Source organism: Neovison vison, chromosome 3 (genome assembly GCF_020171115.1).
Source record: "Neovison vison isolate M4711 chromosome 3, ASM_NN_V1, whole genome shotgun sequence".
In the NCBI taxonomy this organism is placed as follows: Eukaryota; Metazoa; Chordata; class Mammalia; order Carnivora; family Mustelidae; genus Neogale; species Neogale vison.
In genome coordinates, this window is record NC_058093.1 from 231551865 (window position 1) to 231612812 (window position 60948).

General features: G+C 53.7%; 2 protein-coding genes across 4 annotated transcripts; one reads left to right on the forward strand and one right to left on the reverse strand.

Moving 5' to 3' along the window:
- The first annotated feature begins 10650 nt into the window (after positions 1-10650).
- LHX5 (LIM homeobox 5) lies at positions 10651-19109 on the forward strand. The gene is made up of 5 exons (XM_044241106.1): positions 10651-10823; positions 12945-13168; positions 13894-14171; positions 14860-15025; positions 18742-19109. The coding sequence occupies exons 1-5, from the start codon at positions 10651-10653 to the stop codon at positions 19107-19109; spliced, it is 1209 nt and encodes a 402-aa protein (XP_044097041.1).
- A 1938-nt stretch (positions 19110-21047) lies between these two features.
- On the reverse strand, positions 21048-60507 carry SDSL (serine dehydratase like). Of its 3 annotated transcripts, XM_044244213.1 has the most exons (10): positions 60420-60507; positions 48715-48916; positions 47676-47748; positions 46919-47112; positions 46653-46692; positions 45851-45990; positions 42749-42837; positions 41823-42050; positions 37260-37384; positions 35848-36203 (listed from the first exon to the last, which is right to left on the reverse strand). In XM_044244213.1, the coding sequence occupies exons 4-10, from the start codon at positions 47090-47092 to the stop codon at positions 36010-36012; spliced, it is 990 nt and encodes a 329-aa protein (XP_044100148.1). In that variant the 5' UTR covers positions 47093-47112; positions 47676-47748; positions 48715-48916; positions 60420-60507; the 3' UTR covers positions 35848-36009. The 3 variants fall into 3 exon arrangements, with proteins under 3 accessions (XP_044100149.1, XP_044100148.1, XP_044100147.1); XM_044244214.1 differs by lacking the exons at positions 35848-36203; positions 47676-47748 and adding an exon at positions 21048-21096; XM_044244212.1 differs by lacking the exon at positions 47676-47748.
- Positions 60508-60948: the final 441 nt, after the last annotated feature.

Sequence of the window (60948 nt, forward strand, 5' to 3'; positions counted from 1 at the left end):
TTGGAGGGCTAAAAGCAGAAGAATGACAAGATCTGATTTATGATTTTAAAATGTAACTTTAGGTATCGTGTAGAGAATGGATTGCAGAGGAAAGCAAGGATAGAAGAAATAGGAAGACCAGTCAGGAGGCTATTGTTAGAAAACAGATGAGATGATGGTGGCTTAGACTAGGGTGATAATGGAGAAGAAGATGAGAAGTAGATGGGTTGGAATATATTTTGGAGGCAGAGCTAACTGAACTTGTTGATGGATTGGATATGAGACAGGAGAGAACGGGGGAGGTAAGGATGACTGTGAGGTGTGATTCCTACAAGACAGACCAGGACTTTTTTCACATTTTGTGAAAACCCACCTAATCCACATGAATGGACAGTTCCTCTGTCCTCTCCATTCTTTTTTCTTGCTTCCAGATTTAGAGTTTAAACCAACTTCCAAATCCAAACCAACGGCCATGATGGCTGGGGAATCCAAAGGGACTGTGGCAGAGTGACCACTGGTAGAACCACCAGTATAACCATCAGTGTGGCCTCAGAGAAGATGGGGTATGAGAGCAAGTACAGGCTCCAGAACCAAAGTGAGCTAGATTAGAGTCACCGTGTAACCATAAGAAACTTAATGAATACCTCTGAGCCTCAATGTCCTCATCTGTAATATGGAGCCATGATAAATATCTACCACTTTTCAGAATCTTAGTGAAGATTAGGAATCAAATGCACATAATGGTCACTCAGTAAATGACTGCTTCCTTCCCTCCCCTTCTCCTCTACTCACTCAAGGTCAAGGTTTCCCTTCTGGCACTATGAGGTTCTGCATTCTAAGAGGTTGAAAGGTATATGATCCAGAGGGATGACTGCTTTGGCCTTAATGAAACATCTCCAGTAATTATAACAGACAGGGGTTGGAGGAACTGGGGCGCATTATCCCAATCCAAAGATTCAACCTCCTATTACAAATTATCCCCATTTGAGAATTCTGGTTCCTCTGCCTTTATGGGCAAATTAGCTCTAGAATGCCCTGGTGGGGAGCCAGAATGAATCTACCCCATTGAATTCACAGGGACCTCTCTCCAGATGTATTGACAATGCTAACAACTGGGCTTAGCTGACACCCCTGTGGTAGGGAGGTTTGGAGGGTTCAGAGAAGACCACATGAAGAAGTGGCCTCAGGTTATCTGGGCTCTCTGGAAAGCAGTGTATCTATGAGATGCCAGAAGGAATGTGTACAGATCTGTGTGCATTAGAATGGGTGGGAGCCCCCCCCCCTCCAGAGGGAGTATGTGATTTTTTTTCTCCCCTGCACAAACTTCTTTAGACAAGTGCTGCATACAAATTTGAGCAGAGGAATCGATGCTTGGTTATACACCATGCCAGGCGTCTAGATAACATGGTGCACATTTAGAAAATGAAACACCAGATTAACCCTTCTGTACCCAAACTTTCAAAAGGAATCATTTCCATCTTCATAATCCTGAAGACTGTTATCCTTTCAAATCTCGTCTCAGCCTCAAAGGGTTAAGTCAACTTAATGTCCATGCTTTGACCCTCACAAGCCATCTATCGACTTGTAGGCAAGTGCCTTATTCTGTTCACCTTCATATTTGACCACCAATCCTCCCCAGCTCTTATATTTTTGAACCCACGAAGTTAAGATGCCAAGGATATGATTTTCTTGAAACCAAAATATCTAAACCCCTAGCCTCTTCTTCAGAATAAATCAAAGGGCAGATTCATGGCATTCGCTATTGCACAATTCTATTGTTTTAAGCATGAATTTTCGTTTCTTTGGGGTTAGAGATAGCTACTTGTAGCTGTTTTAGAGTACATTTAAAATAAACCTTTCTTACATCATTTATTTGGGAAGAAAGGAGAAGACACCGTTTTCAGTCAATTGTTTTGTTCTTTGATATATATACCTGTGTACAGGGTGCGGGTTCTAAGGAAAGACAAAAGGGGGGAAATGAGCATAGGAGTGGGCAAATGAGCATAGGAGTGGGCAAAAATCACAGAGTAAAGGAAAGACAAAAGGAGGGCAGGTTACAGGAGCCCGTTTGCTCCCTCGGCGGCGCGGCAGACTCAGCACCGCGGACAGCTCCCGTCTTTGTCTTGGTCCAAACTCCAGCGCCCGCGCTCAGCCCGACGGCAACGGCTGGCGCGCCCGTTGCTTTCTCCACCAAACCTGCTTCGGAGAGAGAGAGCGCGCATAGCAGAAAGAGAGAGAGCGAGAGAGAGAGAGATCTTCCTATCCTCTCCCCGCATCCTCCGAACTCGGCTTTGACTTCATCCCACCACATCGCGGCTGCCGATTTTAACTTGGCTTCACCCGGAATCCCGCTTCCGTCTACATGGTGTTGGGGGCTGGGGTGTCGCCGTGGCCAGTGCAGATTGAATTTGAAATTCGTTTCACTGCCACTGTCCGAGGCCCCAGCCTCCCACATCTGTCCCCAGACAAGGCCTACCCTCCAACCGAAAAAAATAAAGAAAGAAAGAAAAAAAAAAAATCCGGCAGTGTCGATCAGTTCGCTGGTGCGCATCCCGGGCTGTGGACACACAAGGACGCCCAGACCAGCTGAGCTTGGCCCAAGACCCACAGCATCAAACCCAGGAAAGAAAAACCACCCCTGGGAGACAGAAGCCAGGAAGATGAGAAAGAGTTTCTTCCAATTCAACCTAAGCCTGGCAAAAAGCAATGAATTATGTTATGTTCAGAAACCATACATCCCGGCACACGAATTCAGCCTCATTTCTCTCCCTTTTACCAGAGAAAGCATCTGATTCCGAGTTCAACAAGCCTCGCCTACAGAGGCTGCTCAGAAGACTTTTTTTTTTTTTTCTGGGCCCTTTCGTAGGATCCAGGATACAAAGAATCTCTTCTCATGTTCTCGCTTGCCTAAAACCTTGCTTTCCCGAGGGAGTGAGAAATGCCCCGTGTGTAAAGCTCATTCTCCAAATCTTACACTCAACATACATAAACAGAGAGAAAAACAATGCAGCCAGGGTCAATAAAGTTCTGCGCTTTCGCCAAGCTTCAGAGAAGTGGGCCAGCGAAGCTACGATTTGTTCTCACACATTTGTTCCCCAAGTGGAGGCTTAGGGCGGGGTATAGACAAGGAAAGTTTAAGAATGAGCCTCCTGTACAAGAAGACTTCCCGTGGCCATCTGCAAATATGTTAAGAGGAAAGAAAGAGGACTCTTGCGGATCTAAAGCTTAGGGCCCCCACACCAACGTCTGGAGCACAGAGATATCGCAGCAAGCCAACCAGCCAGAAGACCCGGAGCCCAGTCCAGACACTGTGGATGGATTGGTATCCGCCTCCCAAATAAGATGCTTCACCATCCCCTTCAGGGAAAAGAAAAAGAAAAAAAAATCCCTAGAATTTCCCCCAAACAGCATTCTGTCCTTCCCCTCCTCCTCCCCCAAGAAACCTGGAGGAGAAAGGCCACAGCACACTGTTGGGCAGCTCAAAGGAGTTTTAGAGAAAGCGCGATCCCCGCTGAGGTCCCCGTGGCGCAGAAGGGCGCTCAGAGGGGTAAACATACTCGCCTTGGGAGGAAGGAGCTGGGGGTCTCTTTCCCTGGGCCCCTCCCCTCTCCCGGGGTCCGCGGCGGTGGGCGCTTGGAGGTGTGGAGGTGGGGGAGGGACGCCCCCCACCCAGCCCGCTCCGGCTCGCCGTTCAGCCCGGCCGCGGTGTAAACCGCCGCTTTCCGATGCAGATTTCCCTTTTAACACCTTCTAAACAAAGGCTAATGAGGCCACTGCTTTACTCTATCAACACACAATCATTAGCAGCCGAGAAATAAACGCGCGCCCGCGGGCGCGCGCGTGCTCTCTCTCTCTCTCTCTCTCCTCTCTCTCTCTCTCTCTCTCACACACACACACACACACACACAGCGCACGGGCTGCCAAAGTCGGGCGAATTATAAAGGAACCCGTATTAGGCTAACAAAAAGGAGGTGGAATACGGAGGGGCGGGGAGAGGAGGTGGGCTAGAATGAGGAGAGGAGAAGGGGGGCAATGTTATCGAGACCGTGAAAAAGACCTAGAGGAAAGAAAGGGACTGCAAGATACAGACTCAAACGCTCACTGGACGGTAATTAGAAAGTCTAGGGGACCCTTAATTTGAAGGTTAACGTCCCTGGAAAGCTCTCCCCATTCGTGTTCCAGAGATGGAGTAGGGTTGCAGGCATCTTCTTGGAAACAGCTTCCTCCGATGGTCTCCACCTTCAGATACGCTCAGTGGGGCCAGAGAAGCCGAGACCACAGCCCGGAGCTCCCAGAGCTGCCCGCCCTCCCACGCCAAACAGCTGGCCCTGGCCTCCAGGCCTAACAGGCGAGGCAAGGAGGAGGAGGATCCCAGCGGTTCTCAGCTCAGACCTTTGGCTTATCAGGCCGCCTGGGATCTGCGCTCCAGCAGGCAGTCCTTGGGACAGCGCACAGCTCAGCACCAAGGGCCAGGGTTTTCCCTCTCTGAACAAAAGCCTCAGTATTTTCCTCACAAGTTGGGGGACTGGCTTGCACCTTTCTTTCTGTCCTCCTTAGACCCTCTCTGGCCCCCACAAATCAGCCCCAGCCCGTGCTCTCCCAGCGACTGGAGTGTGAGTTTGGCGATGCGATGCGTTGGAGCCCACAACCTCAGGGATATAGAGCATAAGCTGGCCGGGCAACCAGGAGGGTAGGGCCACTGGGGGAGGGGATGCCTTCCAGGCTTCAGGCTTGCAGGAAGGAGAGAGGGGCCCCTACACCTGGCCTTGGCCACAGAAGCATCTGGGTCTCTAAGCGGGCCAGCGTTACCAAGCACATGCACTCACTTTGGGACTGGATCTCCCACAACCCAAAGTCCTGTTCAGCCACTGTCCTCCCCACCTGCTCCCTCTCAGAGATGCCAGGTGTCTGGTAAGTCTGCCCAGCCAACCTCCATCATGGCCGGACTCTTGGCTCCCCTGAAGCTGACACAGCCTTCTGGCACCGGTGCCTGTCCCAAAGCCACCCAACACGACAGTGTTGCCCAACCCCTGCAGGCTTGCACCCTACAGGCCTCTTTGAGTCCCAGTCCAGATATTGGGCAGGGGTTAAGTTCAGACTCAAGAGCCGCCCCCACCTCTTCCCAGCACTGGAAAGGGGACTCAGGAGGGCGGGAGAATGGGGAGGAGTGCCATTGTTGAATAAATAGAAGAAGGAAGGAAAGAAGGAAGAAAGGAAGGAGAAAGGAAAGAAGGAAGGAAGGGTGCGTGGGTGGTTCAGCTAGCCAATGACGGGGAGGAAGGAAGGAAGGAAGGAAGGAAGGAAGGGAGGGAGGGAGGGAAGGAGGGAGGGAGGGAGGGAAACAGAGGGATTCCCTGCCTTTTTGATTAAACGTTCCAGGTCGGGCCTGCCCAGTTAACGAGACCGTTAATTAAGCCGTGCGCAATTCACTGACAGGAAGGCCCTGCACCCCGCAGAGATGTTCTGGAAACCAAGCAGTCCAAGGCAGAGCGCAAGGGGCACACCGGCCTCATCGCCCCTGTCTTCCAGGGTTCCGCCTACGCCCCGGTGCTCTTGCGGATGCCCAAGCCCAGATACTTTTCCAGCCTGGACTCAGGGCTGCCCCCCGGTGGCCGCCCCCTCGGAGCTCCCGGGAGGCTGACCCACCCCCACATTCCTTCCGCATCCCTGCGCGGATACCCAGGCCAGAGCGCCAGCTCTGACCCTCGCATCAGGCCCCACCAGCGTCCACCCAGGCCAGCCAGGGCGCACACGTTCTGGGCGTCCTCGGGCAAACTCGAACTCCTGAGGACAGGGGCTGGGGACCTGGCCTGCCAGTTCGGCTCTCTGGGTCTCGCCGGAGCGCCAAACCAACCGCTCTTCTCAGGCCACAGGGCAGCAGGGCCCGGCCTCCCCGCTCGCTCCTACTCGGGCCGATGCCGCGCGGCGGCGGGCAGTGCGCGGCGGCGCGGCGGGACGCTGAGTGTGTGTGCGCGGCGCGGCCTATATTTACACCCCAAACAAAATAATTACACTTTTGTCGGAGGGAGAAAGCCAGTGATTAGGCGCGGGCTCTTTGCGGCAAAACAGTTTCTCAGTGGTACACCAGTATAATTTTTCACGGCTGGCTGAAATCAAAGAGGGGAGGTAATGAATCCGGCGAGCAATTTAAATTTACAATTTGTAACGCCGCCGCCGCCGCGCAGACCCGGCCGAGAGCGCAGCTCTGAGACGCTCGCTGCGTTTGTTTAATGTTAAAGCCGCGCGGGCTCTTGGGGGCGGGGTGGGGGGGGTGAGGAGAAGGCGTTTGGCTGGGGGGTTGGGGGGAAGTAATGATCGAAGTCGGGAGAGGACCCGCTGCGCCGCCCAAGATACCACGCGGAGGAGAGAACGAGGGGCGCACCCATCGGGTTTCCTCAGAGCGCGCGTTCCCCAAGAAAGCAAGCCACTCCGGCCCATTCAAAGGGAGGGGATGCCTTCAGAGGGGCGAAGGGAGATCCTCCGACCGCCAGAAAAGCCCCCACGTTCCTTCTGAGCTGCTGAACCACCACCACGTCCCTCCCCCCCGCAACCCACGCAAGAGAGTTTCTAGTGAGGAGTAGGGAGGTGCAACTGAAAATTCTCTTTAGCCTGAGGGGTAGGTCAGCTCCAGATGCCCCATTCCGGCCGCTGCCCTGCCTCTGGGGCTGGAGAACACAGGAAAGCCGCCCCCCACCCCACCCAAGCCCCAGCTCAGCGCGCTTCAAAACTCTCACCCCGGGCGGGTGTGTGCCTCTTCGCCGGTAATTAATTACCGAACTCAAGGGGGAATATGCAAACCGCATATTACTAACTCTACAGGGCTTAAGTGATTGGAAACAGATTATTATCTTGTTTGTCTTTTGTCTGTTTTACTTATCCCGCCGCCGTCTGTCGAGTTGTAATGTTGATACTCTTTAGTCTAGGAGGAAGATTTTTATATAGTAAATTTCATCAACATCTTGTATAAGTGACATTGCGTCTCCATGCATTACCCTGTTAAGACACAAGCGGTTTATTAGTTACATATAGGAGGGAATTGTGCTGCCTAGTCGCCATCTGTTAGTGCTGTTAGGGCGGGATAGTTCGTCTAATAGTTGGTCTGCTGGCGTTTTTCGGATGCCGTGCTCCCTGGAAGGTGGAGGGCTGGCAAAGGCCAAGCAGGGTTTCCTGCAGCGTGGCCGGGCCACAGAGGTTTTGGACTGGGGCTGGGCTGGGCTGAGGCTCGCAGGGCAACTTCAGAGGGTCTGTGACCTGGAGAGAATGGGCAAACTCAGGTATAGGAGGCAGAAGGCCAGACCAGGGATTTTGGAAGTAGAGCCCTCATCTCCTGCAAATTCTGGCATTCAGCCCCCCCCACGACATCCAGGCTCCGGAAGAACCAGAGTTGCTCTCTGAGACTGTCCCCAACTCCTGCTACCTCCCACAGCCTGGGGCCTGGCTGTGCATTGGCATTTAAACATACCCAGAGGTGGGGGTGGGTGGATTTTTCCCATGTGGAGCCCGGTACACAGGACCCAGCAGCCAGGCAGTGTTGGCAAAGCCAGGGCTGGGAAGACGAAGCACCCTGGCTCTCAGGGAGGACCGGAGTTGGGGGGTGGGCATTAGAGGAGGGCAGGTTCGGGCGCCTAGTCCAGAGCAGGGCAGAGGCTGTCAGATGGGGGACTTTAATGACTGTATGTGAGTTTTCCAGCAACCCGATAGCTGTACGGTGCACGATGAGAACTGTTCATTGCAGCGTTGAGTCGGGTGCTGGATTTGGACTCCCAGTAGAGAGGCAGAGGAAAGGAAATAAAAACAGTGAAATCAAGAAGGAAAGTGATGGAGAAACAGAGGGAAAGGGAAACAGAAAGAGAACAGAGGCTGAACATCAGAAAGAAAAGGAGACGGAAAGGAAAACAGACGTGTAGAGAACGTGGGAAAGAGAAACCCCCGTGAAACAAAGGGTGAGTAGGCAACCCGATTGGTCTCCACTTCCAGCCTGGTACCTCTCTCTTGCTGTGTTCCTGGTTCTCTTGGACCCCGCCTCGATGGGTCTCGGGCTCCTCGTGCCCCACGAGGGCAGGGCCAGGTGCTTCCAGAAACTGCGATTTCGTCTGGGGTTCTTGGACCTCTCCCAGCTGGGCGGTGGGAGGGGGGGACAAGGCGAGATGCAGTTTACTTGTGCCTGGCTGAGCCAGGGTCTAACCAGCCACACCGCTACACTACGTGGTGTAGACACCTGTCCCTGGACAAGCTGGAGGATGGAGTAGCAGCACCATCAGGCAGCAGCTACCCGATTTGGGGACTTCTTTTCAGAGGCCCAGCTGTGGGTCAGTGTCCCACCTGGTGACCAGCATCTGTCAATTTCCTGTCCCCAGCCAGATCACCTCCCCTAGAGACTGTGGGGGACAGAGCTAGGCCTAGACAGGAACAGAGAGAGAAGTCAGCATCTCTGTGCCTCCACCAAATGCCCCCACAGAGGCATCCAGAAATCCTGTCCTCGCCAAACCCACAAAGGCAATGCTAGGAGGACACACACAACACGCACCCCCCCAAAAAAAACCCTCCAGGAGTCATATAAACAAAAACACTGCTATCCCATGCAAACACACACATTGTGAATGGCGCACAAACAAAAATCCACAAAATTCTGCATTCACAAACACACCCAGTCACATCCACCCGGGATCTCAAGCATGCACACAGTCACCCACACACAAACACTCACATTAAGTTTTTTTTAAAGTCTACTGACATACACACCAATGCTAGTACACACACAAAATAGTTGTACACAGATGCATAAGCAAACACTCTCACATTCGAGTGTCCGAAAGTAAGCAGACACGCCTATACACAGACCAACGAAAATAAGAGTCCACAGACAAATACACAGCAGAACTATGCACAAATGCAAACACACAAATTCACACAAAAAAGACACATACCTAAATGTACTCGCATGATGGATTATGGTCTAGAAACAGCCAAAAATGCAATTCTCAAACAGCAAATACACTAACAAACTCAGTAAATGCACCCAAACACACATTCACAGTCAAGGCTTGCCACAAACACACTTCTCTGGCTCCCTCCTGCCCAGGGCCCACCTCCCCAGTCAGCGGGTTGCCAAGACTTTCCGGGAGCAAGATGGAAAAATCCTGCGGAGCCCTCCCGGCCTCCCAAACTTGGAGTGCCCCGCGTCCAGGCTGGCCCCTTGGGAAAGGAGGCCTGGCTTCTTCCTCTATCCCCAGACCCCCATCTCCCTCTTCACACACACCTGCAAGCACTCCCCCCCCCCACTCCCCAGACCCTCAACTCCCTAACAACGGGCCACTCTTCCTGCGTCCTACAGAGATTGGAACTTGCACATATAACCCGCGCACCGGGTGTGCAAGCAGCGCCCACGCAATCTCTAGCGTTCCCCGCCAGGGCAGTGCGACCCACTCATCCCGGCGCCCTAACTGGCTGGCCCGAGATCTGGAAGGTGCGCTGAGGAAAGGAGAGACGTGGTGACCTCCACCTCTGATCAGACTTCAGAAAGACCAGCCTCCCCTGACCGCCTCCTCCCCAAATCTCACCCTGAGCCCAGTGGGCCGCGCGCTCAGGCCTGAAACTCCGGGGTCCCGGACCAGGCCAGATGACATCCTCCCCCAACTTGGGCCTGGGCCTGCGCAGGGAAAGATACCCAAAGGGCGCGGCTCGCGCTCATGCTCGCTTGCTCACGCTCTCTCGCTCTCGCTCTCTCTCTCTGTGTCCATGAGAAAGGCCAGGCTGAGCCCCAGCTCGGTGTATGACAAAAGAAGCTGGGCCCGGCTCTGGGAGCCCTGTGAACCGCGTTGTCGCAGCTCCAGGGCGCAGACCCCAGGGACGAGAGGATGAGGGAGTCTAATTTGGGCGGGCTGGAGTCGCGAAGAGGAGGCGGACGTAGACCGCGCTCCGGGCCTCGGGCAACTTCTGCAAGTTCCGGGGATAGCGAACGGGGCAGGGGTCCCTCTCCCATCAGGCCCTGGAATCCTGGCCCCCAGATATTTGTGAGAAGAGAGAGGAAGGGAGATGCAGTTTTCAGATCGCGCGGCCCCCGCCCCCAGCCCCAAACTGGAAGGTAAATACTTACTTAGCCTCCGAACCAGGTACAAGCTAATACTCAACAATACTGATGCCTTGTTTTTTTTGCTCTGTCCGGACCGCAACGCTGTAGCCAATTTAGATATGCTATAAATTTAAGAGGTTGCCATGGCCACCGCGCGCCCATTGGCCGCCGGGCCCCCTACGTGCCGCGCCACGTCACCAAATCTGAATAAGGATGCGCGAATTAGGCGGCGGCCAGACAAAGATGAGGATCGGGACCGCTTGAAAGTGGGGGAAAGTGCCGGCGCCTCCGCCACCGGGGAAAGCCGCTCCGCAGCGCCGAGGCCATTAGCCACCCAAGACACCTGGGGGAGCCCGGAACAAGCACTGGGACGCGTGGCCCCGGGCATGAGGCTGTGAAAGCCACCCCTCCCCACCCCACCTCGGGCAGCCCAGCGCCAGGCCAGCGATCACCCAAGGACTTGACCGGCTGAGTCTTGGTACGGACCGGACTCGCCCGGCGGCGGCCGAGATAAGAGGCGGAGTGCAGCAGCGGGGCCCGGGGGCCCGAGGGCCGGGGGCCCAAAGGGAGGGCAGGGCGGCCCGAGCCGCCGGGGCGCTATGATGGTGCACTGTGCCGGCTGCGAGCGGCCCATCCTAGACCGCTTCCTGCTGAACGTGCTGGACCGCGCGTGGCACATCAAATGCGTACAGTGCTGCGAGTGTAAGACCAACCTCTCGGAGAAGTGCTTCTCGCGCGAGGGCAAGCTCTACTGCAAAAATGACTTCTTCAGGTAAGAGGCCCTGCCGCCCCGCCGCCCCGCCGCCCCGCCACCCTGCCGCCTGCCGCCCTGCCGCCCTGCCGCCTGCGCACCCGCCCCGCGCGCCCGCCCTGCGCGCGCTCCGTTGGGGCGCCGGGGAAGGGGAGACCGCGCAACCTGCCTCCTGGGCTCACAAGCTTACACGGGAAGCGGGGCAGCCCGCTGCTCTCGTCCTGTCCTTGGTCCGGGAAAGCGCCGAGCCCGGGTGGAGTAAGAAGAACGTTGCTTCGCTGGCTCTAGTTCGCTCCTCCAGGCCAGCTTGGAGCCGCGGTGGGGCAGGGCGAAGAAGCCCTTACAAACTTGCTCCCCGCGCGTCTCTGCCCCTTTCCTGCAGCTGCGACCCCAGAGACCTCAATCCCTTCCAGGGTGGAAGTTCAAACCCTGTTCTGAGAGAGGAAGAATTTTTGCCTAAGTTAGGGGCTGCTGAAGGCTTCTCCCACCGGGCGGAGTGCAGGAGCCAGGGGGGCTGACCTCCCAGCAAGCCAGGGCCCCAGAGCCCTCCTGGACAAACAGAAACTTCCCCAACTCCGAGGGGGCTCAGCCCAGAAGATCTCTTCTGATGAGGGAGGGAGGGAACCTTCTCCTTGCTCCCCCCTCCACCAACTCCTTACACATTTCCTCCCCTCTTGAAATGTACAAACGAAATTGAAGCTGAGAATCAGGACCTTCAGGGTCCAGTCTGCGATATGTCACCTTCCCTTGCTGCCCATAAGGGCCCTCAGGTGAGCCAGGGCAGATCACTTTTCTGAACCTCAGTTTCCCCACCTGGGAAATGCCAAGGGATGGCCAGGAAGGCTGTGGGTTTTCCAGCAGCTCAGCCCTGCCTGCTTCCACCAGGCGCCCGCAGCCGGCTTTGTGCCTGTGAATTCTGGGCACTGAAGGAAGGGGGGCGTGATTAACACCGTGGAGAAAGGCTGCTCACCGGCCCCAGCGGCTCGGCACTAGGGAATTTGAATAGGAGAAAATGTCAGCCACGGCTTTACACGTGTAAACTCCCTGGCTCCGGAGGCCTGAGGCCCCTAATGTGGGGTGCTTGCAAAGTGCCTAATGATTTTTGATAAGGTGCATATGGCCAATTACGCTGCCGGATAAGGCCAAAAGTGACTTATGGCTTCTAATGCCCTCACTACATCAACGTCACCCAAATTCGCCCTGTTTAGAGACATGGGTTTGAGTGGATGTGGGGCCCCAATGTCCTGGGCCCTCGTTCTCCCTCTCTACCCGCACCTCACCCCTCCCAGTGCTGGCCGCCACCACCCACTTGGGGGAGACTGGCCTTCTCCAAGCGCTCAAGGAAGAAAGAAAGGGATTTAGAATGGGAACGGGAACGCGGGAAAGGGGGAATTTGAGAGATCCTCCGTAATGGCCATGCAGGCTTGGCATCGCCTTCTGGTCACATTCTCCCGGTGCCTGCCAGGGCCAGAGATTTGGGGGGAGTTGGGGACTCAATCCCTACCTTCCACAGTCCGCTGTTCTGAGGCTCTGCTGTCCACAAGGCCAGCTAGCTCCCACGGGTCCCAGAGTGGGGACTGGAAGGCCTTGGGAGCTGCTGGCACTGGGAATCAGCAATTGGTTCCTTCCCACTTGCTCAGATCCAGCTCAGGAGAGGGGCTCCCCACTCCATGGCTTGGACCTGCCAGCCAGGCCAACTGGCCTTACCTGGGCCGCAGCAGACTGGACAGGATCCAGGAGGCAAAGCCAAGGAGTGGCCCAAACCTGGCTGGCCTGGCTTAAGATGTAAATAACTTGGATGGCCAAGTTGGTCTCAAGCAGCCCAGGCAGATCTGGCAGGGATGCGGGGAGCACCTTGGGGTGCTCTGGGTCTGTGCTTGGCTGAAGGCTGCACCCATTGCTCTAAACCTTGGGGAAGACGAATAAACCTGAACAGAGCGTGACAGTCCCAGCCCCAAGAACAGCCTAGGACATTTGTCTCCCCTCTCTCGCACTAGCCAGAGAGTACAGGATGGGGGCTCTCATTTGGCAGATGTGGAAATGGGGACCTCTCAAAGCCTAGGGTGGGTGGGAAGCGGTCAGGGACTCAAGAGGATGGCCCCCCGGGCTGCTCCAAGGTGACAGGCCATGTTGTGTGTGCAGGCGCTTTGGCACAAAGTGTGCAGGCTGTGCGCAAGGCATCTCGCCCAGCGACCTGGTGCGCAAGGCCCGCAGTAAGGTCTTCCACCTGAACTGCTTCACCTGCATGGTGTGCAACAAGCAGCTGTCCACGGGCGAGGAGCTCTACGTCATCGACGAGAACAAGTTCGTGTGCAAGGACGACTACCTGAGCTCCTCCAGCCTCAAGGAGGGCAGCCTCAATTCAGGTAGGCGAACTCCTCCCCTCCCCAGCCTCAGGCCCTAAAAGACCCTCAGGCCAGCCTGGCGGTTTCTACTTGGGCCCTTGTGCGCATTCTGTGCCTGGCTCAGAGCTCTCCACTCCCACCAGGCATTTCTAGGGCAAATGAAAGGGCCCGTAGAGAGGCCTGCGGAGGGGGTGGTGGTGCTGGGGAATGGGGATAGCATTTGGAGTCTGTCCTACAGGAGAGGACTACCAGCTCTCCTCCCCACCTCCTTCCACGGAGAGACCTTTTCCAAGTTGGCCTCCTCCCCCAATTTGGAGACACACAATTCCCCCCTTTTCGGAGTCTTTTCAGCTCCTGGTAATTTCAGGCTGCACTGGGAGGACGGCAATTGGGGTCCGGATGAAGGAGAAATGGGGAGGAAGATCTGAGGCCCAGAGGGCATCTGTAGCCTCCTCCCTTCCCCTCTCCACTGAGGACTCGCTTCCCCAGAGGGCGTGCCTTCCCCTTACCCAAGCAGTAGCCCAAAAGTGCCCCAGGGCTTGTGATGGGTCCCTTCTAAGGCAGGGCCCCACCTGGAGAGAGTGGGCGGGCGCCGGACCCCTGGGGGGAGAGGCTGTCGCGTGGCTCGGAGGGGAACCAGGCGCGCAGATGGCGGGGACCTGGATCGGTGGGAACCGGCTACCCGATTGGAGAGACCTTGGGCCGCCGCTGACGCCGCTGTCCTCTTCCCGTTCCGTCCGCCGCAGTGTCATCCTGTACGGACCGCAGTTTGTCCCCGGACCTCCAGGACCCACTCCAGGACGACCCCAAGGAGACGGACAACTCGACGTCGTCGGATAAGGAGACAGCCAACAACGAGAACGAGGAGCAGAACTCCGGCACCAAGCGGCGCGGCCCGCGCACCACTATCAAAGCCAAGCAGCTGGAGACGCTCAAGGCCGCCTTTGCCGCCACACCCAAGCCCACGCGCCACATCCGCGAACAGTTGGCGCAGGAGACCGGCCTCAACATGCGCGTGATTCAGGTGCGGCCAGCCCCCGGTCACCCTTCCCCAGGCTCCCCGGAAGCCTCCCACCCAGCCTCCTTGGCTGAGAGGGGCCTAGTTCGGGTCTGCCAAAGCGCAGACTGTGTGCCCGACGTCAGGGCTAGTCGGTCGAACTTCTAACCAAAAGATCGCGTATAGTCCTGCTGTACTCCCGACGGTGCAGTCTTGGGCGGGTCACTCACCCCTCTAAATCCCGCCCGCTCCCCGTTCAAGGAGAGTTTTAAGCCTCACTGGGGTATCCCTCCTCTCCTGCCATCTTTCGGAGCAGAGAAGGGGGCAAGGTTTTTCACGTGCCCCCCTCCCTGTGCGGGTGCGCCGGCAGACAGACAAACCGCCAGAACCCGGCTGGAAAGGCTGGGAAGGCTGGGGAGCCGAGGGGCCAGGACTAGAGCCGTGCAGGGCGGGAGGCCTTTATAAAGCCGTCAGGCCGAGGGCGGGCCGAGGACCAGGAAGCCCAAGTCTTTATGAGTCGCCCCACGGGTCCGCGAAATCCTTCACCCTTGGCTGGTTCTCCGAAGCCCCTCTCCACCTCTCCCGGCCTAATCCGCCCGGCCCCCGCCTCTGGGCAGTCTTGTTGCGGAGGAGGCTATAGGACCCAGAAGGGGAGGCCTGGGCAGGGAGTCATCGGTACCCCGGACCCGAGCTCACAATTCCGGCCCTGTCCCAGGTGTGGTTCCAGAACCGAAGGTCCAAAGAACGCAGGATGAAACAGCTGAGCGCACTGGGCGCCCGGAGACACGCCTTCTTCCGGAGTCCGCGGCGCATGCGTCCGCTGGGCGGCCGCTTGGACGAGTCGGAGATGTTGGGGTCCACTCCGTACACCTACTACGGAGGTAAGGACCCCGCCCCCACCCACCCTGGAACGCGCTGCCCTACAACCAGGCCCCTGCGGTTTTGGGGACTGAGGACGCAGGGACCGCAGGGTGGGATGCAGGCGCTGTTGGCCGCCGGGGATCAGAATATACACAATCATGAACACCCCTTAACAGACACACAGGAACAGACGAGCGCCCGCTCACTCATAGATACCTCCTGGACACAAAATCAGATGCATGGGTCCACTCACCCATACAGTGATACACGCAGATAAACACGCACTCACGCAAGCCACACGGGTGCCACTCCCTTATGCGCACCCACTGGAGTTCAGAGACCTCAGGGATACAAATCTAGGCACGTGATCACATACAACAACACACACAGGTGCATGCCACTCCCCCAGATTCACTCATGGACAAACACACCCAAAGAGATTCACAGGCTCCCACACTCCAAGCATCATACCAAGGAGAACACTGCAAATCGACCTGCACGCTGGCCCCACCTGACTCCCAGCCTTCCTGCAGACCTTGCCCTTGGCGGTGTGGTGCACTTGGCACCAGCAGGAACATAGGCACTGGAGGGCAGCGCAGGCAGTAGGGATGGAGGGGTCCGAATCCATCCCCGGCCACCTGCTAGCTAGCTTGCCTGTCCAGACCTCCTGTGCCGCCTCGGGGACTATGCGCTCAGCGTCTGGCACTGTTAGCCAGGATGCGGGCAGTTGCTCTGTGGGCAGGACTCTCGGCCATTGTCCAGCCCCAAGCCCACCAGTGTTCACTGGGGTTGGAAGTGTAAGAGATGGGCCCACCCAGTTACCCACTCTCTGCAAGGAGCTGGAGTTCCACAGACTAGCATTCTGCTGCTGGTGTTTTGGGGCTCAGGCTCCGGTGAACTCTCCTTGCGGCTGCTCCCTTTCTTCCTTCCCTTTTCTCCTTCCTGCCTTGTCCCCTCACCCCTCCATTTCCTTCCTACTGGCAGTGATGACCCATTCCAACCCCCCACGACCGTCCCAGCTCCCTCACTAGCTTTTTGAGACCCCAGGTGCTCTAGGAAATCCATTCATAGTCCTTCCCCCACCTTTGGGCTCAAGGAAAACGCCTCCCCCTTGTGTTTCTGAGCCCTCAGAGTGCTTGAGACCTATCTCTGCTGAGTTGTTCAGTGCCACAGGCCTGGGGAGCAGGGAGGCTAGTGGCCCATTTGGGGAGAGATGAGTTTTCTTAGACACGTGGATTTGGTGGCAATGCCAGAGCCAATGCATAGGGTAGGCCCTGCCATACCCAGGCAGACCCAGGAAGGAAGGCTTCATTCAGCACATGGTCCTCTTAGGAGGTTAGATCTTCAGGTCTGGCCAGGCCCACCGCACTGTGAAATTGTGGGCAAATTGTGCGGCTCTGCTTCTGGGGGAGAGACTGGGCGATGTCATTGCCCGGGTTTGGGGCTGCGGAGGCGGAGGGCAGCGTCGATGGTGGACCCGTCCTGCTGTCTTCAGCCACGAATTCTTCCTATCTTTGCTTCGTTCCGCACACCATCTCCGCCGGGCGCGGGGAGGTGGTGGGACGGTGCAGTCCGGAATTTCTCCCCGCCTGGGTAATTAAGCAAGGTTTCCCCGAGGACTGGTGTGCCTCCACCAGTCCCGCCGCCTCCTCTACCCGCGCGTCTGCTGGATGGGGTGGGGGCCAGGACACGCGGGCTCCTCTTTCTCCGGAATGGGGGGCAGGACCCCCCAGCCCCAGGGAGGCAGCCCCGCCTAGTCCGCGCTGGGAGATCCGGGCGGCGGCGGCCGGCAGCGGGCGAGAAAGGGGCTGGGCGGCGGGGCCGGCGGCTCCCCGTGGGAGCGTGGACAAAGCCCCAGCTGCGGCTTTTGTGCCCTTTTCAGACGGCGTTTGTTCCAATTACCTCCGGCCCGGCCGCCATATGGGCGGAGGCGGCGCGCTCCGCTCGGGGGCCGCGGCCCTTGCTAGCTTGCCGGCTCGCTGCGGGCCGCAGCCATCCCCCATCCCCGTCTCTTAGGGGCCCCAATTCGCCGCTTCCAACCTTTCACTTCACTTTCGGGGAGAATGGAATGAGTGGTTTTTAAAAAGTAGTTGGCGACCGTTTTAGCTGTTGCTTAAACCGTCTACTCGCCACGTCTTAGGGCACCTCTATTTGGACTGATTTAAGGGTTTGGAGAAAGAAGGGGGGCCGGGCGTCAGGGGACGTCCGGAAGTCACCCTGGTGACTGAGAACCGAAGACCCAGCGCGGGGTGAAGGGGGTGTTGCTGAGGAAGCCCCGCTTGGGGGTGCGCTGGTTTTCCCACCGCACAAAGCGGGTTATTGTCACGGGTGCCCGCGACAAGGGACTCCTTTCATGGGGGTCCCGCACCCCAACCCCTCAGGAGCCCGACCTGGAGGAGGTCCCCGGGGAGAGGACGCTGGGAAGAGGTCAAACAGTTGATGCAGAAACCATTTATTGAAAATGGCTGGGTTTATAAACTGGAGCCCTTACGCCCCCTGATTTTTTGGGTAAAAATGCGATTTGTGCATTTTTCTGGAGAGAGCCCATAGCTATCAGCAGATTCTCGAAAGGATTCTGTCCTCAAATATTTCAGAAACTGGGTGTCCAGGCAAATGCATGTTTAAGCGCTCGTGAAATGTTGGAGATGGGTGATCAGGGCATGCCCTCCCTCCCTTGTCAGACCTAGGGAGGTGGCGCGGATGGCCAGACCCCCACATTCACCCAGAAGGCTGCAGGGCTGGACTAGAGGGGGTGAAGGGTGGGCCAGGTCCATGGGGTACTCTCGGGGAAGGAGACGGCACTCAGCTGCCTTGTGGGATCGGAGTGCTGTTGCCTATGTCCCCGGCCCAACTCGCCAGTCCCTCTCCGCTGCTGGGGTGTGGGGTCTAGATCTGGCTTCTTCCCCCGCCAGGAGGCCGCCCCCCTCAACCATTTGATGCTCTGGTCTCTGTCCACCCCAGCCTTGCTGCCAAGCTCTACTCCACACATCTCTGATGTCTCTGACTCATCTGGCGGATCTGTGGGCGCCTCTGCCTCTCCTGACCTTTCTTCTCACCCCTGGGTCTCTCACAGGTTTTTACCAGTGTGTCTCCAACCACACGTCTGTTCTCATCTCTTTCTCTGTGCTTGTCCTAGACCGTCGTCCTGGTCTCTGTCTCTGCCTTGGTCTTGGTGCCTCTAAGTCTCTTTTCTGACGGGAGTCCTGGGGCTCCTTGCTGCGTTTCCTCTTTGCTCCGCTGTCACTCTGTTTTCTGCCGATCTCTCACTGATCCTGTCTCTGGCTTTTTCTGTCTCTCTCTCTGGCTCTCTGTGGATCTCTCCCCAGTCCTAAGACACGGTCTAGGATGGGTCACTGTCTGTGTCTCTCCTGCCACTCACTGTCTTTCTCCCTTTCTATCTGTGGGGAACCTCTGGCTTCGAAGTCACAACATCTTTCTCTCTGTGTTTCTGTCTCTGAGTCTCTCCCTCTGGTCTGCGGGTCTCTCAGGGTAGGTGTTGGGGACCTCTGGGCACCTCTGACAGTCTTTCTCCCTGACACTGGCTCTGGGTCTGCTGCGTCCTCCCCCGCAGACCCTCCTCAGCCAGCCGCACGCTCTCTCCGTCTCTGCGGGGCTCGCCACCCTGAATCAGTGTCCCCCGGTCCCCGCTGGGTCTGGGCCTCCGTCCACGCGGGTCCCCTTCCAGGCCTGGCCGCCTCTGACCTCTCCCTGTCTCCTCCCGGTCCTGGCCCCGCAGACTATCAAGGCGACTACTACGCGCCCGGAGGCAACTATGACTTCTTCGCGCACGGCCCGCCGTCACAGGCTCAGTCCCCGGCCGACTCGAGCTTCCTGGCTGCGTCCGGACCCGGCTCGACGCCGCTGGGAGCGCTGGAGCCGCCGCTGGCCGGCCCGCACGCCGCCGACAACCCCAGGTTCACCGACATGATCTCGCACCCGGACACGCCGAGCCCCGAGCCGGGCCTGCCCGGCGCGCTGCACCCCCTGCCCGGCGAGGTGTTCAGCGGCGGACCCAGCCCGCCCTTCCCCATGAGCGGCGCCAGCGGCTACAGCGGACCCCTGTCGCACCCCAACCCCGAGCTCAACGAGGCCGCCGTGTGGTAAGGCCGCCGGGCCGGGCCGCCCCCGGACGCAGCCGCCCGAACCGAAACGCCGCGCTCAGGGGTTCCCTCCCGGGTCCGCACACAGCGGCCGAGGCTCCTCGGCGGGACGCGCGGCTGGACGCGCGGCGGGGCGCCCCCGGGTCCCCCTACCCCCACCCCGGCCCGCTGCCAGGGCTCTCCGGGCGGCGCGAGCGGTGCTCGGGACCAAAGTCAATACTGCGGAGGGTCGACAGATTTCCAGCACGCTCTAGACTCCCCCCGACCCCTACCACCACCCCCTCTTTGGACCAACAGAGGGTTGAGACCGAGGGCCGGAGCTGGTCGTTCCCCCTCTCTGCCATCCGAGTGGCATTTTGGTGACCTTAGTTCTCACTCTGCTTTCCCCGTCTTTTAAAACAAGATGATAAGAAAAAGGGAGAGAGTGAAGGGAGAGCGAGGGAAGGGAGCAAAATGAGGAAGAGAGAAGATGGAGCGAGCGCCCGCCGGAGAGGGCAGGAGAAGATGGAAAGGGGGAGGAGGAGCGCGCTCGAAGTGGGGGGGGGGGTCACCGGCGGGAGGACGGAGCCGCCTGCGCGCGGGCGCCCCCTGGTGGCCACACTTGAGGATCAAGGTCAGCTTTCTAGGAAGGGGGGGTCCGGACCTCCCGGCCCCGGGGGACAGGCACCCCCCCACCCACCCCCACCAACCCTTCCTTCCTTTGACATTTATTGTGAGCCCGGGGGGGTCCAGGTCAGACTGGAACGCTCGCCCACCCCGCTCTCCCCCTGGGCAAGGCGCCAAGATTTCGGGCTCCGGCCCATAGACCACCCTCCCTGCCCGGAGCCTGGAGGCGGGGTCGTCAGGATGTACAGTATTATACTTTTTTGGAAGTCGAACGCTTCTAGTTTCCTTATTTTGTATAAAGAAGAAACAAATAAAGTATGTTTTTGTGTTTACTGTTTATTTATTGTACTCTAGTTATCTGGGGTTGGACATTTTTATATTTTTAAGAGGAGGGTGGGCAGAGTGAGGGAGGGGAGACAGAAAGAGGTTTACCTAAAAAAAAAAACAAAAAAAAAACAAAAAATCAACTTTTTTTAAAAAAGAAAGATTAATAAAAAAAATTCTTTTTTTCCCTCAGTGCTGTGTGGTTTTCTTTCGTGTGTGTGTATGCCTGCCCCCAGAGTCCTTCCAAGGGAACAGAGTCCTCCTCTCTAGTTCAGGGGCCCCGGGGAAAACAGACTTGATGGGTATTGGGCCACCTGGAGGGGCATGCGTTTGAGAACCACTAGGTAATGAAAGTGGCTGCCTACACCGTGCCCACTGTGGTCTTAAAGACCACCCACCATCTAACACAAGCCTGCCCAGTGCATAGTAGGCCTTCAAGATACTTGGCCATGAATGGTTGTGTGATTTGTTTGCCCCTGGGATGTCAGAAAAACTCTAGCTTCCCTCCTAATGAGGCCTCGTGTAATTCGGGCGGGCTGGTAAGCTGACTCTAGTTACCGGCAAGGCTGTATCAGGGCAGAAGGAGCCCAGGGAGAGCCAAGCTGATGTGATCTGCAACTCCGATGGAAGGAATGCTGGCACCATTGGGTAAATCAGCGTGATGGAGAGAGCGCTAGATGAGATCTGGGAAGCCTGAGCTACTCCCTGAACACCAGGCCTGTTTCCTTACTTGCAAAAGCGGAGATGGGAGAGAGGGCTTCCTTACTTTCCCTTCCAACCCAGACACTGTAGGGATAGAAAAGCATATGAGGGAGATAAAAATAAATGTGAGCGTGTCCTGCCTTGAGTCCTTTTTCATCCAAGCTGGGGAGGGGGAGAGGGTGCGTGCCAGAGGGGAGGGGGGCGAGGGAGCAGAGGAGTGGCCCACCAAGCGATAGGCATACTCTAAGAGTCCAGCTCACCTGTCCCTCTTGGATGTGGACCTCATGAGAATACTGCAAGGCAGCTGGTTTGGCTTTTCCTTTCCTTTATATGTGTTTGTCCTTCTCACATGAACGCCCCTTGCTCATTGAGAAAAATTTCAAAATTTCAGATAAACAAAAGGAAGGAAATGTAATCACCCAGAATCTCAAACACCTCGGTAATGAATTTGATGCCTTTCTTTCCAGACTTTTCTTTATTTCTTCGTTTTGAAGCTGGAGATCATTCTCTATGCGCCATGCGGTTACCGGCGCTGGTTCACTCAGCAATATCGCCCGGATTAATAAATTGATCATGGTCCGAGTTCTATCATTCTTGGTAGTGATAGGCTGAAACCTGCTGGTGATGGGTGACCCATCCTTTTCCGGGTTTGGTTTTCTTTTTAACCAGTTCTGTTGTTGGACATTTGGGTCCATCAATTTTTTTGTTTTGTTTTGTTTTACCACTTTAAAACACGCTGGAATAAATATCCTCCTAGCTAAATCTTTGGACTTGTATCAGAGTAGGTATTATGTGCCCCATAAAGATGCTAACATAGGGAAGGGACTTGCGCAAGGTCACATAGCTGGGGAGTGGCACAGCAGGGATTCGAGCCCGTGTAAGTATTGGGTTGTGCTTCTGCTCCACAGCAGTGTCCTGACTCTAATGAGTCGTAGAACCCAAGAAAGAATTTGCAAGATTCTAGGCCCTATCTCTGTCAGGTCGCCCAAACATTTTCCAGAAACATATGAATTTTTCGAAAAGGGCTCCTAAGAATTTTCACCACAGAGAGAACTTGGCTCCATGCAGACAGGTTTGTGACAGGGTCACAGAGGCAGGGAGGAGCAGGGAAGAAGGGGATTTGCAAGAGGAGGGAGGACTCCCTCTTGTGGGTACGCTGGGACCCCCAGCCGCCTACCCAGGTGGAAAGCTTGAGCCAGAGCTGTCAGGGAACCCAATCACAGGGACAGCTGAGTGGACCCGCAGGGTGAGAATTCACTGTGACAGCACCACTCCCCTCCCCCATCCAATTACACACACACACACACACCAAAGAGGTAGATGCTCACACAATTGCACAGTCACGCATACAAAAACATGTGCCAAAACAGAAACAGCCACACGTACGGACGGGGGCACAGGCACATGGACACACACAGCAGCCACATGGACATGCTCCTGAGCTGTACACCCAGGCACATGCTAGATAGCAGGCACACACACACTCCACAGGCTTGTGCTTGCACAGCTACATGCAAACACGTGCACGTTCATATGCACCCCTCCCCGCATGTGTGTGCCACACATCTTTGCACAGATACGGAAATGCACACAAGCACACACATGCATCCCTACACATACCAGCTTTTTTTTTTTTTAAGGTCTTATTTATTTATTTGAGAAAGAGAGTGAGAGAGAGCACATAAGCAGGGGGAGCAGCAGGCAGAGGGGGAAGCAGGCTCCCTGCTGAGCAAAGAGCCTGATGTGGGACTTGATCCCAGGATCCTGGGATCATGACCGGAGCTGAAGGCAGATGCTTAAGTGACTGAGCCACCCACGCGCCCCTGCATGCTTGCTTTGAACCCATATGCCCAACCCCCATGGACACACACAGACCTGAACCTCACGTCCTTGTGCGCGTGCGTGCTCACACATGTACACAGGGTATACCTGCCGTTCAGAGGCCCACAGTTTCCATCCGGGAGAATGGGGAGGGGCAGGAGCCCACCCATGCATCAGGAAGGACTTGAATAACCCCGAGGTGGTCCCATCAACACTCTGCCGCTGTTCCAGACGCCAGAGTCCAGGAGGGACCAGCATCTGTGGGGTCCAGGTCAGTATTTGGGGCCAGCTCCCAGGGCCCTTCCTCCGAGTGTTCGTGAGCAAGGCAGGATGGGAGCAGCGGTCACCTCAGAAGAGGATGGGGGCAGAACAGAGCCAGGGCCCTGGGGTCCGGGAGACTCTCTGACTGGTCACTCTGTCACTTTTCTGAGCCTTCGTTTGCCCTACAGCAAAAAGGGCTCACAAGGGCATTTCATCCACACTGGAGGGATGTCATTCAACTTGCGGCCAAGGTTCTGGAAATCTAGGTCCCAAGGTTCAATCCCCACTCCCGTCTCCCTGCCCCGACCAGCTTCCTTGGAGGAGGACAAGTCGGGGAGGGGAGCGGAGAGCTTGCCAAAATCAGCTTCTCTCACCTCTCCAAGAGCCTACTGGACCCAGGGACTCTCAAAGGAGAAACTCCAGCCCCACCCACCCCATCACAGTGTCCCTGTGGGGCCCATAGTCGTGGCACTGGGTGTACTAAGTTAGGGAGGCAGTTCCTCAGAGAGTCTGGACAGGGAAGAGGGAGAGCTGGAGGATCGCTGGTCCCTGGACACCCCGACCATTTCCCCAAAGTGTGATCGGAGGTCATTGCTTGCTGGAAGGACCTGTCTCCCCAGGCCTCCTGGCCCATTGCCGGCACTGCTCCCAGGCATGGGGTCCCAGATACTCCACACGTTCAAGCTCCCAAGCTGATTCTGATGTCCCCCAACTCTGCAGGAGCACGGCCCAACAAAGTCTTGTCCATCTGGAGTCCCCGCAGACCCTCAGGGCGCCCTTCAGCACAAGTGCCGTTAACCCCACTTTGCAGATGAGAAGACTGAGCCCCTAGAGGTGAAGTGAGCTGCCTCGGGTCACGCCACCAGGGAGTGACGACAGACCCAGGCTTTGAATCCAGATGTCCTGCCTCCAGAGCTCACGTTGGTCCAGGACCCAGGACAGAGCCTGGCCCAGGTTAAGGTCTCATTCTCTGTGTTCTCTGCGGAGCAACTACATGAATGAATCCGTGCATTTCAGCTGCCAGGAAAAGGCTGGGCGGGCGGGGGTGGGGTGGTGGTTTCCAACAGAACCAGCCAGGGGGCAAAGGGCATAATAAAAACTGCCAAGGTCAAAAGACACAAGGACTTCCGGCTTCTCCACTTTGCCCTTGGTTCTCCACTCACCCTCCTTGCCCCCCACCCCCTTCCACCTCCCTTAATGTATCTGTTCCTCTCCTTCATCTCTTCATCACCTGTATTTATTATCATTTAAAAATAAAAGATTTCCGAGAGAGGGAAAAAAATACTCTTAAGCCGTGCAAGTAAGGAGGCTAGCCAGCCCCCGGCTGTGCCCTCCAGCTCGGGGCAGAAGGGGCCCCTCGCCTGTCCCTGGCGGCCCCCAGGCTGTCATTCCAGCAACACGGGCCAGTGAAACCACGTGTCTTCCAGCTCCCATCATCGGGCTCTCCCCCGGCCCCAGCCCCATGCCCCGGCCCTGAAATGAACACCCCACAGAGCACGAAAGCTGACCCACTGTGCTTAGGACTAATATTTAAAATGCAGAATGGCTGTGGAGGGCTCCTGCTCCCAAGCCTTGTCGTGCAGTAAAAAGATATAAACAGAATAAATTACCTCTCCAGCTCGGATTATGAGAATACCCATCTCCTGACCGGAATTTTAAGTCCTGTCTCCCTCGTAGTGCCGCACACGGCTGATTTATGGAAACCTGAACACTTCTCTGCATATTTCTTCTGTTCAGCCAAGTGACCGAGTTTACCCTTCCTATGCCATTAGCGTTATTAACACCTGGGCAACCGATCATTGCAAATGGGCCATTTCTGTGATGAACGGAAACCTCTCCCGCCACTTCTCTGGGGCCTCGCTGCCCCTAGCCTCCTCTTCCTGCATTTTGTGCCAGGGCTCAGGACTGCCCCCCACTTTGCCCCAGCACCTGCTCATGGGCTCCTCGGGGCTCTGGGAGGAAATCCCTCACCCCAGCAGGTGTCTATGGCTTTCTAGTTCCAACACCACTTTTTTTTTTTTTTTTTAATCCTTCAGAGAATGTTCCAGATGGAGGACAATGCCCCCATTGACCAAGGAAATAAACTGAGACTCAGAGTGGGCAAGAGACTAGCCTAAGCGCCCACAGAGCGTTCACACCAGAGCTGGGAACCAAATTCAGATCCCCGGGGATACTCCAAGTGTGGTGCTCGGCAGCAGGACCCGGGAGCCAGGCAGAAAGGCAGACCCTCAAGGCTCCATCCTGGAACTTCAGATCCAGAATGCATCCGACCCCCAGGGGCTCAGAGGGCATGGTCGGTTTCAGAAATACTGGCTTAGAACACACCCAGATCCTGAGCGATTGATCCCTTTCTCGCTGCAGGAAAACCTCACCGTGTTGAGTCTTCTTTGCTCAGAAGCAGCAGGGTCCCCGATTCCACAGTCAAGCTGACTAAGGGAAGATGAAGCCACCAGCCGAGCCTGTGTCCACATCCCCCTCCATGTAACATGCCAACCCACGCCGTGTCTCTGTCCCCATCCCCAACTTGAAACCAGGGACTGTGTGACGTGACGTTGGGCACTCAACCTCTCTGAGGTTCGCTGTGAACAGAAGGGCTACAATCAGATCTACCCGCGCAGGTTCATTGTCAGACCCTAGTTGACATAATCGTGGTATAGAGTAACAATGACCTCTTACATTTTTTTAAAAACAAGGACTAACTTCACAGCCTACGTGGACAGAGACGCAATGTATGACTTTCCAGAATGTACTTAAAGATATCCGTGTTTCCATCAGCTGGAAAATTAGAGGGCTTGCGAAGATAAGAATGTGTTTGGCGCGTAGTAGGAGGTCAAGGCTTAATCAGGAATAATTCCGCGATCTGTTTAGAGGGAAACGCACTGTCCACAATGAAAGGATAAACAAGATGTGGAGGTCCATTCAGCGGGGTTTTTAGACCCAGCCATAAAAAGGAAGGAGGGACTGAAACCTGCTAAGACACAGGGGAACCCCAAAAACAAGACACTGAGGGAAAGAAGCCAGGCACAAGAAAACTACGTAGTCTGGCTCCCTGCTCACTGGGGAGCCTGCTTCTCTCTGTCCCCACTGGCCCCACCCCCCAAAATAAATAAACAAACAAATAAAAATATTTAAAAATAAATAAATAAATAATAAATAAAATAAAGTAATAAATAAAAATACTTTTTAAAAAACCCCATATATCGTCTGATCTTCTCTATCTATAAGAAATGTCTAGAACAGGCACACCCATAGAGACAGAAAACAGGTTGGGGGTTGGGGGGTAGATGGGGACAGGGAGTGGCTGCTTAATGGGCCCAGAATTTCCTTTTCGGATGACGGAAATGTCATGCAACTGGATAAAGAAGGAGGTTAAGCCACGTTATGAATGCCCTAAACGCCTCTGCATTGTTCACGTTCACGCGATTAATTTTACATTGTGTTTCACCCTGTTTTTTAAAAATATAAAAAAATAAATGCAGTTTCATTATGTTTGGGACCTCCAGGACACCCAAGCCTCACAAAAAAGTCCATTCTCTGCTGCTGCATGAGGAGTCTTTGAAGCCTCTGTGGGAGCCAGCGAGGGGAGCCCGGGCTCCAGCCCCTCCTGGCGGACCCTGCTGGAAGGAGTTTGCTTCATGCATTTGGTGGGGAGGGCTGAAATCAGATCGACATCCAGGGATGTCTGGAGGAACGGGGCATTTTTACAGGAGCCTGATACACAGCAGGAAGTCACTCTTTGGGGCACCTTTTCCACTCCTCTGACTGTCTTAGGGCCGGTCTTTGTTGGGTGCTAGTGGGTCTTAAACACCCCTCTCCAGCTGGCTTATCAAACGCACTGCAGACAGGCTCGGAGACTTGGCCCAGTAGAAGCCAGCGACAACGCCCAGGCATCGTTTTGTTTCTGCTTTTATTTATTGTTATGTTTATTACCTAATTCTGGGAAGTGATACTGTTTCTCCACTTAGAGCGGTGATAACGTTTTCTTTCTAAAAGGCGTTTAAGGTTTCAAGAAACGTATGAACTGCGTTAACAGTAAAGATGATGCATGGATCTGAACAGCCTGAGTTGGTAACAGGAGCTCAGGGACCGTGTTTCCGGAATGTGCGTGAGGCAGGATCCCTGGCCCCAGCCTGGCCCACTCCAGGTCACCAGAGACTTCTCTTTGGTCAATGTGTAGCCCCATGGGATTCTCCTGTGTGGGGCTGACTAGGTCACTCACCCTCTCTGGGCCTCGGCCTCCTTATTGGGAAAATGGGCCTGGGAGGTGGACCAAAGAGCCTATAATGAAGTTGTACAGACAGACATCCACCTGACTTCTTGAACTTTCTTTTCTTTTCTTCCTTCCTTCCTTTCTTTCTTTCTTTCTTTCTTTCTTTCCTGCTTTCTGCAAATATCTGTTGAATGCCTAATATGCACTGGGCATTCTTCTGAGCTCTGGGTTCCAGATGTGAATACAACAGTTTCCATCCCAGTCCTCGTGGAACTCATATTCTACTGGGAGAGACAAGAGCCAACGGAGAAGAGTCATCACTGCAAAGAGCAGTGAAAAGAGAAGGCAAGGGAGCCTGGGTGGCTCAGTGGGTTAAGCCTGTCTTCAACTCAGGTCATGATCCCAGGGTCCTGGGATCGAACCCCACATTGGGCTCTCTGCTCAGTGGGGAGCCTGCTTCCCTCTCTCTCTGCCTGACTCTCTGCCTACTTGTGATCTCTGTCTCCCTGTCAAATAAATAAATAAAAATCTTTAAAAAAAAAAAAAAAAAAAGAAAGAGAAGGGAATTAGATCAAGAGGGCCGGGGTGTTGGGAGAGGCACCTGGCCAGGCGAAGATCGGGCAAGAGGGGTACTTCCTTGCACGCAAAATGTAAGTGTTGGGACAGGAGAGATGCATACCAAAAACTCAGTTATCAAAGTAAGTCATGTTTTCATATAATATTTTGAAAAGTCAAAATTAATGCACAATAGCCCATAATGAGCAAAACAGCAACCTTTTCAATCAAGACAGGATCTGACAGGCCTGGGATTCGGTGTAGTGAGACACCCAAGACCAAGTGAGATCCCATCGTTATTTAAAATGTCACTATTTTATCCATCACAAATTTCTTTCGCATAAATTTTAATTGGAAAAATGTCTTATTACAATATATTTATCTCGATTGCTGAGTTTGGAGCATCCCTTGCTTTTGGCTCCCCAGGTGAGTGCCTTGCTTGCCTAAACCTAGATTCAGCCCTGCAAGGCCAGGCCCTGAGCCGGGAGGGCCCCTTTGAGGTAAGACCTGCATGAGGAGAAGTGCTCACTTAACTGTGATCTGGGGGAAGAGTGTGACAGGCAAAGGGAACAGCACTGACAATGGCCCTGAGGCAAGGTCAATCTTGGTGAATTCCAGGAAGAGGAGGAGCCCGGCATAGCTGCCCTCGGAGGAGGGGCTGGGGTCTGAAAGGTCAGCAGAGGTCAGATGATGCAGGGTTCTGTAGGCCAAGGTGAGGGATGGGCCCTTTATCCTAAATGCACTGGGGACATAGGATTTAAACAGGGTGAGGGAAAGATCTGACTTACGCTTGTTCAAGACCAAACAGATCAGCGTGGCCGGTGGGGGAGGGCAGCCTCAAGACCAGGCAGGGGGACCACTGGTGTGGTCCTTGTTTTGCAGGAGGGGAAACTGAGGCTCACAGAGGTGAATTCACCTGCTCAGGGTCCCATCTAGTAAGAAGCCGAGGTGAAGTTTGAACCTGGGTCTTCCAAGACTCAGCCTGCTCCACACTCCGGTCACCTTACAGAAGAAAGGACTACATCACGTAACCGCAAATGAGCCTCAGTTTCCCTCTTCTGTAACGTGGGACAGATTGTAATTCCCATTTCCTAGGCGTGACAAGGCAAGGAAAGTACATAAGCCAAGCCCAGGCTAAAGCCCTTGCTACCTCCTACGTTAAAAGGAAGATAAAAGGCCTTTTCCCACCCACTTCTCTCTCTGCTGGTCCTTCCTAAATGGAGAAACTTTGGTATTTGTTCTTCAAACATTTATTTTATTCCTTGGGGTGGTTTTCTCTCTTTCTTTCTTTTTTTTTGGGGGGGAGGGGGTAGGGGAAGAGGAAGGATTGGTGAAGGTAATCAGTTTTCGGACTTAAGATAAAAAATCGCAGCAAAGGGTCGGCTTGACTCTTTATAATTAATGGGGCGGCTTGTAATAGGATTCTCCTGCCTGTGGCGCTCCCAGGAAACACCTTTTTACATAAGATATTGCCCACGCTGGAGTGGCAGCGAGGTGATTTATGGGGTTCCTTGCTCCAGAAAACCTCTCCTGGGGTTGCCTGGCCAGTGGAATTTATCAGGGAGTTTGGAAGCAATGAGAGAAACCAGCCCATGACATTTTTGGTGGAGTTTAAAAAGCACAAACACTGGGGAAGGGAGAGGCCGATGGGACCGGGAGAGGAAGGGAGGGTCCGTTGAGGGTGGTTTCTCCACAAGCCAGAGCCTAAGCCAGGGATTCCTGGGGCCCAACTTCTGGAGGGAGGGCTTGGGGTGGGAGGGCAGTGGGAGTGGACAGAGGGAGGAGAGGGCTCTGGGGGGAGTCTGGCCTCAGCCTGATCCCAACTACCACCAGCTGGGATCCCTACTCCATGGATGGCACCACCCACCGAGGTGCTCCCCTTGGAGCTTGCAAGGGGGTCTGCCTTTTCTATCCCTCCATCCATCGGTCATCGGTTATGGACTACCCCAGGAAGGCGTGACCTCTCATGCATCTCTGGACACAGCCGTTCCCATGGGCTATTCTTGGAGAGGGGTGGGAGCAGCTATGGGCTGTTAACAGCCACACCCCCAGTAGCTGGGGAGCCTACCTGACAAAGGGGTTTGAGTGAGGGGTTGGAGCACCATTAGTGTCCATTGCAGAGACAAAGGTGTATCTGGACAGGAGTTGGAACTCTAAGTTGCAGACGGGGCTGAGGGATACAGGCAGGGGCATGGGTCTGATGCTCCACTGTTCCAGTTCCAGGGCTTTCCTCATGCTCAGAGTAAAAACCATAGTCCTAACCACAGCTTACAAGACCCTCCATGATCCAATATCCTGTTCCCTTCCCTAAACACACACTCTCTCTCTCTCTCTCTTTACCTCTCTGTCTTCTACCATCTTCTGCCATTCTCTCCCTTAGCCACTCCCCTGCAGTCACGCTGGCCTCCTCACGTGTCCGTACCTCAGGACCTTTGCACATGCTGTCCCCACTGCCCCATGTGGCTTGTTTCTTCATTTCCTTCAGACCGCACTCAGATTTCACCTTCTGTAAGAGGCCTACTTGCCATCCTACCTCAGCCTACCAATAGATTAAGAGAGAGACCCACGAGACCCATTTCACAACCAAATGCAATGTGAACCCTTTGGACCCTGATTCCAACAAACCAACAAGACATTTTCAAGACCATCTGGGAAAAGCCGAATACAGCCTGAGTAATGGAGAACACTAGGGAATGATTCGTTCATTGTGATTGATGCGATAATGGAGTGATGTTTACATTAAATTTTTTTTTTCCTGATCTGTTAGGGACCATAGTGACAGACTTTATGATGCCTGGGATTGTTTTGGCATACTTCAGTGAAACAAAATAGCCCCCACCTCTTCCCAGGCATTCTGTCTCCCTGTGGCCTGCCCCATCCTTCCAGACAGTATCTATCAGCCTCTGACAGGTCATATTTTTAAATGGGGACTTGTTATTGTCTGTCCCTCTCTGCCAGGATGTAAGCCCCCTGAGGCCAGGATGTTTGCTACATTCCCAGCACCTACAAAAATGTCCAACGCAGAGTAGTTGCTTAATAAATATTTGCTAAATGAATTATTGGATGGATGAGACCATTGGCTCTTCTCACACGCTCCCTCCTTTTGGATCTCCCTTCTCAGCCACCCTCCCAGATGGCCACCAACCCTGGGGGCCCACTCACCACTAAATCAGTCACCAGGTTGTGTTGATTCCATGTTCTCAGTATTTCTCCTGACTCCTCACCTCTTCTCCAAAGCAAACCACATGGTCAGACCAGATGGTCAAAGCCTCCAGGGTCTTGCCCAGCATCACCCAGCCAAGCAGAGGTGAGTCTGGAGTTTGGCGTCTGAGTTCTAACCCCAGGGCAGACAGAGCTCTAACCTCAGTCCAGCCAGGGTCCTTCCCAACCCCTCATCCCAGCTGCTCAATTGCTAGTGAAGACTGCTAATTGCCCTTTGGTCCCAATTCTCCTCTTTTAGAAACCAAACCCTGAGCTTCAGTAGGCTGAGGGCCTCCTGGGCTACAGACTACATTTCCCATACTCCTTTACAGCAAGGTGTGCCATGTGATTCAGTTCTGGCCAGTGGGCTGTGAGCGGATGCAAAGCATGCCACATCCAGGGGATGACCTTAGACAGGAAACTTCTTACCCTCTACTTTCTTCTTCCCCCACTGCAGCCTTGGTGATTATGGACCAATTTAGACCATGCGGATGAGGATGGTATTTGGGGGGATGGTGGAACAATAAGATAGAACGAACCTGGGTCCCTGTAAAACCCGGTGGGACAGAACTGCCTACCTTCTCGGAACTAGTATTCCAGTTTGGGGGTCTTTTCATTATAGCAACTTAATCTGTATGCTTATGCATTTATTCTGTATGTCGAAGACTTCATTTATTCTTCCTTTCCTGTTGAAGAACCTCTGGTCTTAGCTGGGCGTTTGCTGCCTGTTATAAAGACTACATTTCCCAGCCTCCCTTGCAGCTAACTATGGCATGTGACTAAGTTCTGACCAATGAGCTATGAGTAGAAATAGCGTGTATTAATTATAGGGAGTGTCCTTAAAAAGAAGAAATGTGTCTTTCTTCATCCTTTCCTCCTTCCTGCTGCCTGGAATGAGGATATAATGGCTGGCCCCTCAGCACCCATATGGGACTATGAGGTGACCTTGGGAATAGAATTAATTCGCAGCTGAGCAGCCAAAAGCAAAGGAACTTGGGTCTTTGGTATCAATGAGACACCACTACAACAGCCCTAGGCAACCTAACTACAGGCTTTTAAGTGAAAGAGAAATAAACCTCTATTTTGACTTAAGCCACTTATTTTGTCTTTTCTGAATTACAAAGCTAAACGTAATCCTGATATACTCACATGCATTAGTTCATTCTGAAACAAAGCATCAACACAAAATCATGTGCACGTCTGGGATGGATCCTCTGTATCCCTCTGCGTGGGCTGCTAAGAGGCCAGACTGCCCCCCAGAAAACTCTGGAGGGGCTGGACGTAGAGATTAGGAATAAGTGGGCTTTACACCCTCGTGAGAGCAACGAGCCCTACCAGGCCACCGTGAAGAGCCTTGGGCCCTCACCCCTGGTGTCGGGGCATGAGTAGATGCCCCTCTCTAAGCCTCATCCACCTCCTCACTGGGCTAACAGTCCTGTCAGGCCTCCCAGGAAGATGGGCTTGAGGCTCTGAGTCATAGCGATGCTGGCCCCAGGCCCCAAGTGTGCATGGAAAATTAGGCAACTGTCTTCTTTGACTTCCACCCACCCCAACCTCCACTCACACCAGCTACTTCCAAAAGTGGCTCCTACGCACTGATTTGAAACACCCTCCCAGCTTCATAAAACTCTATCCCTCCCAATCATTAATATCATATTGGGGTATGCTTTGTTCTCCCCATAAGACAAGTGGCATTAACCCTTGTGCCTGTGACCAAGAAGGGAAAGTGCACCCTTAGACAGGCAGAGAATGAAAAACAAACTGCCCAGGTTGGCCTCATTTTTGTGGAGGGCCAAGCCCGGATTGGGCTCAAACCTAGGCAGCTCAAAGCAAGTGAATACAATTCAGGAGACCTGTATGAACTGTGTGGGCCATCGATCGGGGTGCTTCCTGTTGCAAGAGACAGAAGTCGTGGGCTGAAGCATAAAGGAGAAGGCCCCGGCTTGCATCAATAAACAGTCCATGAATGTCTCCCGATACCCTCTTGAAGTTCTGACAGTCTATTTGAGCAGCGTGGCCCCTGGTCCCACCCTTAAACCAATCACTGTGGCTCAGGGAGATACGACCCTCACACTGGGTCAGGCTGGAGTCACATGCTCCTCCTCCCGATTCAGAGCAGTCACTTTCTTGCAGGACTTGTCAGAGACTTTATATGAATATGTGGGGAAAGAGCGCATATGGTGTTTCCCAAATTGCTTTGATTCTGAGCTAAACAATCGGGAGATCCGTTACACTGCGCTCGAGCAGTGGTTGCCTCCTTCCCATGGAGCAGAAGCTCTCAGTTTGCTCCAATCCCTACCATTCCCAAAAGTCTAGCTCCTTCCCTGCCTCCCTGCCTCTCTGCAGATACCTATGTTTGATATGGGGCTAGCGATGAGATGTTAAGTCCCAAACGCACAAATGGGAAGCATTGCACACTTGGAGGGAAATCAGATAACCCTCACTCAATGGCACTATTCCCTCATAAATACACAAGTGTGTGCACTCTCCCACAGGCATACACGTGGACACAAACATGCATGCATGCAGGGTCGTGAGCACATGGGTGCACACACAACCACACACAGACGACTGGGGACACAAAGCCTCAGCCGTCACGTCCCCAACGAGAGGGTCCCAAACAACCTGCCACTCCACAGGTACGGGGCCCCATGTCCTGCCTTGCGCAGGTCCTGCCCAGGCTGGGGAAGGGGGAGCAACCGTGGTATGACCGTGGGCCCCCTCCTCACGTCCCACCTTGTCTGGATTCCCAGGCTTGAGGCTGGAATAAAGGACTAGATGGAGGAGAGGTCTCAGGAGGCAGGGTGCTTCAATCAGCCCGGTGAGGGGACAGAGGAAAGCCGCAGTGAGCACATGAGGTCCTCTGACCCAGGACAGGGGCCCCAGCAGGAAGAGGGGGAGGCTGGGCGTGTCCAGACAGGTACAGGCTGCCAAGCTCTCCGCACAGCCCTGGACAAACACAGAGATGCTCCTGCTCCCAAGACCCTCAGCTAGGCTTCCCGATCCCCCCTCGGAGTGGTGTGAGAGGGCAGAGACAGAAAGTGAGGGTCCCTGTGCCCATACCCCGACCTGTGAGACCAGGTCATGTCCTCTTTGCATGGTATCCACAGCCTCGGCTTCCACCACCCGTGTCCTTGCCCTCTCCCCGCGCCCCCACCCTGCTCTTGGCAATCCTGGGGTGTCAGCCAGGGAGGGCTACAGGAAGGTCATTGGCGGGTGTTATCTGAATGGGGTCAACAGGCCCCTCGGCTTCTTATCTCCGGCCCGCTGAGACCAGGAAGGGAGCAAACAGCAGCTGACGAGTCTCCCAGGAGTATGGCCGAGGGCAGAGGCCCGACTGGGAGACAGAACACCTGGGACTGAGGTGAGCTCTACCACTCACTGGAGGAAGCGCTCAGTTGCTCTGTGCCTCAGTTTCCTCATTTGCAAAAATGACCGTTACAATAACAACCACGTGGGTGATTGCGGGGGATGAAACGAAATGACTGCTAAGGCCCATTTGCACGTGGCAGGTACTCAAGCGGTGGATACATTCTGGCTCTTTCCCACCCCTCGTGGCTGGGGAGAAGCCCTCAGGACATAGTAAGAACCAACCTTGATTGACATATGCCAGGTCCGTAGCAAGAACCCGCAAACCACCCATTTCACAGATCAGAACACTGAGGCTCTGAAGCAGAGCTTCGCTTGCCCAAGGCTGGTGAGGAGGAATGGCGTCAGGCTCAATTCTGGCTGAGTCCTCTGCTGGGGTTCTCTGCGCCCCCGCGCCCCCTCTATTCTGGGGAGCTCACGCTGTAAGATTCCAAGGAAATACTGCTGGGCCCGGTGGCTTCGGGAGGCACAAAGCTGAGAATGAAGGGCAGTGTCTGGGGTCCGGGAGAGAAGGGGACAGAGGCAAAGGGACGTCCCTGCCGCCCTCAAGTTCTCCTCTTGAGAGAGGGAGGTGGTGCCTGGCAGGGGCAACAGCCTGGGGAGAGGAAAGGAGGTGGGAAGCTACAAGTGGGCCCCCTCCAGCACAGAGGTGCAGCCTGAGGCCCAGAGAAGGGAGAACACTTGCCCACGAGCACACAGTCTGCAGGAGGCAGGAAAGGGGGCCCCACGGGAAGGCCTCACTATCTACCAGGGGCTGTGATGCCTGGTGGACTCCATGCTCCGAGCCTTGTTTCCAGCAAGGCAGTGAGGTTTGGATAGGGCTCCCCAGTGCCAAGCTCTTGTGGGTCCTAGCCATCTCTGGGACCTCAGCACGCCCCCAGATGGGGTAAGGGCCGGCCCCCTCTAGAGAAAGAGCCAAGGGAGGCTGAAGGAGCGGGGCTGGGCCTTCCCTGCCCTGAGCCAGGCTTCCCCATCAGAGACACTTTGCTGCCCCCTGGTGGCTCCCAAAGATTCAAATTCCCCCCTCTGTTTTCTAAGAGATTCTCCCCATGGGGGAGAGGCACCCAATTCCAGGACCGGCACCTACCCTCGTTGCAACCCACAGGTTAGTCCAAACCCACTGTCAGTCCTGATTCCTACCCCAGGGTCCCATCACCACTAGCCAGCACATGAAGAAGGCTGAGGTCCAAGAAATAGAGCCTTATTGAAAATCAGAGGGTTTGAGCATGGCTGGGCCACGTGCCCGCCAGGACAGCGAGTGGGTTTGGTCACCATCCTGTGCCTCAGTCTCCCCATCTTTAGAAGAGGGATGATATAATGGTTTCTGCTTCATGGTGCTTTTCCGAACATTAAAGAAGGCGATGAGTGGAAAGGTCTTAGAGGAGTTTCCAGCACATACAAAGCACTAGAGAAAGCCAGGGTTTACTGTCCTTGCCCACCTGGGTCTGAGTACAGCTGCGCAGAATGACCCCCTCTCCTCCTGGGCAGGTCCCCCAGGTGAGGGAAGCCCTGCCAGGAGTTCAGCACGACTGGACTGTCTCAGAGCTCCAAGGTTTGAATCCTTGGCTTTCTGGTCCCAGCTGTGTGAGGGAGAGTCCCTTCACGCAGGGCCAGCCTCAAGGTTGCTGGGGCCTTCTGTGAGCTCGAGAAGCCAGAAAGATGGGACCAGCTAGAGTCAAAACTTCATCTCAGAGTGTTTATTGACTAGGTCTGCGGGGGAGCCAGGGGAGGCATTTCAGGAGGGCTTCCTGCAGGAGGCAGCTGGCACGGAAGCACGGAGCAGCTTCCATGGCCGTCCATGAGCACAGAGGCCCCTCAGCCAGCTATGGGGGTGTCCATCCCAGATGAGGAACCGTCAGCTCTGACCCACCTGGGCTTTCAGAGCCTGCAAGGCTCCACTACCAATGTTGTTGCCTCCACACACAATGACCACGACCGAGGCCAGGGATGGGCGCAGGTGGCCCTCGGCCTGGAGCCTCCCCAGGAGGCCTGAGTAGATGACAGCCAGAGGGGCCCCGCAGGCGGGCTCCACCAACATGCGCTCGTCATCTGCCCGGAGCAGGGGAACGGAGTGCATGAGAAGAGAGAAAGGGAAGAAGAAGCATTTAGTGCTCGGTAGGCTCTGGGCACCGCAAATCCACGAAGCCAGCCAGCCAGCCAGCCAGCTCACAATCCATCATCTGCCTGACCCTCCATCCATCAATCTGACCACCCATCCCTCCATCCATCCACCTTTCATCTATCTGTCCATCCATCCATTCCTTTATCCATCATTTGGCTGTCTGTCTGTCCATCCATCAGTGTATCCATCAATCAATATATCCATCTCTCTATCCATCCACTCATCCATCATCCCCATCCATCATTTGACTGTCTGTCTGTCCATCCATTAGTGTATCCATCAATCAGTGCGTCCATCCATCCATCCATCTGTCCATCCATCCATCCATGCATTCATCCATCCATCCCCTATCCATCACTTGACTGTCTGTCTGTCCATCCATCAATGTGTCCATTAATCAATGTGTCCGTCCATACACCCATCCATCCATCCACCCATTATCTACCTTTCCATTCACTCATACATTCACTCATTCATTCGACAAATATTTATGGAGCACCCACTCTCTGCCAGGCCCTATGCTAGGAAGGCCCTGGGGTCACCCCAGTAAAGAGGACACGCCCAGCCTCACCCCCACGGGGCTAAGCCACGGGGCTTAGCACTGTAGATGAATAACAACGAGGCAGCCATGAACACAGGCCATGGGGAGTCTCCAGCCCAGGCGGGATGAGAGTGGAAGATCAGAGGAGGCGCCATTTTGACTGAGTAGCCCCAAGTCACGTGAAATTGGCAGGGAACGGGGCCCGGGGTGGGGGTGGGGGCGTGGCCAGCAGGAAGCAGAGCACATACAAATGTCCGGAGGCTAGAGGCAGCACCGGGGCCTCTGGCCCTACCCTTCCACAGGCTCAGCATGCACTTGTCGCATAACTGGTGTGCACCCAGCCTGGCTGTAGGCACTGAGCATACAGACAAGACAGAATACCCAGAGACCCAGGGTCTTCGGAGGTCCCCGAGCCTGGGGAGGGAGGGCAAGTCTCACTCACCTAGGAACTGCTGCACAGCACTCACAGCCTGGCCGTCCTCCACCACCTCGGAGATGATGTCTAGCTCCTGCGTGCACGCCAGGGCCCTCGCGGCCACGGTCTTGGCACCCAGGCTCTTGGCCACGCTGTGGGAGAGGGCAGGCGGGGCAGGGAGGGCCGGGGTGTGGGGCAGAGCTGGGGACTCCTTGGGCCTCCGCCCTCACGGACCCAGCCCTCTAAGCCTCAGGCCCCCTTCCCATCCTGCAATGGACTAGGGGCTCCGCCTTGCAAAAGCCCAGCAGAGCACTGGCACAGAGGCAGTGGCCCCCAAATTGGGCGCCCCGTGAGGGACCAACAAAGGCACACCACCCCCTCCAACTCTGTAACCACGATTGTGGCCGTCCTTGCACAATCCCCCAGAAAGCCAAGCATGGAAACGGACTAGGTTGTATCTTATTCATTCATAGCTACTTATCATGTCTATACGATAACTAGTATTTACTGACTATCTACCAGGTGAGAGATGCATGTGTTTCCACTCTTAATCCTCGTAATCCCCCCTTGGAGTTAGAAATGTATGAGCTCCGTTTTCCCAGGGAGGAAACTGAGAGGCTCAGGGAGGTTAGGGAAGTAGCTCAAGGACACACAGTGAGTCTGAACGCAGCAGTGGGGATTGAAATCCAGGCAGTCTGGCTCCAGCGTCCATGCTGTTTATCTCTGTGCTTGGGATGGCCCACCTGCCGGTTCCTTCCCAAGCCGAGCAGTGTTTCAGGCCCGGCAGAGCCCTTGGAGAGCCCATCAGAACTGGCCCTGAGCCCCGAGAGGCCCAGAGCTCAGAACTCAGGAGCCAGGCTGCCCGATTTCAAACCTGAGCCCCGTGCTAGCATGGGGACCTCGTGAAGGTCACTGCACCTCCCCGATCGTCAGCTTCCTAAGTCTGAAAATGGAGGTGACGACTGTCCCTTGTTCACGAGAGTGCCATGGGGGTGGAATTCCAATGTTCAGAGTGCGTAGAAGAGAGCCTGGTGCATAGTAAGTCCTTCGGGAGGGCTGGTGGTGGCTATTACCAGCGCGGTTACTAAGAGCAAAGTCAACAACAATGGCCAGGGAGAAATGGGCCCAACTACAGACCCGTCATTAGTGGTCACCAGAGAAGGGAGAGGGCTGGGGCGGTGGAGGAGGGCGGGGCAGAGCTGGGCAAAACGGATAAAGAGGATGAAGAGGAACAAACTTCCAGTTATAAAATTAATAAGCCACAGGGATGGAAAGTCCAGCCCAGGGAAGAGTCAATAACACGGTCGTCCCCTTCGTGTGGTGACAGCTGGTGACTCCACTCCTGCTGGTGAGACAGCGGGATGCGGAGCTTCCCGGCTGGCTACCTGGTAAGGACCAAGATGAGTATGATGTTTTCGGTTGACTAGAAACCTCGATTATAAATAAATACGGAAGAACAAAGTCTGGGAGGGGAAAGAGAATTAAGTAGATCAACAAAGGGAGACCGCCAGGAGGGCCCCCTCCCTGAAACAGAGGTGTGGGGCCAATCTCCCTGGGGGGAGAGATCCCAGCCGAAAGGAGGGAAGGGGAAGGGCAGGAACATTCTGGGCAGACGAAGCAGCATGAGCAGAGGTTGGTGGCAGGAAGGAGTATGACCCAGCCAAGGGGCGGGAAGACAGGCCAGCGGCTGGAGTGGGGCTGAGGGGAGTGTGGATCTGGGCCTGAGAGCCTGGGGAAGGCCCCCCTTATGCAAGCAGGGGGTGGGGGTGAAGGGTCCTGTAGGTCAGCAGCAGAGGAAGGATACCCTGACCTGCCAGGAGACCAAGGACTCGGGGCAACCAGGACGCTCAGCAATACCACGTGTAGGGACACAGCCCAGAGAAACAGACACGTTCGTCCACACGCAGAGGTCCCTACAAGCAGCAGCAGGACTCCCCGTAGCTGGAAACCCAGACAGCGCAGCCGCTGAGGGAGGGATAGGCAAGATGGGGTCCGGTCCCCCCGGGGGAGTAGTATTTGGCCATAAAATGGAATGAAGTGAGGACAACAACACGGATGAAGCCGAGGGACATGAGGCTGAGTGAGAGAAGCCGACACAAAAGGCCACGTATTGTATGACTTCCTCCAAACGGAAATGTCCCCAACAGGCGAGTCCTTAGGGACAGGCAATGGAGCAGTAATCGCCGGGGGCTGGAGGGGAGGAGGGACTTGGGGACAGGTGATGAAAATGTTCTAAAAGGGGGGCGCCTGGGTGGCTCAGTGGGTTGAGCCTCTGCCTTCGGCTCAGGTCATGATTCTCAGAGTCCTGGGATTGAGCCCCACATCAGGGTCTCTGCTAGGCGGAGAGCCTGCTTCCCCCCTCTCTCTCTGCCTACTTGTGATCTCTCTCTGTCAAATGAATAAATAAAATCTTAAAAAAAAAAAGGAAAATGTTCTAAAAGGGATTTTGGTGACGGAGGCACAACTCTGAATATACTTAAAATCACTGAACTCTACCCTCTAAGAGGACAAATTACGTGAAACATGAAGTCTATCTCAATAAAGCTCCAAGCAGAGCCAGGGGATGGAGGAGGGCTGTGACAGCCATCCAGGGGAGCGCTGCTGCCCCAGGGTGGGGACAAGGGCCGGACAAGAGCTGGAGTCCAGTGGGAGAGTGGACAGAACTCCCAGCAAGGTGACTGTCAGGTGAGTCCGGTCAGAGCCCCAGGCTGGAGAGCGGTGTCCTTTACAAAAATGGTAAATCCACGAACTTCCCTGAGTGCTCCACTGGGCCGGGCTCTGAGGGAGGTACAAGGGACTCAGAGCTGAATAGCCAGTCCCCATGCTCAAGCCCCCTCCTTCCCAACTAGGGGCCCAAACCAGCCCATCTACAAGCTCTTGCTGAGGAGTGATGCAAAGGTCTTCAGGGCCTATGAGCTGGGCATATGAGAAGCAACTGCCCAGCTGAGCCCTGGAGCATTTCATCAATGTAGGAGGGACTGGTATTTCCGGTGCGAGGGACAGGAAAGGCCCCAGGGTTAGAGGCACAAATAATTTTCAGGGAAAGGCAGCACGGAGACACTGGAGGGTGAATGGCGTCAGAAAGGAGTGGAAACGGTACCAGAAAGACATTAAGGAGACTTGTATGTCCAGACAGAATTCTCCTTTTCTTTTTTTTTTTTAATTTTTTTTTAAAAGATTTTATTTATTTATTTGACAGAGAGAAATCACAAGTAGACAGAGAGGCAGAGAGAGAGAGAGAGGGAAGCAGGCTCCCCGCCGAGCAGAGAGCCCGATGCGGGACTCGATCCCAGGACTCTGAGAATCATGACCTGAGCCGAAGGCAGCGGCTTAACCCACTGAGCCACCCAGGCGCCCCAAGACAGAATTCTCCTTGAAGCAAAGACTGTTTCTCTAACTGGCCAGCCAGAACCTTGTATACAATAGGTGCTTAATAGAGATGACTTAATAGGCTGTTCTGATTTCAGCCACCTTGCTGTCTTACATCACGATATGGAAAGTTCCAGCACGTAATGGGTGTTTAATAAAATAGGGGCAGTGCTGGTATCTGTAGAGGGTTGAATAGTGTCTCTCCCCAAATCCACAACCATACAGAACCTCAGAATATGATCTAATTTGGAACTAGGTTCTTTGCAGATGGAATTAGAAGATAACGTCATGCTGGATTAAACTGGACCCTCAATTCAATGACGGGTGCCCTTCCAAGCAAAGGACAGACACACAGAGAAGAAGGTCATATGAAGACAGAGGCAGAAGCTGAAGGAGGCCCTAGGGCCTTCCGAGGGAGTGTGGCCCTGCTAGTTCCTTGATGCCACACTTTTAGCTTCCAGGGCTATGAAAGAATTTCTGTTCTTTTAAGCCACCTAGTCTGTGGTCATCTTTATGGCAACCTCAGGAAACTAACACAGCATCCGTAAGGATGGTTGGGGTGATGACAATGAAGGATGTTAAGATGGCGCAGGGTCTGGAGGCTGGCCACTCTCTATTAGTTAGTTAGTTGGTTCATACGAACTTTTCCTCAGCTGAATTAAAATCGGTTCCATAAAGTAACAAGGAAAAAGTTCTGCCATGATATTGCAGGAAAAAATTGAAACCATGTTCCTGACAGATCACATGAACTAGAAAAATAGAGTTTAGGAAGGATACGATCCCAACTGAAACATATATGATCGATTCATTCATTCACTTCACAAACCTCTATTGAGCGCCTACTATGTGCCAGGCTCGCTTCACTGGTATGTAACTATGCGTGCATAAGGGGAAAACAAAGACCGGGAAAACGTAACCCATTGTTCATCTTTGGAGGGTGGAATGGAAGGCGCCATTTTGTTTTCTGTTGCTTATGGCTTGCCTACATTTTCTCACTTACCAGCAAAACACTTAAACTGCCTTTGTAATGATACAGACCAATGAAATTTTTTTATCCATTACTGAAACGTCAATGAATCACATCTTTCATCTATATTTTTGGCATTGCCTTCTGACATTACTGTGGTTGGAATCCTAGGGTGAACTTGAGTCTCTTGGGTACTGGTAAGACAGCAACACTCCCACCCCCAGCCCCCACACATGCCCCTAGCCCATGCCTACCTGGTGATCTCTGGCAATGTGACTAGCCTTCCTGCCTTGATGGCTGCATTGAAAGAGTGGGCCCCTTGGGTCTCCACAGCGATGATGGGCACATGCTGCCAGCCCACTTCTATCAGGCCAGCTGACACCCCAGCCAGGAGCCCTCCACCCCCTACTGCCAGCACCAGGGCCCCCGGTGGGGTTCCCAGTGCTGCCTTTAGCTCTCGCACCAGGCTGGCGTGGCCTTCCCTGGGGGAGGAGAAAGCAGGGTAAGAAAAGCCCCCATTCCCAAAGGCTGACGTGTACACAAACTCTCCTCATCACCACCCCAATCCCGATCCACAGCAAGGGGAGCAGAGACCCTGCAACCCTTAGTTCGCTCAGTGTTCATCCATTCAATGTATTCATTCACTCATTCTTTCCCCTCCCCCCACCTCCCAGCCATGTTCTCAGACATTATCCCATTTAATCCCCTCCATGATCTTGGAAAGATGCAGCGTTAGTGTGTGTGTTAAGAGGGGACGAGCTTATCAGTTGGCATCCAGCAAGTTCTGGGCCTGGGACCCGATGTCTTGGCCATTTACTAGCTGTGTGATCTCGGGCAAGTTCCTTGAGCACTCTGTGCCTGTGGAATGGACATCAAACTCCCACCTCAAGGGCTCTGAGGAGGATCAAATGGATAAATGCATCCCAAAGCACACTGAATAAGTACGACTGACTATTGCCATTTCCACTGTACACATGTGGAAACTGAGGCCTGGGGAGGAGATGTCCTTTGTAGAGTCACAACTCTCAAGTGGCAGAAGCAGGGTCTGAACCCCAGTGTGCCTGCCTTCTGAGCCTCTACTCCTCTCTAGGCCTCAGTTTCCCCTTCTGTCCAATGGAAGGACCCCAACTCAAGGAGGGTCTGGGCCCTGAGCTCCATGGGGGAGGGGCAACAAACTTACCAGATCAGGGGGTGGTCAAACGGAGGGACGTTCACCCAACCATCCCTCTTGGCCAACTCTTGCGCCTTCACACTGGCCTCATCCCAGACCTAAAGAGAAGCAAGGGCCTCAGGAGCCCCAGGAATCGGACTGCTGTGGAGGCTGGAGCAGAGCCTGAGGTCTCCTGCCTGGCCCCAGGGTCTGATGGGCTGGGGAGAACCCCAAGGGCAAGACCAGAGCTGGGGGGGTGCTCGGCAGCCTCCTCGGTCAAAGTCAGAGGCTTCCAGTCGGGTAAGTAGATGTCAAGTGCTTTTCGCAATCCCAACAGGCCGGCCTGCAGTGGTAGGGGAGGGTGAACTCCAAGGCCAGCTAAGCAGTTTTTCTGCTTCTAACCAGCCAATAGGTGAGAAGCCCCCTCAAATCAGAGCCCCAAATAGCAACTTGGCCCCTATAGATGGTGACCATGAAAACCAGCGATTGCCCAGTGGATGACCTGCCAACTGAGTTCAAGCAGCTAGAGGCAGCCCGGGTCTTGACAGACCTACATGGACCACATCAAAGGTGGGTGCACTTTTCTCATGGGCTTGGCATCTGTGGCAGAAGTCCACGTCCCTGCAGCCCAGTACAGGGGTCACTTGCAGGGTATCTTCTGGCCAGGGAATTCTGCAGGGCAGTGGGCAGGATCGACTTCAGTGCCAAGGGGCAGGCCCTCTGACCCTCCCTGTGTGTGTCCTCCATGGGAGCCCCATGTGGGGACTGAACCCCAGTTGCCCACAGAGATGACTCCCGGACACACCACTGTGAGCTTTCTTCCCTTCCCTGTCTCATTTCTATGTCCCTACAATCTCTGTAATCACCTCTCAAATAAACTACATGCACCCCATTCCTCGTCTCAGAGTCTGCTTCTGGGGACCCCAAACTAAGACAGGACTTCGGAGGGGCCCCCGCTCTGGCCAACCCCAGCAGAAGTTAAGTGACAAATAACAGCCCCTCCTCCAAGGGACAGAGGGTGACAAGGGGGCCGGAGGTCGCCTTCGCCCATCCTCTAGCCCCCAGCAACACCCACGCTGGGCCTAGCCTGTGCCGGGGGACAGAGAAAGGACAAAGAGATAGTGTCTGTCCACAGAGACTCCACAGAGACGTCGAACCGAAGAGACGGGCCTCATTATCTAGAGTTATTGAAACAAACATGAGACTCAGAACTATGCAGCCCTTAGTGCCACTCACCAGCTTCCTGCCTCCTGTCTACGGCCCAAGAGCAGTCAGAATGAGGGCCTACGCCCACCGTGCCCCTCTCCTGCTCAGACTCCAGCCGTGGCTCCCCATTGCCCCATGCAAGCCTCACCTACGAGCCACCCTGTCGGCCGAGGGGACTGTCCCCCTCTCCGGCACCCCTTCCCCCAGGGGCCAGGCCACAGCAAGTGGAATGCACCAGGCTCACTCCCATTCCAGGCCTTTCCAGGCTCCTTCCTCTGCCCATGACCCTCTCCCCAATGGGAGGACTTGTATTTCCCTTTCAAGATAACACAGGGGACCCATCTTAGGGAGCCTTTCCTGGATCACCTCCCCAGGTCTGAGGCACAGGACCACTGCCCAGTTCTCTCCCCCCTCCCTCCATTAGAATCACATGTCCACGCCTTTTGTCAGGTGACCGCTGTTCTTCCCACCAGGGGCCAGAGTCCATTTCCTCACCTACACTGATGTAGGTCCCAGCCGTGTGACTTGCTTTGGCCAGTGGCATGTGGCAGAAGTGTCAGTGTAGCCGTCCTGCGCCACAGCCTCAAAAGGGCCTTCCCTCCCACTCCTCCTGCCATTCACTTGGAGAAGAACACGTCCCAGGGGGCCACCAGTCCAGAGGGATGTGGGGGACATGTATGCAGACCTTAATCCTGCCTGCAGCCTGGCACAGAGCCACCCTGGCCCACTCACAAGCCCACGAGCATAAGCCGCTGATATCTGGGGGATGTTTGTTATGCAGCACGATCTAGCAGCAATAGCTGATTAAAGCATTATGTTTTCTCTGTTCTTCGTCAGGGCCGTGTTTTTCCCATCACAACACTTCCTGCAATCTCTTATCACCATCTGGTTATCTGTGTGTCTCCCCAACAACACCTGAGCTTCATGAGAGTAGAGATAACATCTTACTATCTCTATATCCCTAGCTCTAACCTAGTACAGACACATAGTATGAGTTGGAAGGAAGGAAGGAAGAAAGAAAGAAAAGAAGGGAAGGAGGGAGAAAGGTGTTGGGGGGATGGATGGATGGATGGATGTTGGACAGATGGTTGGACAGATGGATGGATGGATAGATGGACAGATGGATGGACAGATGGATAGATGGATGGATGGATAGATGGACAGATGGATGGATGGATGGATGGATGGATGGATGGATGGATGGATAGATGGACAGATGGATGGATGAGTGGATAAATGGGTGAATGGATGGACAGATAGATGGACAGATGAATGGGAGAGAGGGTGATGGACGGGAGGACAGTTGAATAGATGAAGAAAGAGAAGAAAGAAGGGAGAAAGCAAGGAAGGAAGCTGGACACTAAGTATTTGCAGACCAGCTTTTAGTTTTAATTTTAATGGTTTTAAAATATATATATATCTTTTCCAGGGAAATATTTTCCTTCCTTCTAGGAAGGTAGAAGGATTACATGTTTGCATTTCTGTTTCTTTGGCAACAAGATGAATCAGCGCTATCCCTGGTGATGGGCACCTTTCATTACTGGGGTGGTCTCAGAATGAGAAATGATGCCACCATCACCTTTCTTTATACTTTTTGTCTCATCCAATGGCAAACATTTTTAAATGAATAATACCAAGTGTTAATGAGGTTATAAGGAGACGAACACACTCCTGGTCCCTGAGCTTCCTGTTTCTCCTGGGTTCATGCAGACGAAGTCTTCTCAAGGTAGGTAGAGGCAGGAGGTTCCAGGCTTCCATGTACAATATGCCTCGCTCCCACCTCTCAGCTCAGCCAGAAGACTGGGTTCCGGGCATTGCTCATTAAAAAAGGAAAGAAAAAAGCAGGGAGCTACCCTCTCCTAGGGTTGAGGTGGGGGTAAAGGGAAGAGCCCACCCCAGCTGGTTTCTCCTTCCTGGGGTCCTTACCTTTCCAGTCAGCTGCACCTCAGCCCCCTCCCCCTGCAGCCTCCTCACCACCTGCAGGGAGGTGCCCTCAGGGAGCACAATGGTGGCAGGGATGCCCAGCTTCCGAGCAGCATAAGCAGCCGCAATGCCTGCATTGCCCCCTGTGGAAGCAACAGAAGGAGGTGCCATTGTTTTAGCCTGTTAACACACCATCTTCTTTCCCCTCCATTTCCCTTTGTGGGTCACTCCTTCCCGGCACTCATATGCCCCAACTTTGAGTTCTCTTTCTGGTCCCAGAGGTGGGTATGTAATCTAGATGGACTCAATCAGAGAACTCAAGCCCCTAACCCATGATTGGTTCAGGGATGAGTACATAAGCCAAGCTAGGTGAAAAAGACCAAATGATGGATTGAGGAAAACCAGTAAGAAGGGGTTGCTTCCTGTTCACTAGAGCTGACAGGGTGACAGGAGGCAGGCCCAGAATTCCTGATGGCCATCTTGCTGCTATGAAGTCTGTGTGAAAATAAAGCTAGTATAGAAAAAAGACAAGTCAAGGGAAGAGAGATACAAAGGAGAGCTCCTGGATCCAGCTATACCTGAAAGCCACTTATCCTAAGAATTTCCAGTTCTTGGGGCCTGTATCTTAAACATGTATGGAATGGGTTTCTGTCACTTCGGATATGAGTCCTGATGATGGGAAGAGGGCTAAAAGAAGACACATGAAGTGGTCATCTTGAGGGGGTTGAAACCTGGACATTTACTGCAGCTCCAGCCAGCTCTTCCTCCCCCCAGTGCAGCCCTGAGGACCCGCCCTGAGGGTCACCTGAGGAGCACACCAGGTGTCTGCATCCCTTCTTGGCCACCTGGGAAGAGAAGGAATGGGGTTGGGGACTGACCCAGGCAGATGTCATAGAGCCTGTGTGGACGGAGTTAGTCCCTTCCCAGCCCACCCCAACACTCCTCGCCCCTCACCCAGCCCCATACAAGTTTACTTCTCCCCTCCTGCCCTCACCCCTAGCCAGCCAGCATCCATCTCCCCGCTCCTCCTTCCCAAACCCTCTCACTCCTCCCCTCCTGCCAATACCTTACCTCCTGGCAGAAATGCCCAATGCCTCGGATCTTGAAGGAGCCAGACGGCTGCACATTCTCACACTTGAGGAAGACAGTCGTGCCTGCCACCTGGGAAAGCGCCCAGCTCTCCAGCAGAGGAGTGACTGTGTGGAAGTGCTCAGGCTTAGTGCAGCCTGTCAGAGAGCTCTCCATTCCAGCAACCACTGGGAGGCCTGCAGGAGATCACGAAGGCCATAGCCTGGGCAGCTCCAGCAAGAGTCCCCTTCCCTGGGGCACGGGGGTGAAGAAGAGCCTCAGCTGGGCTCCTTAGCCTTATCTGGCTACCAAGCTGTGACACTTCAGGCAAGTATCTGCTCCTCCCCAGGCCTCAGTTTCCCCAAATGGACAAAAAGGTTTGGACTAGGGACTCTTTTTTTTTTTTTTAAAGATTTTATTTATTTATTTGAGAGAGACACAGTGAGAGAGAACATGAGCGAGGAGAAAGTTAGAGAGAAGCAGACTCCCTGTGGAGCTGGGAGCCCGATGTGGGACTCGATCCCGGGACTCCGGGATCATGACCTGAGCCGAAGGCAGTCGTCCAACCAACTGAGCCACCCGGGCGTCCCTGGACTAGGGACTCTTTCATTCTGTAACTGTGGCTGCCCACAGGGCTGGGGGTGTAGAACATGGCCAATACTTGGTGATGAATGAATGAGTGTGGGAAAATTCATTCATTCATTCTTTGTTCATTCATGCATACATGCATGCAAAAAAAAACCATTTATTGAGCACCTACTATGTGCCAGGCGGTTCCATGTTTTGGGGGCACACAAGTCGGAGGCAGCCCCTGCTTTGCCAGAGCTCACATTCTAGTTGGGGAGACAGAATCACACAATTTTCAACAGCGTTGATGGGGGTGGGAGGAAGTGTATTAGCAAACATGTTCAGAAAGGGTCTCTCAAGAGAGAAAAACTTTTTAAAAACTTGAATTATGGAGAATTTAAACACAGCAAAATATCGAGAACTCTCTAAGGAACCTCTGGTGTAACCCATCACTCAGTTCAGGCAAGTGCTCGTGGCCTGCTTTGTTCCATCCCCATCTGTGCCCACCCCCCTCCCTGTACAATGCTTTTTCCCTCCTTTATTCTTCTTATTAGATTTCCTTCCTATACTACTTCATCTGTAAATACTTCAGCATGGATCTCTAAAAGCAAAGAACTTTTTATTTTATTTTTTAAAAAGATTTTATTTATTTATTTGACAGAGAGAGAAATCACAAGCAGGCAGAGAGGCAGGCAGGGGTGGGGGAAAGCAGGCTCCCCGCTGAGCAGAGAGCCTGATGCAGGACTTGATCCCAGGACCCTGAGACCATGACCTGAGCTGAAGGCAGAGGCTTAACCCACTGAGCCACCCAGCGCCCCCAAAGCAAAGAACTTCTTAAACAATATAACCATATGGTTTCACAACTATAAACATTTGTGTAAACTCGTTGAATTCTTATTCAAAGTGAACTAATTTGGTTTTTTAAGAGAGTAAGAATAAGCAGGGGGGAGGGGTTGTGGGAGAGGGAGAGAGAGACAGAGAATCTTAAGCAGGATCCACACCCAGCATGGAGCTCAATGGGGACCTCCATCTCACCACCCTGAGATCATGACCTGAGCTGAAATCAAGAATCAGATACTTAACCCACTGAGCCACCCAGGCTAATTTTATTTTATAGAAATCGTATCTCAGTGATGCTAATTAAAAAAAAAAAGTCATCACAATATCATTATCACATCTAAAACTATTAATAATCATCTCCCAATATCATCCAATATCTGGTAATCGCTCACCTTTCCGATCTTCTCGTTAAATGGGACACATGGTTGGTTTTGCAGTCAGTGTTTGGGGTTTCTAACAATTTGGATCAGGATGCAAATCGGATCGGAGAGTATCGGGTTGGCCGAGAGGGCTTTGAATTCTCTTTTCATCTGCAAGTTCTCCAAGGGGAATGTTCCAGAGGAGTGACAGCAGGGAGCCCAGGGAAAAGCATTCCTGCAGAGGGAAGAGCAGTTGGAGGCACCTTGAGGGAGAAATGAACTCGGGCCATTGCCAGTGCAGGGAAAAGTGATTGGGCACAGGAGGCGAGCAAGGAGAGGTGGGCAGGCCCTTGGGGAACCTTCTAGAGGTCAGGAGCTGGGATGTTATCCTAATTACGCTTGCAAGGGGAAACCGTCGGGAGGTTGGAAGCAAAGGCACAGTTAGTGAATAACCCCCTGGGAAAAAGCAAGAAACAAAAAGGGAGGAAATGGGAAGTGAGGGGAATAGAGGGGTTTTTTTTAAGGAGCTAATGCAACCCATCTTTTTTCTCTGGGGCAGAAAAAGCGTGGAGCCACGCCCTGCAGTTCCATTACTGGCCAGTAGGAGGAGCCTCCCTCACCCTCCAGGGCCCAAGCTTCTTGCTCACCTTTTCTTAGTCCTGGCTATGCCCACCGCCCCACCAGAGGGTTCCAGATCTCCTGTCTCTGGATTGGACCTCAGGGCCCTGACTGGGATAGCCCTGAGGTTCCCTAGGCCCGGCAGAGTCTAAGCCATCCCCTCTCCCCCCGTTGCATCAGGGCACTGGACATGGCATGGAGGGAGAGAGACCAGTGGGTCACTCGGAGTCAGCATACCTTAGCCTGGGCCTCACCTCGGCTCTGGGCTTAGGGGGTCAATCAGGGACCAAAGTTAGAAACCAGCTCTGTATTTCTAGCTGTGTGACCCAAACAAGAGTCTCAACTTCTCTGTGCCAACGTCCCTTCTGCTCTATTCTATGTCAGACATCAGCGGAGTCCTCTAGAGGCACCATCTCTTTGGGGCCTTCGAGCCATGCAGGCACGCTTACTCTTTCTCCCGCATGTCTATAGGGCACCCACGAAGTGTAGGCCCTGACCTAGGAACTGAGGATACCAAGGTGAGCAAGAAAGACATCTCCTCTTGGAGCTGATGGGGAGATCAGCATTCGACAAATAACTGTAGACAAACAACATAATCAAAAATGGTGAAAACTACTAAGGAAAGCACACCTACAGGGAGTCTTAAAGAGGAGAACTGGGACACTTGTGGATAGAACAGGAAAGGCAGGAAATGACCATTAAAACTGAGAGCTGAAAAATGAGATGAATTAATCATACAACAAACTAGGAGAAGAGTTTGGGCATCACAGAATCACCATGCAGACACCGTGAGGCCATACAGTGAAGGCATCGACTCTATGCCTGACATATAACAATAGCTAATAGTTGTGTGGGACCTACTGCCAGCCAGGCACGGTGCCAAGGACCTCGTATACCATCCTGTATAATCATTACAACAACCTGGAGATAGGTTCACTTATTAGCTCCATTTTATACATAATGACGCTGAGGCCCAGAGAGGTTAAGTAACCTGTCCGAGGTCACACAGCTGGAAATGGCATGGCCAGGATTCAAACTTAGGCAGTGCACTTTGGCATCTGTGCTCTTAACATGATGCCACACTTTATCTATGAGCTGCTGCTGCTGGTGATGGTGATGGTAGTGGTGGTTAAAGGTATGAGCATTTCCTTTTAATTGCCAGTCATCCTTAGGAGCCAAATGCTCCTGGCTCGACCCCCAGGTTCTCCCAGCCCTCTGGGTTACACTAAAGGCCCACAGGAAAATAGCAGGCTTGTCAAATGAACAAGCCCCCAAACTTCCTACAGCCTCATCAAGCCCAGATGCCCATAAGGGCCCAGGCCTCCCAGATTGAGGTCAAGGGCTGAGGTGAGACCGTGGCCTAGGGACACATGGCTCTCACAGCATGTGGCCACCACAGGGGCTGAGGTGGGAGCCCTGGGCCCTCCCTGTTGTGGAGCAGTACAGTGGGAAGTCTGGGGCTTGGGTTCAGGTCCCAGCAAGCATGACCTTGGCCAAGTCACCTTTCCTCACTGGGCCTCTCCTGCTGCCTCTATGAATTGGGCCCAAGGACCATCTACTGTTTCTGCCTCTTTGTCCCTCAGCCTTTTCCAGAGGCCACCTGGGTGACACTCCCAGCACTGGCAGTGGTATGGGAAACTGAGGCAGAAGAAAATCATTAAAATTCCTTACCTACTGACAAGGCCTTGAAACAGACAGAGCGGCTCTCCCCTGCCACTCACCTGCCCTCACCTTGAGGTTATGCTAAGGACAATCCTGGCCTGACCGACCCCCTACTCTAACAGGTCCGACCAGGATCCTGTAAGTCTACTTGAACAATTCCTTTAGAAAACTTTATCTCTAAACCTCCAAGATAGTGTCAACAATCATTCCCAAGCATATGACCCACTGATATACATCTAAAGGGTCTCACAAGAAGATTTTTATTACTGGTAATAAATAACCTTTCTCCCAACAGTAGCTAGCCCCTCAAGGTCCTGGAGACCTTGCTTCTAAAATTCCTTAGAGACTGACATCATCCCTAATCCCCTTTGTCCTCACCAACAGCCAAGTCCACCCCTACTCTGCCTCTAAAAACTCTGACTGTAATCTGGTTCGGGGTCCAAGTCCCTATTCCGCTGTATCAGGTATACTTGGGCCCAAGCTTAAGCTTGTCAAATAAACCCTCGTGTGATTGCATCGGTGTTGGCTCCTTGGTGGTCTCTCGGGCACGAAAACCTGGGCACAACATTTGGAGGTCCCACCGAGATTTGAGAGACCCCCAGGACCCCGACCCGGAGGGTCCTGCGCCGGCTGGTGAGTGCACTCGTTTTCCCGTTTGCGCGCACACTTTCTGGGAGCTCCAATCTGCATTTTTACCTGTAGGAATTCCAAGCAGTATCTGGGTCAACATTGGCTTCAGCAGATGCGCTGGCGGGCCGTCAACCAGGGGTCTTGGGAGACGTCCCTTGCCCCCGCCTGGAGGATGAAGTCCTCCTCTGTGGGGAGAATCGGCTGCCATTGCGGTCAGATCCTCCTGCCTTAACTTACTTTCAGTTTTGGCTTCGCGGCTGCGCCGGATCGTTTGTGTGAGTGTGTTCTTGCTAACTGTCATAAGTGTATTTGTCTTGCTGTGGGCTGAGGGCGTGATGGGACAGACACAGACGACCCCTCTGTCTCTGATGATTGACCACTTCTCGGATGTCAGGGAGAGAGCTCATAACCCGACACAGATGTACGAAAGGGAAAGTTTCAGACTTTCTGCATGTCTGAGTGGCCAGCTTTTCCTGCTGGATGGCCCCGGGAGGGAACTTTTCAGCTGCCCATTATCTTACGGGTTAAGGCCATCATCTTCAGAGAAAAACCACACGGCCACCCTGACCAAGTACCTTATATCCTGGTCTGGCAGGACATGATCGAGAATCTTCCCTCCTGGCTTAAACCTTTTCTCCCTCCTCCCTCCCTCCCTCCCTAGCAGGACCTACATCTGAGATCCTAGCCCTGCGGAACCCAACTCCTAAGTCTGACAAGAAAACAGAGTCCGAACCAAAGACTCCGCTTTCCCCAGTCCTTCAGGGCACTCCCACAGAGGACCTGATTTTTCCAGCACCCTACCAGGTCCCCTTGCCCCACCCCCGTCTGCCCCTCCAGCAGAAGCATCAGGAGCTGCTGAGGGAGTGCCGCTCCCCCTCCCGGATGGAGGGGCCCCCATGGATGGGCTGGCAGCAGAGACACATAGATGGACCCATAGGGCAGCCCCAGCCCCAAACCTGGGACCAGCCGATTCCACTGTCCTTCCCCTCCGCACCATGGGACCCCCCGATGAAACGGGGGGACAGCCAATGTTATATTGGCCGTTCTCTACTAGTGATCTATACAACTGGAGAACCCAACATGCAAAGTTCTCCGATAACCCAAAAGATCTGATTGGTTTTTTGGATACTATTCTTTTCACCCATCAGCCCACTTGGGATGACTGCCAGCAGCTCTTACAGGTTCTCTTTACCACTGAGGAAAGAAAGCGAATCCAGGTGGAAGCCCGAAAGGCCATCCTGGGTGACGACAGACAGCCGACTCAGAACCCCGATCTCATAAATGCAACTTTCCCCTTGTCTCACCCCACTTGGGTCTACAACTCGGCAGAAGGTAAGGAGAGGCTCCGGGTCTACCGCCAGACTCTAGTGGCAGGTCTCAAGGCTGCAGCATGCAAGCCCACCAATCTGGCCAAGGTATATGATGTAAGACAGGGTAAAGATGAAAGTCCGGCGGCATTTCTAGAAAGGATCATAGAGGCGTTCCGCCAGTACACCCCTATGAATCCAGAGGCTGCAGAAACCAGAGCTGCCATTGTTATGGCTTTTGTTAAGTAAGCCGCTCCGGACATTAAAAGGAAATTGCAGAGGGTAGAAAGACTAGGAGAAAAGAGCCTACGGGCTCTGATAGTGGTGGCAGAAAGAGCCTACAATAACAGAGAGAGAGAGCCTGGAGGAACAACAGGCTAAGATAAGTGACCACCAGACCCTGAACCTAGCTAAGATCCTACTGGCCATGACCGCGGAAGACCCACGTGAAAAACAGAGACGTCTCAAGACGTTGGGTTCAGGAGCAGGTAAGGAGGATGGCCCCCGTCGAGAACGCCCCAAACGGAATAATTGTGTATTGCAAGGAAGAAGACCACTGGGTAAAAGATGGCCCCAACAAAAAACCAAAGGCCTCTGCTACTATCCTGGAGGTCAAAGATTTAGACAACTAGGGGGGTCGGGGTTCAGCACCCCTCCCCGAGCCTAGGGTAACCCTTAAAGTGGAGGGGCAGCCAATTAAATTCCTAGTAGACACCGAGGCACAGCACTCTGTCTTGCTACAACCTCAAGGGAAGTTGACAAATAGAACCTCATGGGTACAGGGGGCCACAGGCACTCAACAATATCCGTGGACGACCCAAAGAACAGTGGATCTCGGCATGGGCTGGGTATCCTAGTCCTTCATGGTCATCCCTGAGTGCCCCTACCCCTTGTTAGGCCGGGACCTACTTACCAAGATGGGAGCCCAATTAGTTTCCACCCTAAAGGGGCAAAGGTTCTGGATAAAGAGGGGCACCCGATCCAGGTGCTTGTCATGAACCTGGAGGACGAATATCGTCTTCACCAAATGCCCCCAGCACCAATGACTGACATTGACCGCTGGTTGCAGGAGTTTCCCCAAGCGTGGGCAGAAACCGGGGGAATGGGACTGGCCCAACATCGGCCGGCGATATACATGGAACTAAAGCCAGGAGCAGATCCAGTCAGGGTCTGCCAATACCCCATGCCTCTCACAGCACGGATGGGGATCACCCCACACATCCGGCGACTGCTAGACTCGGGCATACTGCGGCCTTGTCAGTCAGCATGGAACACTCCCCTGCTGCCGGTGCGAAAGCCACACTCTAATGATTATAGACCGGTCCAGGACTTGAGGTAAGTCAACTGACAGGTGATGGACATGCACCCTATGGTCCCAAACCCCTACACTCTCCTCTCCACCTTGCCCCCACACAAGACTTGGTACACAGTGCTAGACCTAAAGGATGTCTTTTTCAGCTTGCCCTTGGCCTCAAAGAGCCAGGACCTCTTCGCTTTGAATGGGCGGACCCGGACAAGGGCATCAATGGCCAATTCACCTGGACTCGACTACCGCAAGGATTCAAAAATTCACCCACCATCCCCGACGAGGCACTACACGAGGACTTAGGTGAGTTCCATGCCGAGCACCCTCATCTGACTCTATTACAATATGTAGATGATATCCTGTTGGCAGCAGAGGACCAGGAAACATGCCTACAAGGCACCAAGGATTTGCTCCAAACGAGAGCAACTCTGGGATACCGGGCTTCAGCTAAGAAGGCCCAGATCTGCAGAATGGAGGTGAGCTACCGGGGGTACAGACTGAGAGATGGACAAAGGTGGTTAACAGATGCACGGAAGGAGAGTGTCACGAGGATCCCGCAGCCTCGAAATATCCGCCAGGTGCGTGAATTCTTGGGGTCAGCTGGGTTCTGCCGGTTGTGGATCCCTGGTTTGGCTGAAATCGCTAAGCCCCTCTACGAGGCCACAAAGCAAAGACAAGACTTTGTGAGGACTGAGGCCATGAATAAAGGCTTCAATGACCTTAAACAAGCCCTGCTTTTGGCCCCGGCACTTGGGCGGCCTGATCTGACTAAGCGCTTCCACCTTTATGTGGATGAAAAGGAAGGGGTGGCGAAGGGAGTCCTAATTCAGTAGATAGGCCCCTGGAAGAGGCCGGTGGCCTGCCTCTCAAAGAAATCAGAGGCCACGGCCGCTGGATGGCCTCCATGCTTAAAAATTATTGCTGCAGAGGCCACCATGGTTGAAGATGCTGATGAGCTGGCTATGGGGCAAGAACTATACGTCACTACCCCACATGCCATTGAACAAAAAACCCCAGACTGATGGATCAACAAGGTCCGCTTGACCCATTACTAGGGCTGGCTTTTAAACCCTACCAGAATTCTGCTCCAGGCGCCAACAGCCTTAAACCCAGCGACACTGCTCCCTAACCCTGACTGGGAACCCCCTCTCCATGACCGCCAAGAAATCCTGGCTCCGGTGCACGGAGTCAGAGCCCATCTCCAGGACCGACCACTGCTGAATGCGGATAACGCCTGGTATACAGACGGCAGCAGCATTGTCCGGGAAGGAATCAGGTATGCGGGGGCCGCTATGACCGCAGAGACAGAGACTGTCTGGGCAGAACCCTTGGCGGCTGGTACATCTGCCCAACATGCAGAACTGATTGCGCTAACCAAGGTGCTAACAATGGGAGCAGGCAAGCGGATAAACGTCTATACTGATAGCAGGTATGCCTTTGCCGCGGCCCACATCCACGGAGCCATTTATAGAGAAAGAGGGCTCTTAACAGCAGAAGGAAGGACTATTCAAAACAAGGCAGAAATCCTTGAGCTCCTAAGGGCCCTCTGGCTGCCTAAGGCACTGGCCATTATCCATTGTCCAGGACACCAAAAAGCAGACACGCCAGTGGCCAGGGGAAACAGGCTGGCCAACTTAAAGGCAAAAGAGGCAGCTCTTTCGGTGGACCATGTCTTAGTGACCACACTGCCTGATCCGGGAGCACCGAGCTTGCCAGATGACTCCAACTACACTGACGCAGACTTACAGTGGATGAAGCGTCTGCCCATGACGCAATGCTACATGGCTGGTGGAGAGCTGCCAATAGCAGCAAAATCCTACCAGAGGAACTGGGACGGCGAGTCCTATCCAAAATGCATAGGAGCACCCACATGGGAACAAAAAAAAAAATGGAAGAAAATGGAAAATGGAAGAAATGGAAAATTGGAAGAAAATGGAAAAGAAAAATGGAAGAAAAATGCAAAAATGCAAAGATCACCATCAAAGACTTTCAGTCAAAGATCGAACATTGTGGCAAATTGCCACACATGTCAATTAACTAACGCCGCCGCCCATGGATCTAACCCGGGCACCCGGCTCCAGGGGTGCTGCCTAGGAGCCTGCTGGGAAGTGGACTTCACTGAGGAAAAACCTAGAAAATATGGGTACAGGTATTTACTAGTGTTTGTAGATACTTTTTTCAGGATGGACAGAGGCATTTCCCACCAAACATGAAAACGCACAGACCGTGACCAAGAAACCGCTGGAAGACATCGTACCAAGGTATGGTTTTCCCGTTAAGATTGGATCAGACGATGGACCAGGATTCGTCTCTAAGGTAACACAGGGAGTGGGCACTAGTACTTGGGGCGGATTGGAAATTACACTGTGCATACAGGCCCCAGAGCTCAGGACAGGTAGAGAGGATGAACAGAACATTCAAGGAGACCTTAACTAAATTAGCCCTAGAGACTGGCGGGGATTGGGTGACTCTCCTCCCCTTCGCCCTATATAGGGTACGAAACTCCCCATATAAGATGGGACTTACCCCCTATGAGATCATGCTCGGTATTCCCTCACCTATTATTCCCAATTTAAAACCCGAGGTGCTTGCTGAGTTTGATGATCACCAACTCCTTTTCTCCCTCCAAATGTTACAACAAACCCATGAACAGGTGTGGCCTAAGCTGAGGGCCCTCTACGAGACTGGGCCACCCCCGGACCCTCATGGATATCGACCGGGTGACTGGGTGTACATTCGGAGACACCAATACCAGACACTCCATCCGCGCTGGAAGGGACCCTGCATTGTGATCCTGACCACTCCCACTGCTCTCAAGGTCGGTGGGATTACTCCCTGCTTCCACTTCACCCACATCCGGCCAGCTGACCCACACGCTGCTCTCAAGGACTTTGTTCCAGAATGGAAATGTCAGCCTGACAAGGACAATCCCTTAAAGCTAAGACTGCGCCGTTCTCACTTACCCCACTAATGTTGCTTATGCCATGTCCCCCTCACACCAGGGCCAATCCCACCGACCACTTAACCTAACATGACAGGTAATAAGTGTTTCGAATGCAGAGGTTGTATATTCCGTCTCAAAAATTGCCCCACCACAGGCTTGGCTCCCTGACCTTACTCTTGATCTAACAAAACTACTTGGGGGACACCCATCTCCACGGATTAAGAAGCCAACGATACAAACGACATTTTTATGTTTGCCCAGGACACCTTGCGGAAAACCAGGCAAGGCAGTGTGGGGGCCCCTCCCACTTTTACTGTGCCAGCTGGAGCTGTGTCTCCACTGGCGAACTTTGGTGGACGGCTCCCAACAAAGATGATTTAATTACTCTTAAAAGACACCGCACAGCGCAGAGCTCTGAAACCAATAATCTGATCCCCCTAAAATTCACAGAGCCCAGAAAACTAGATACAAGACAGCAGGTAGGACTTACTTGGGGCTTAAGAATCTATGATGTAGTAAGACTCGGTTCCCAGGACTTGGGAAAACTATTCATCTTGAGACTCTCAGTCCAGAATAATCAGGTTAACCTAGGCCCAAACCCTGCACTCGCACCTCCTCTGCCCAAACCTTGGACAACCCCTAACTCTCCAGCATCCTCCCCTGTACCTACCATGCCGTCTGCGTCCAATAACACCCCTGACGCAGACACAATCACTCCCGTCGCGGCCTCCTTCCCCCAAGGTCCTCCCTTCCTCAGCCCCTCTCAGCACCCACTTTGGGGACCTGATGCTCCAAGCTCACAGGTTCCTCAATGCAACCGAGCCCAATCTTACCCGATCTTGCTGGCTCTGCTATGACATCCAGCCTCCCTTCTATGAGGGAATCGCGATGTTGGGTCAGTACAACATAACCTCCAATCTTAATGCCTGTAGATGGCATCAAAAGACTCAAGGACTCACTTTACAATCAGTGTCAGGTCAGGGACTCTGTATAGGCTCCCCCTCACCCCAATACTGGTCCCTATGTAATGAGACAAGACCTATATCTAACTTAGACTACCACCTACCTCCTCAAGACGGTTGGAGGGCATGCTCTACAGGCCTTACCGCCTGTTTTCATGGTCAGATTCTAAATCAGACAAAGGGTTTCTGTGTGTTAGTTCAGCTACTTCCTAAAATTATCTCCCACTCAGATGAGCAGGTACTTCTGTGGTTCGATGCAGATACCCACAGACGGGATAAAAGAGGGCCCATCTCGGCTATCACCATCGCCACGCTGTTGGGAATGGGGTTAGCAGGTGCAGGGACAGGTATTGCTTCACTAGCCGTACAGAACTCCCATATAACCGTCTCAGGGCAGCCATCGATCTGGACATAGAATGGATAGAGACCTCTATTTCCCACCTCCAAGGCTCCCTAACATCTTTGTCTGAGGTTGTCCTTCAAAACAGGAGAGGACTAGATTTAAGCTTCTTACAACAAGGGGGGTTATGTGCTGCCTTAAACGAGGAATGTTGCTTCTTCACTGACCACTCAGGAATCGTCCAAGAATCTTTGGCACAAGTCAGAGAAGGTTTGGCTGGATGCAAACGGGAACGGGAAGAGCAGCCAGGTTGGTTTGAATCATGGCTCAGTCATTCCCCATGGTTAACTACCTTGCTGTCCACCCTAACCGGACCCCTCAGTATCCTCCTTCCCCTCCTTACCTTCGGGCCCTGCATTATCAATAGATTAGTTTACTTTTGTCAAAGACAGAGTCGGTGCAGTTCAACTCATGGTACTCAGACAGCAATACCAACCACTGGACTTTGTTACTGAGGCCAGCTTGGACCCATGATTGGGTCCTACCTTAGGTTCCTCTGAGAGGAGGAAATGTGGAGGCCAAGAAAAACAAGGCTATACCCACTTCGAGTCCAGCCCTAGTATAAGTACAGCCATCATGACGTTCCAGATTATCACAAAATATTTCTTGGGTTCTGACCTACTCAAGTTAGCATTTTAAACCATCCCTCTCTCCTTTAATGATTGATTTAAACTCCTGGACTGGAAAAGGGTTTTTTGTCAAATAGCAAAAAAACTTATTTGAGCTTCATTTTCTTTTTGTTACGCTAATCATGTTTTGCTATTTTCTCCAGTGTCTTCTCACCGGACTTCAACTCCTTTGCTGTCATAACTTCCACAGAGGATCCTTTCCACCTGGGAAGATCACCTAAGCATTCTCTCCTGGACTCAGCTGCCTCCGTCTTTCCTAACTCCCCTACACACTCCCCAACTGACCAGTGTTGACCCAAGTAGGTAGGGTCAACTCTACACCCCTATTCAGCAGGAAGAAGTTACAGAAGATGAGACCTTCCACCTTCAACAACCTTAAAGATTTAAGGGTCAACATTGTTCAGGGGGGAATGATGTGGGAAACAGAGGCCGAAGAAAATCATTAAAATTCCTTACCGACTGACAAGCCCTTGAAACAGACAGAGCGGCTCTCCCCTGGGGACTCACCCGCCCTCACCTTGTGGTTTTGCTAAGGACAATCCTGTCCTGACCGACCCCCTACTCCAACAGGTCCGACCAGGATCCTGTAAGTCTACTTGAACAATTCCTTTAGAAAACTTTATCTCTAAATCTCCAAGATAGTGTCAACAATCATTCCCAAGCATATGACCCACTGATATACATCTAAAGGGTCTAACGAGAAGACTTTTATTACTGGTAATAAATAACTTTTTTCCCAACTAAGCTAGCCCCTCAAGGTCCTAGAGACCTTGCTTCCAAAATTCCTTAGAGACTAACATCATCCCTAATCCCTTATGTCCTCACCCACCGCCAAGTCCACCCCTACTCTGCCTTTAAAAACTCTGAATGTAATCTGGTTCAGGGTCCAAGTCCCTATTCCGCTGTATCGGGTATACTTGGGCCCAAGCTTAAGCTTGTCGAATAAACCCTTGTGTGATTGCATCGGTGTTGGCTCCTTGGGGGTCTCTCGGACACGAAAAATTGGGCAGAACAGCGGAGTGCCCAGTCCTGCCCCTGTGGCAAGTGGGACCTGCTGCCCAGCCATCAGAGTCCTTAGCACCCAGCCTTCTTCTCCAGGGCACAGACCACAGAGCACCCTGAGTTAAATCACTGTTCCTGGGAAGGTTTTGCACCCATACCCTTCACTTTCTGTCCGCTCATCCTGAACCTTGCCCCAGAAGCTTCCAGATGGCCCTACATTCACATTCACACATGCACACAGATCCCTAGAGGCACCACTTGGCCCCAGGCCCTCTTACCTGACTGCCTAGCAGTCCCCAGACCCAGCTTGGCTCCAGCCGGCAGCCCGCCAGCCTGCCTGGGCACCAGCTCTTCCCAGCTTCCCCCAACTTCCTGTGGTCTTGGCCCCTCCTCCCGCGTTAAAGGGACAGCTCCACACTGTCTCACTGTGAAAGGGGACAAGGTCAACTTTCACTGCCTCCCTGTGCGCTGTCCATGGTCCCATTTGACAGACGAAGAACCAGGCTCAGAGGAGACTTACTTGGCCAAGGCCACCCAGCCAGTGAGAGCCACTCTGGACCACCTCTTCCGTGACACAGATATGCCCAGATCTTCTTACTCCGGGTCCAGGGCTTGCCCTGAGAGTCAAGCCATCACCCCTGACCACAAAAAGCCCAAAGAAACAATGGTTGCCTGCCACCTGAGAAAGCATAGTTTTTTCTGAAGCACCTTCTCACCTCTAATATTTTACGCCCAACAAATGAATCCAAACAGTCATTTATGGTTCAGATGAATGCCTCTGGCCATTTGTTTGCTGAACAAATATTT

Excerpts from the sequence above, each read along its gene's own strand:
- LHX5 (XM_044241106.1), top strand. The coding sequence starts at position 10,651 with ATGATGGTGCACTGTGCCGGCTGCGAGCGGCCCATCCTAGACCGCTTC. Across the intron at positions 13,169-13,893 it reads GGAGGGCAGCCTCAATTCAG|TGTCATCCTGTACGGACCGC; the intron begins GTAGGCGAACTC and ends CGTCCGCCGCAG. Across the intron at positions 15,026-18,741 it reads TCCGTACACCTACTACGGAG|ACTATCAAGGCGACTACTAC; the intron begins GTAAGGACCCCG and ends CTGGCCCCGCAG.
- SDSL (XM_044244212.1), bottom strand. The coding sequence starts at position 47,092 with ATGGAGAGCTCTCTGACAGGCTGCACTAAGCCTGAGCACTTCCACACA. Across the intron at positions 42,838-45,850 it reads AGGTGCAGCTGACTGGAAAG|GTCTGGGATGAGGCCAGTGT; the intron begins GTAAGGACCCCA and ends GCTTCTCTTTAG. Across the intron at positions 42,051-42,748 it reads TTTGACCACCCCCTGATCTG|GGAAGGCCACGCCAGCCTGG; the intron begins GTAAGTTTGTTG and ends CTCCTCCCCCAG.